The sequence below is a fragment of the Micromys minutus genome (genome assembly GCF_963924665.1).
Source record: "Micromys minutus genome assembly, chromosome: 29".
Taxonomy (NCBI): domain Eukaryota; kingdom Metazoa; phylum Chordata; class Mammalia; order Rodentia; family Muridae; genus Micromys; species Micromys minutus.
The window spans coordinates 11,099,020-11,171,108 of NC_137964.1; the positions used below are offsets into that span (position 1 = coordinate 11,099,020).

The 72,089-nt window shown below is 43.8% G+C and overlaps 1 protein-coding gene across 1 annotated transcript; it reads left to right on the forward strand.

The window, feature by feature from the left end:
* The first annotated feature begins 10,817 nt into the window (after window positions 1-10,817).
* On the forward strand, window positions 10,818-43,863 carry CERS4 (ceramide synthase 4). The gene is made up of 11 exons (XM_080940682.1): window positions 10,818-10,942; window positions 33,907-34,080; window positions 35,286-35,400; window positions 36,703-36,821; window positions 37,101-37,158; window positions 37,953-38,003; window positions 38,702-38,794; window positions 39,027-39,155; window positions 39,647-39,753; window positions 41,680-41,836; window positions 41,930-43,863. The coding sequence occupies exons 2-11, from the start codon at window positions 33,908-33,910 to the stop codon at window positions 42,104-42,106; spliced, it is 1,179 nt and encodes a 392-aa protein (XP_080796808.1). The 5' UTR covers window positions 10,818-10,942; window position 33,907; the 3' UTR covers window positions 42,107-43,863.
* The last annotated feature ends 28,226 nt before the right edge of the window (window positions 43,864-72,089 follow it).

Here is a 72,089-nt window from a genome sequence, read left to right on the forward strand (position 1 = left end):
ACACACTTATGATCCACACACACACACACACACACACACACACACACACCACACCACACCACACACACACACACACACACACACACACAATCCCCCCCCCCACAATTCTCCCCCCTTCCAACACAAAGGGGCCAGGAACAGCAGTGTCTGCTTTCAATCCCAACAATAGGGAGTCTGAGGAAGGGAGATAGTCCAAAACCATCCTGTGTTACACAACAAGATAGTCTTGGACAATCCAAAGGAAGGAGTCAGAAGTATCTCCCTGTGACTAGTGTAAAAACTCTGGGATTTGGACATTTTAAGTAGGTTCATTATTGGCAGAAAGAAAGAAAGGAAGGAAGGAAGGAAAGAAAAAAGGAAGGAAGGAAGAAAGAAACCCCGAAATCAATAATAAATATTTGCTTCCAAGATTCCAAGGGTCACTGGAAATTTGAGGAGTCCTGGTGCCATCACCACACGTTGCCGGGGAAACTGACATTCCTTCTTCAGATTCTAGTCTTGTTAATAAACGAATTTTTAAAAAGACTCAGAGGAAAGCTCAAAAATAATTTTATTAGAGCTTAAAAGAAACCGTGGATCTTGTTAGGCCTCATCCTCGGGATATCCTCGGGAGGCCTGCCGTTTTCTGAGGGGAAACAGAAAAAACAATGGGCTGAGGGAGCAGAGGCAGGAAGGACTGGAGAGAGGGGAGGCTGACTCTGGATGTATTATGTGAAAGAAGAATAAATAAAAAGAAGAGAAAAGAAAATGCAGACAAGATATAAGGGAAAAGACAGAAGAGAGAAAACCACGTGGCCCGGCGGTCCTCCTCACTGCAGACCAGGTATCATGGAGCAGGGTTAGAGAAAGAGTGAGTCTACAGTGTCAGGGAAAGCCTGTTTAGAAAAGACATGAAGGAAAAGTTAAGGTTTTCTTAGTAATTCAGAAAATCAGGCCAACTTAGGAGGCTGCAGGATCAGAGAGATGTGTAAGACCAGCTTAAGGTAGATCTACCTTTCTGAGTGGTGTTCTTTAGCTAGATGATTGAGGGTCTCCACTCAGGCCAGAGAGTCCATCCTTTGGACCAGAAAAAAAGGTTTAGTCCTAACGGACTTTAGCACCACTTTAACACTGGGAAGGCCTATGCAGATAGTTCATTCGTTAAAATACGTGTGAAGCATAAATACCCGAGTTGGAATCTGAAGTACTCATCTCTAGTCCCAGCACTGGAGGTGGGTCAGCCTAGCCAAAGCAGTGGGCTCCAGGTTTAATGAGAGCCTGTAAAAATTAAAGGTAAAAGCAATGAAGGAAGACACCAAATGCTAACCTCTAGCATGCATATGCGCTCATGTGCGTGCGCACACCACACACACACACACACACACACACATACACACTCATACAAACACACACACACACACACACACACACATACACACTCATACAAACACACACACACACACACACACACACATATATACACACATACAAAAACACACATAAATATACACACATACATATACATACAAACACATATATGCACACATATATAAAAACTAAGCTAGAAAAGGTACAGGCTGGAGAGATGGCTCAGTGGTTAAGAGCACCGACTGCTCTTCCAGAGGTCCTGAGTTCAATTCCCAGCAACCACACGGTGGCTCACAACCATCTGTAATGGGATCTGATGCCCTCTTCTGTGTATCTGAAGACCGCTACAGTGCACTCACATACATAAATAAATATTTTGAAATTTAATTTAATTTTTTACTTGTTCACTTTACAACCTGCTCACTGCCCCTCTCCTGGCTACTCCCTTTCACAGTCCTCCCACAGTCCTCCCATCCCCTCTCCCCTTCTCCTCTGAGTGGGTGGGGGTCCCCTGGGTATCTCCCCACCCTGGCAGTTCAATTCTCTGCAAGGCTAGGCTCTTCCTCTCCTACTGAAGCCAGACAAAGCAGCCCAGCTACTAGAACATATCGCATGTACAGGTGACAGCTTTTGGGACAGCCCCCCTCCTCTCCCTGTGCTCCAGTTGTTCAGGACCCACATAAAGACCAAGCTGTACATCTGCTACATATGTGTACAGAGGCCTAGGTCTAGCAATGTATAGTCTTTGGTTGGTGGTTTCAGCTCTGAGAGTCCCAAGAGTCCAGGTTAGTTGATTCTGTTGGTCTTCCTGTGGAGTTCCTCTCTCCTTCCAGGGCATGTAGTCATATACATAAAATAAACAATTCTTAAAAATACCAAAAGACAGGTGTAGGGTTTTGAAAAGGTTAAAAGTGAAATTATCATGTGTTAATAATTTTCCTCAAAAGCTCACACAGTTCATGTGGTAAAAGCTTACCCCAGGTGGAGCAGATGATGAAGGCTTTGACCTCACCAATGGGTTTATCTATCCATGGGCTAGTAACTTAATGCATCCCTGGACAGGTAAAAACCTTAGAAGCATCAAAGGTTTTTCTTTCTCTTTCTCCTTCCTTTGCTTGTTCCCTCTGAACTCAGCTTTAAAATGGGGATTTTTAAGGACTCTTGTTGCTGTAGGACATGACTTGGCCATGGTCCTTCTTACGTGACCTGTGACCTCTCCTAACTGTTGAAACAGGCGTGGGTTCTGGGCTGGCAGGAAGCCTTGCCATTATGAACTGGTTATTCAGCCCTGTGGTGTCATGTGCCAGCTGCTTCAGGGAAACTGGATAGGATCCAAACAGGAGGTAAAGAGAAATTTAGCATTCAACTTCTGCTCCAGGGAATGAAGAGCCTGGGGCACAGTAGGAGAAGGTGTGGGAGAAGGCAAGAAGCAAGAAGGCTGTCAGATCTCTAAGGTGGGTGGGAAGGCAGGATCCTATACCACCTGCCACAGAGAGGGAGGTCCAAGCCAAATGTGTCTATTCTTAGAGGTTCTCAGATGGACATATCAGGTGCACAGACAGACAGACAGACAAATCCAAACACATACACACACACACGGATACACAGAGATGCAACCAATGAAAACACACACACACATATATACACAGGTACAGGCCAACACACACACATATAAACTCACAGAAACCCACAGATGTACAGAAACAGAGACAGAAATACATGCACACAGATGCAGAAAAATATACAGAAACAGAGCCTACGCAGAAACAAGAGGTACAGAGAAACACACATACCACACTCACAGAAGCACACAGACAGACAGACATAAAAACACGCACATAGCACATATATCTGGAGATAAAGATAGCCACATATACAGGTGAATGTTTTGAATAAAAAAGAAATGAAAAAGGACTCAACTGCTTCTAGATATGGTGGAGGAGAAGGTACGTTGTAGGTAAAAGAGAGCAGAGTCAGAAGCACGGACATCCAGAAGGGTCCGGAATGAACATGACTGAGTTGGGCTACGTGAGGAGATGAGGGAAGGGAGATGAGAAAGGGGAGCCACTGACCAAGAGGGGCAGCCTGGGCTAAGAGACTGGCATAGAAAAAAATGGCTGGATTGCTTAGCGGCCAGAGGGGCTGCTGGGAAGGGAAGACCAGCCCAATACCTGGGCTGGAGCATTCAGGGTAGAAGGTTAGGTGTGCCAGCCAGAAGGGCCCTATGCCAGGTAGAGACTGAGAGAATCTGACTGTCAGCAGCCGCTACGATATGTTAAGGGTTACCTCAGCTAGCCATTTGTTCTGGGTTTGAGATCTAACACACGTATACACACGGTCAGACTTACAGAGAAACACAAACGTCAATGCAGTATATTGAACGAAACACATAGCTAGGCATGCACATACATAGACACAGGTAAATATACACAGAGCCACTGACAGATGTACAGAGACACCCATAGAGACACGCAGTAAAGCAGACAATCATATAATAAACACATGGACAGACAGACATATATACAGAGGACAGATACATACGAGGAAGACACACAGATGTATAGATGCAGAAACACTCCAATAGAAGAAACACAGGCACAGACAGGAATACACATACACATGCACACAGCTATTGCATTAAACAATAAGCTTTTGGATGGGGAAGAGGTGGAGCTCAGAACATAGGTAAGGGAAACCCCTTACCCCACCCCAGTTCAGGTGACAAATCCGGTGGAATCCGCTACCTGACGATTTATCTTAGAATGGCTTACATGTTAGGATGACAGTTGCTGCGGTCAGCAGTTGAGTTACCTGTTGATTCTAAACTAAGTTTGTGTGGTGTTTTCCTTCACGAAACGACTCAACCGAGTTCCAGAGAAATGTATGGTGGCGGGGCACGGGAATTTGGATACGTGGTGGCTGGTGTGGCAGCTACTGGCCGTGGGAACTTAGCGAGTCAAGTGGAGAGATATTGGAGCTACAGTCTGCTGTAATGAGACCAGGCCCACTGGCCTGCCCACCGGCGGTAGCGTGGTGGCTTTTTAAATTATTTAACACAACACAGAGACAGCCACATGTACACAGACACAGAGCAGGGCCATAGAGACAGGCAGAAGGAGTGGGTGATAAAGAAAGGCAGGAGCTATGCGTCTGGCCTCCGAGGGGCCTGACGGGCAGGGTTTATCCTGCAGACAGATCTTTTGCTGTGAGGCTCTAGTCTATAGATTTTCACAGTTGTCAACAGGATAAATGCTCACAAATCCGCCAGTGTGATGGTACATGCTTGTAATTTCAGCTGTTCCCAGACATGTGCGTACATGTGGAAATCTCCAATCGGTGTCAGAGAACCATTTCTGCGGGCAGATGAGGTAGTAGGATCACAAGTTGAAAATTAATTTATCATTCATTGTATTTATTTACTTATTATGTGTGCTGTAACATGGGTATGGGGGATCAGAGGACACTTGTGTAAGTACATTTTCTCTCTCTCTACCACGTGGGCCCCAGGACTGAACTCAGGTTGTTAGCTTCTCAGTATTCACCTTTTCCCAGTGGGACATCTCACTGGACCCACTTTTTCTTTTAAAGACATGGTCTCATGTAGTTAAGGATGGTCTTGAACTCACTGTGCAGCCTGGAAGATGAGTTTCGAACCCCCGATCGTCCTGCTTCCTCCCCATCCAGTACCAGGATGACTAATGTATGCCACTACAGCTGGCCTGAATAGGAAATGGGAAAAAGGTCCAGGGGTCAGGTATGAGCAGTACCTGCCTTTCCAGTGCTTGGGAGCTGGAGGCAGGAGCATCGTGAGGTTGAGCCCACTCACGATGCCCGACTCCTAGACCTTTTTCTTTTTGAACATTTGTTTATTTATTTACATCCTAAATGCTTCCCTCATCCTGATCCTGCCCTCACAGAGACCCTCCCTCCCTCCCTCCCTCCCTCCTCCCCTATGATGGTGGGGCTTCCTGAATACACACCCACTCCGGTGCATCAGCCTCTGAAGATACATCCTCTCAGATAAGGTACATCCTCTCAGATAAGGCAGTCCTGTTGAGAATGGATTCCACACTCAGACTACAGTTTTAGGGACAGCTCCTGCTCCAGTTGTAGGGGAACCCATAGGGAGACTGGAGACTGATCTGCCCATCTGCTACATAGGTGGGACCTAGGTTTAACTAGTGTGTATTTTTTGGTTTGGCTCAGTCTCTGAGAGCTCCTAGGGGTTTCTGGACCATTTCCCCATTTCCTTTTTCAGACCAGCTGTAGTGGCCTTAATACTTGCCATCCTGGCACTGGAGGAAGAAGTAAACAATGTCTGCCTGTAACGCCAGCTTTGGAAAATGGAGGCAGGGAATCATCCCCAAAGGAAAGGAGCTAGCAAGACTAGCCACAATGGCCGACTCTGGATTTTGTTAAGAGACCCTGACTCAGTGGATAAGGTGGAAGAATGATCAAAGATGATTCCTGATATCAACTTAGGGTTTCTACATGCACGCATGCCTGTGCACACACAGACTCACAGACACACACGCACACACATGCACATTCTTATACAGTGAATTTCCACACATAAAAACAAAACAATCAGACAAGCAAAACCAAACCATGTGTGTATGAAATAGAAAAAGAAAACAACACAGGGTAGAGTCGACGTGACTTCCTATAGGTTTCAGAGGTACAGGAAGGGTTTATACAATGCCTTCCATAGTATGAGCGTGTGGTCAAGCGGTTTTAATTTCCAGGGCCTGGAGAGTGAGAAGAGGGACCCACCTAATTGATGTATATCTGTCATTTGGTTATGTCACAGATATGTACTGATAATGTGAAGTCCATTAGCCCAAAGCCTGGATACAGAATCAGCTATGAGGGTGGAGAGAGACCAGCTGCTGTTGGGTGACCATGGCAGAGTCTGGTCTGGCTTGGGTTCCAATATTCAGCAAGTGTCACTGGGACTCAGGCTTATGACGGCAAACAACACAGTGAGGACCTTGTAACATCAGGCCCAGATGGTCCTGAGTCATCTCCCTTTTTAAAGTCTGTCATGTTATCCCACGTGTAATCTTCTTTATTATGAGAAGTAACACATTTAGGAGCCAATGAGTTGGATCAGGGAGTCAAAGCATTTACTGTTAAGCCTGATGACCCAAGTTCAATCTCCGGAACCCTCGTGGTAGAAGGAAGGTCAGAACTGACTTTTATAAGCTGCTTTCTGACCCCCACATGTAGACTGTGGCACATAAGTGTCTCCCTTAAAGAAACATAAAATCACACTGAAGTAACAAAATCATAGACTTCAGAGGTCAGGAAAAATCTCAGATTGTCGTGGCTAGTTTTCTGTCCACTTGACACAAGCAAGCGTCTTCAGAGGGGGGAGCATCAACTGAGAAAATGCCTCTATGGGCTCTGACTGCAGGCAAGCCTGTGGGGCATTTACTTAATTAGTGACTGACAGCAGAAAGCCCTACGCATTGTGGGTGGTGCTTTTCCTGGACTAATGGTCCTGGGTTCTATAAGAAGGCAGACTGAGCAGGCCATGATAAGCAAACCAGTAAGCAGTACTTGCCCGTCGGTTCCTACCCTGTTTGAATTCCTGTCCTGGTTTCCTTCCGTGGAGAACTACAACCCCGACTTGCCTTAGTCATGGTGTTTCATGCAGTAATAGAAACATTGAGACAAGTTGCCATCAGGATTCTGTGGTATTGCTGTGACAGACCTGCCCATGTTATTAGCAGGATTGTGGATATACTTTGGAGTTTTGAGCAAGAAAAGCCATTGGGTGTTCCATGAGCTGTGCAGAAGATGGAGGGCTGGCTAATGAAGTGTCACAGGGAAACAAAGACTCTAACTGAGCTGTTTGTGTGGGGAATCTGCAGTGTCTGATCAGCTGGAGCTGAAGAATCAGCTGTGATTAGCAAAAGACCAGAACAATTAAAGCATGACCTTTGTTTCCCTGGAAAAATTGATGCTGGTCAGCTAGAGCTGAGAAATTAGAGGCGATTAGCATCACTGAGGTGAACTCTTCTGGGAAGTGTTTCCTGAGAGCACATAGAAGCCATGTTCCAGAGGTGACCAAGGTTGTACCTCATGCTGGTAACACAACTTGGTAGTTTAAGACTCACCCAAGTGGTTCTGGTTTAATTGTGGCAATATAAACCCTAAGGCAGTGACTGGTTTTGAAGAACTATTATTGTGTGTAGCCTAGGCTTTGTGGGTCCCAGGGTCCAGTCTTCAAGCCTGGCCACAATGAGTTCTGGAGAAGATCAATATAGATGTCTACTTCAAACCCGTAGTTGGAGGCCGTGACGGTCAATCTCAATTATCAATTTGAAATCTAGAATCCCCTGGGAGAGGGACCTCTGGATAGGGCTGTCAGTGTTTGCCTTATCAGATTGAAAGGGGAAGACTTGTCCACTGTGGTGACACTGCTGTCTGGATCCTAGAGAGTATAGAAAGGGGAAGATGGGTTAAGCGCCAGCATGTGTCAGTCTCTGTTTCTTGACTGCAGATGGAGTGTGACCAGATGCCTCAAGCTCCTGACACCCAGACTTCTCCTTAGTGATGTATATCTGGAACTGGGAGCTAAAATAAATGCTTTCTTCCTAAATTGGTTTTGTCTGAGTGTTTTATTGTAGCAACAGAAGAGTAATTAAGATGGTGAGGAGCATCACAGAGTTGCTTCCTGTATCCTAGCACTGGGCAGCTTCCTTGATCATTTGAGCCTCGCTTGGATGGGAAGATTCTATGGGGTGTCAAAGTCTGTGTGTGAGTGTTAGGGTGGGGTGGGGGATATAGTGATAGGATATAGCTCAGCGAGAGAGTGCTTTCCAAGCATGTAAGACGTCCTGGGACACACACACACACACACACACACACACACACACACACACACACAAAACCCACAACACCTTATATGGTGGCTCACATTTATAATCCCAGAGTTTAGGAATTAGTGGAGACAGTTGGATTAGAAGGTCAAAATCATCCTCAGGTACATAGGGGGTTTGAGGCCAGCTTGAGTTATAAGAGATTCTATCTCAAAAATAAAAATGAAAATGAAAAAAGAACTGAAAAGCAGCAAAAGAAGTCTGCAAGAGAAAACATGGGAACATCAATCTCCTAGGCTTGAGACCTAGCCTTAGTTAGGGTTCTCCTTCCCAGACAATACATACTATATTCACCAGTTTAGAAATATCCTATTAGCTTGTACCAGCCAGATACAGCTTCCTCTGTCTCTCTAAACCCTGCTCATTTTGTTTCTAAATCTTTTGGGTCTACCATCTTCCTTCTATTGACCACCCCTGGGTCATGCCTTCCAGAATGACAAACTCCCACATCTCCCACACTTCCATATTGCTCCTCTCATGTAACCCAAGTCCAAAGTGGGTTGTACCTCTACCTAGAGAACCCTCTGAGATTTTTGTGGAGGGTCCTACACTGTTGTCCCCTGATGCTACTTTTAATTACACTTACATTTATTGATTTTGTGCAAACGTGTATGTGTGGGTACATACATAGACATCAAAAGACAACAGACATCTTTATTTGCTAAATTATCTTGTCAGCTGATGGTTCTTTTAATCCTTTGATTTACTCAGCTCCAAAGAGCCAGAAGTAGCTTCAAAGAATACCTAACTGCTCTCAGGTTGGGGATCAGGCCTAGGCATGCAAATAAAAAATTGACACTCCATTCTTCTTCAGCCATCCAAATTTGGCAGTAACTTCCACTGAAAATTTCTCCATGGCCCTTGCACATCCAAATCCTCCCCTTCCCTGCGGACCTCTGGCTTGGATTTCCATGTTGCTATCAATACAAGTGGCTCTCATAGTCTGAATGCTTGAAAATACCCTGTGTGACTTTCTTCTTCCACATCGGCAACACAAACTTCAGAGGGACAGAAAGAAAATGAAAGGCAAATATAGCCTCCCCACCCCTACTAAGTGTCGCATGCCTGCAATCCTAGCATGCAAGAGTCAGAGGCAGAAACATTGCTGAGTCTGAGGCTGGAGTGTGTGTGTGTGTGTGTGTGTGTGTGTGTGTGTGTGTGTGTGTGTGTGTGTGTGTTGTTAAAAGAAAGACTTTGTCTCAAAAACTCAGGGGAAAAAAATGGATGTTTATGGTGGGTGGTACATTCAGGGATGGGCCCCTCTGAGAAAGTGCCTTAAAAATGGACTTCCAGTGACAAAGACATGATTGCTGAAGTAGGAATAGCTAAACTTCCTGTAATGGGTCTGTCCTGGGACCCACAGAAAACTGGCTTTTAATTTTATTTCTTGAGTCAGGGTTTCCTGTTGCTCAGATATGCTTCTGTGGTTTCTCGAGTGCTGGGACCTGAGGTCTATATATCATCCTTGACTTATCCAACTCAGGGATTCCTGTATGCTAGACAAGCAGTCTACCAACGGAGCTAGGCTTGATGTCCTTAATTAACGCTTTCTCTTTTGATGATGACAAGCCATTAGAAGCCTCTTCCCTTCTACTGGTAACTGCTTGCCTTAGAGTTGTCTTTCCGCTGGTCCCAGCATTCTCCTGCAGTGTCCTGGTTCAAACAGTGGCTACACCTGTCACTCACACCGACTCGTTTCTCAGCTTCGACTCTCAGATCTTGTCTGACCTTTGCACCTCACAAAACCACAGCTGACATAGTAATGCAATTTCCCTTCTCCCTCTCAATTGTCTGGACAGCCTAGGCCCAGCAATCCTCTAGATTGGTCTGACCGACTCAGACCGGCGCTGAGGCCGGTGGAATGATCCTGGCTTTCTTTGCAGAGCCTAGCAGTGCATCTAAGAAATGGAGTGCAGGCAGAGAGACAATCCAGAGCGTCAAAAAGAACAGACCCAGGACTGGAAAACAGGGACCAGGTGAAGCAGGAGCCAGAGACAGTGCCCAGTAGATGCTGCTGGGTTAAAACGTCAGAGACAGGCTTTGTAGAATCTTACAGCATGGCTGGAGAAAGGCCAGGTGCCCAGAACAGCCTCTGGTGGAGGCGGGGCCTCATAAGGCCTGACTGGGCTGGGGACCAGGCCTTGGCAGTTAGAGGAAGCTGAAAGCAGGGATTGGGGTGAGGAGTTGCAGACTAAGGGTACAGAAGAGTTGGGGTCGGGTCCTGGCGGCGGCGGGTGGGGGCTGTGAGCGGGGCCTGGAAGCCACAAAAGATTGAGCAAGCTGGGTTTCTCTCTAGACAGGGTCTGCTGGAGGTAGGGTCCCAAGGTGCAGAATTGGAGGCGGAGGGCGGGGTCTGGAGGCCACAAAAGATTGTAGGGCGTGGTCTAGGGCGGGGCCTGGTGGCGTGGGGGCGAGGCCTGGCCGCGGGTTGGGCAGATTAGGGTTCAGGGGTCTTGGACTAAGCGGTTCTACGCGAGCACTGGGCCGGAGCGCACTGAAACCACGCCCCTTTCCCCTGCTCAGACCACGCCCAAGGCCTATCAAACCGGTCCCCGAGGCCCCCTCCGGTCCCATTTCCTCTCTCGTGGGTGGAGGCTCTGTAGAGAGGAGTTTCTCGGCCCAGCGCAGTCTGCGGCGTGTCTACGACATCTTCGGGTTAGCTGATCTCCACACCGCCTTGGCCTGCATCCTGCTATCTGCACCCCCAGGTAAGCAAAGCGCCCCCTCTCTTGGGGCGCCTCCCTAGTAGCTACCCTCGAAACATTTTCCTGTCTCTTCTCCAGGGCTAAGAACAACCCAAAGGGTCACTGAGTTTCCCCATCATTCCTCCCGCAAGGTATTTCTCAGGGTTTCTCATCTGGTCCGGGCTTAGGTTGCATTCTCCGGAATCTCTGGTGCCTCCGAGGGCGCAGGTGGACAAGACGGGAAAACGCGCGGGAGAGAGTGGGGGCTGTCGTGACGCGGGGAATCCGGACTCGTGAACAGGCACTGCGCCACAGGAGTGTCTGTCACTGGAGAATTGGTGCGGAGCGCCTGCTGAGTGCTATCGACCCGCAGAGGCCTCAGACACCGCAGGGTCTTGACTGAGAAGCACTTAGACCCGCTTCTGGGAAACAAGGTCCTTTCAGAGTGTGTACAGCACTATCCAAATACTGAAGGAAGGAGGTTGGAGTGTTGTGAGGAAGCCTAGGGTGTCTGTGGGAAAGAGGCAGCCTATCTTGATGGCATTTGCTATGGAGAGCTTTCTGGGCCCAGGCAACGAAATCCTAGAGAAAGGCCCAGGTTGGTGTGTTTTGCAGATCAGAAAAGAGGCTGAAGTGTATACAGGAAGAAAGGAAGTAGAGATTGGTTGACCAGGGCTTGGAAGACACCGAGGAACCCGCAGTTCCATCCTCTGTGTCTGTGTGTATGAGGGATGCTTAAGGCAGCAAGTGACAGCCATCTGATTGTGTCTTGAGAGAAGAGTCTGCACTATGTAGGGAATGTTGAAGACACCAGGGCAGCCCTGGGTTGGCTGGGCCCCTGATGGAAGGTGTGTGAAGTGATGAGAAGTAAGTTAGAGAAATCTTTGTCTTCCCCCCAACACCCCCTACCCCCAGAAGAATTGTGTTTCATGCTTATTTGGAAATGAGATATGTGAGGAATATCTGTGTGGAGCTGCCAAGAGCCAGGCTTCTGAGAATTTGGAAGATGCCTTATTTTATTTATTTTATTGGGGGAGTGGGAAGCTAGGTTGAATCTAGGGCCTCATGCTAGGCAAGCACTCCACTACTGCTTCCTTCCTTCATGTATGTGTAGTCATGTGTGGTGATTACGTGTATACATGTATGTGCATGTATGTATGTGCATGTATGTGTGTGCATGTATGTGTGTGTGAGCTCAAGTGTGTGGAAGCCAGAGGTTGACTTCTCATGCCTTCCTCTATCATTCTTCACGTTATTTTCTGAGACAGGGTCTCTTAGCTGAACCTGGAGTTATCAGACCTGCGTAGCAAACAATCATCAGCTTAGCCCTTAGGTTTTAATTTGAGACTATGTCACTAGCTTGTTTAAGCTGTCTTTGAACTCATTCTGTAAGCCAGTCATGCCTTGGGCTTGCAAAATCTATGAGCTGGTATGGGGATGTGGGAGACGGGGCTTCTTCCCAAGACTGCGGATTGGGCCCGGTCAAGGTCCTAGGCATGAGTGTGGCTTCCAGTGGGGTGACTTGGACCTATTGGTTGGATAGAGATCCTCAAGAAAGGAATCTCAGACTATGAGCTTGCCTTGGAAGCCCCGAATCCCTTAGGTGCTGTTTTGGTGGATTTCCAGTAGCATCACTCAGCCTGCCTTGAGCCTTCTCTGAAGGCCAGCCAGGTTGCAGGGAATGCTGGGAATTTTTTTCACTTTACTCACTCCCAAAGGGGGTCGTTTCCAGGAGTCAAGGACAGAAGAGGCAATAGATATAAGCTGGGAACTCCCGGCTGCAGGAAAGGGTTCTGAGTTTCTGTTTGCCCATCTGGAAAATGGGTCTGAAATATTTTTCTCCTTAATGAGTCCACAGCTGTTGATAGTACTTGAAAAATCTCAGTGCCCTTTACATTCCTGAGAGCCAGTGGTTGGCTTCCATGCCCACTCTGAGGTAAGGAGAACACCATCCACTTCCAAACCTAAGGCCATTGGCCATTGGAGGGGTGGGGGTGGGGACGCTTAGTTGGCATAGTGCCTGGGAGGCAGTGACTATTTAGCAAAAGAGCCTATGGGCTTACTAAAGATGACAAAGAGAGTGGGTAAAGAACCCTCCTCCTACCCTGGGATGACACAAGGAAGCGTTGCATGGGGAAGCCTCCCCTCTGAACTGGGTGCCCCAGGTTGTCTCCAGCCTGGGCTTGCAGAATGGTGTAGCCCTCAGGCTAGTGGGTTTACCTCATTTTCCCCAGTTGTAAAATGAGACCAATAGCATTTAAACACCCCGTATAGTTAAAAGAAGCGAGGACAAAGCCTGGCCAGTAATCAGTGACTGATGCAATCAGTCTGTTAACTTAGGAATAGTGCAGAGTTCATTCCTCAGGGCAGAACTGAGCGCAGTAACAGAACTTGGCCCGAAGAGAGTCAGGAAAGGCATCCTGGGTGGGTGACAGTTGGTCTGCAGTCTGGGTTCCATAGGATGATCTGATGCAGCAGCGCATCAAGGACTGAATTCTGGCAGCTTCCTACAAGCGCTTAAAAATTTATTTATTAACTCTTCCTCCAGACTGCAGCTTCTCCTTCCTCCTTTCTTCTCAGTGCTTCCCCACCCCCAACTCTCCGCCCCATCCATTTTCCCCATTTCTCTTCGGAAAAGGAGAGACCTCCCATGGATCTCAGCCAGGCTTGGCATAGCAAGTTTCAGTAAGACGAGGTGCATCTTAGACTTTCGAGGGTAGACTGGGCACCCCAGTTAGGGCAAAGGGATCTAAAGGCAGGTGACAGACTCCGAGACAGCCCTCCTCCGGCTGGTAAAAGTTCCACATGACGACCCGGAGCACAACTGTTACATGTGTGCAGACGGCCTTATCTGTTTTTGATATCTGGGTTTGTCATAAAGGTTCCATCATCTAAGCAATTCGCAGCCATACCCATTTTCTTTTCTGGTATGTGGGACTTAGCCATGCAAAGGCTCTGAGAGCAACGTCATAAAAATCTCAGATAACAACCACCGAGAAGAGGCTTCTTCAAAGCTTAGGTGCCATCCCTCTGGAATTCATGCCAGACAGGATGGCTCTGCTAAAATTCCCCTACAGTGATTCAGCCAAGGATTGACTGGGCAGAGGGACAGTGTTCCAAACCGAAGAGGATCAGCCAATACAAGGCTCCAGGTGCACTGCTGGGTGCTCAGAGGAGTTATTTGTAGAGATATGAAAAAAACATCGAGATCCATGTTCTTTTTTGGTAAGAGCACTTGTTCTTGCTTGCAGAGGACCTGAGTTCAGATCCCAGCACCCTCATCAGGTGGCTTATGACCACTTGGTGAAACTCTAGCTCCAGGGAATTTAATGTTCTCTTCTGGCTTCTTCAGACACTACAGTCATGTTTTTGTGTTCTCTGCCCCTCTGCCCCAACACCTATCAACCACCACCATCAACAGCGACAAAACCAACAGCCTTGAAGTGTAGAGGATAGGAGGATGGCTAGGCCTCAACAGGGAATTTATATGTTATTTTGATCCCAGCGAACAAATCCGTGGGTGTGTGTGGTGCCGGTGATGGCAGGAGCCAGGAGACCAGAACAGAGGTGACTATTCTAAATCAGATGGAGGTTTGGATGGGTGAGAATTCAATGGATCTTGAATGGACTAGGTGGGATGGGGCTGTGGCTGAAGCAGCCACTGATGAATATGGCTAGCATGAGAGGAACATTGTGACTTTCAAGTCAACAATCTGTTTCTGGTATCTGCCCTTTGTCATGCCTTTGGACCCCAAGCTGGTTGAGGAGTGACACAGGGCAGGCTTTGGAGGAACAAAATGGGAGCTGACTGGGAGACAGGGCAGGAAGTAGGTGGGAGCCAAGAACCAAGGGTGCTATGGGTTTAGTATAAAGGAAGTCTGGCCAGCAATATGGCTCATTGGATAAAGGCCCTTGTTGAATAGTCTAATGCCCTGAGGTTGATCTTCAGAATCCATATGGTGGAAGGAGAGACCCAGTTCCTTCAAGTTGTCCTCTGAGCTTTACATACACTGAGGCTCTCACGTTCCCATGCCCACATACAAGAATAAGTTGAATGTTGAAAGAAATACAAGAAAGGTCATGTCTAGGGACCTAGGTCAAGGCAGAACTCTTGCTTAGCTTGTGTAAAGCCTCGATGAACATCCCTAGCATTACAGTATAAATGCTTAAATTAAAATGTAAGTAAGAAACTGTCTTTGAATGCCCTTACTGGCAAGAATCTTTCTTCTGTTCTGTTCTCTTCCTCAGCCTTTTTTATTTTACACTTTCAGTTTATTCATGGTGGTGTGCACATGTGCATGTGTGTGTGCATGTGTGTGCTTGTGCACATTTGCATGTGTGTGTGCTTGTGCACTTGTGCATGTGTGTGTGCATGTGTATGCTTGTGCACATGTTTATGTGTGTGTGCTTGTGCATATGTGCATGTGTGTGTGCATGTGTGTGCTTGTGCACATGTGCATGTGCGTGTGCGTGCCTGTGTGTGTGTGTGTGTGTGTGTGTGTCTGTAATTTGTAGAAGTCACCTCTTCTACCATATGGGTCCTAGAGACTGAACTGTGTCGTTTGGTAGCAAGTCCTTTTACCTGTGGGGCAGTCCTGCCTCCTTCAATCCTTCTCTAGGTCTTCTTTAGCCCCTTTCTAATGGGTCCCCTCAAACTCAGCATGGCTCCTGTCAGAGGAATGTAAAGAAGCCTTTCTCCTCTCTTTGTTAGTATGATGCTACCATCCATACCTGCATGGGTAGTGCTCAGCAACTTTTAGGCTCCTGACGCCATATTTTAGTCCAAGGTTCCGGGACTGTCTCTGCCAGCCACACCCAGGAGTCCCCATTTGCCTCATTATTGGCTTTCTTCCCCCCATCCCTGCTTGTGTTATTTATATCCAGCGGTGCTGGGAACCCATGTTCCCGGAGGAGGAGACAGGAAAAAGGATGAGGAGGCAGCCAGACGGTCATGTGGAGGAGCCACATCACAGGTAGAGGGATCAGAAGGTGCAAAGGCTGGTGATTTGGTTCTGGTGACCTTACCATGACTGACTCATCCATTTGTTGTGGCTTCACTGAGCAGATTTTGAACCCAGTTTGCTGGAATTGAGATTCAAAATTAATTTTGAGGGAGACTCTCACTATGTAGCCCTGGCCAGCCTAGACTAATTGTCTATGTAGACTAGGCTGGCCTTTAATTCACAGGCATCTGCCTGCCTTTACCTCCATGGGCTTTAAAGGTCTGCTGTCATGCCTAACCTTCCCTGAGTCTGGATACTGTGCTGGGTGGTGTCCCTCTGTCCCTTTCCAAATGTGTGGCAGGCAGTCTTTGACCCTTTTTCTGCCTGTAGCTGTGGCAGGTATAATGGGCTCACTACTGGTGCTGAGGCAGAGGGCCTGTGTGGGTCTCCCTGCCCTCGGGGATCATTGGCTAATTCAGTCCCTTCAAAGGGAGCAAACATCAAGGGTGGTGGTGGTGGTTTGAAAGCCCTGTGAGTATATTTGACGAATAATACATCGGAACCAGCCATCAGGAGGCAGATCAACTTTACTTAGTGTGACTCAAGGCTTATAAAGTTTTGGGGGGCAGAGGGTAGGTAGGAATATCCAGGATGGGCAAAGGTCATTGGCTAGGGGTACCTGAAATGCCTCATTAGCGTGGGGAAGCATTTCAGGAATCTCAGGTGCTAGCTGAACAGGTTTTAGCTAGAGAAAGAAAATTAATCCTGTAATTTAATCGAAGGTACATGACATTCCTCAGGCACATGTTGGGGCTTAGAATTACTCAACCAAGGTCAGAGAAGATGATGCCCCCATTAATGTATGGAGAGTCCCCATGTTGTGCTGAGCCCAGAGGGTATCCAGTCATGGTGACTTTGACCTTACTTCTGGGAGATAACAAGGAATACTGAGAGCAATGGAGGAAAGAGAAGCAGGCCTCTGGCTGGTCCTTGCCTGTTGTCACTTCTAACCAGCACTCCCTCTGCTGTGGCCCTGTCCCTATGTGTGTCTTGAATCCAATGCATGGTCCTGCCTCAGGGCCTTTGGACTGGCTGTTAATTCTGGCTAGAATGACCTGTTTCTCTGCTTTGGCTCCTGCAATTAAAATGTTACCGTCTCAAGGAGGCGTTCCTGACTGGTATCTGGTTGTTTTTTTTTTATTTCTTCCTCTTTTCCCCTTTATTTTTTACTCTTTTATCCTCCCTCCTTTGTGTGTGTAAGCACACGTGGAGGACAGAGGACAAGCTTAAATGTCCTTTCTCATGAGTCTTTCACTTTTTTTTTTTTTTTTTTTTTTTTTTTTGAGACAGGGCCTCTCACCAGAATCTGGCACTTTCCAATTAGGCTAGGCTGGCTGGTCAGCAAGCCCCACGGATAGGGCCTTTGCCTCTGCCTCCCAAGTTCTGGGATTACAAGTGTGTACTCCCAGGCCTGACTTCCTTTGTAAAATGTGGGAGATCAAACTCAGACTCTCATACTTGCGGAATGTACTTTACTGACTGGACTGTCTCCTCTGACCTCAGTCTTTGCCTTGCAGCCCTTGGGTTCTTCTGTGTCCCTCTTCACACACCCCTCCCTGCCTTATTTTTTCCTCTCTACCTGATACAATGAAACAAACAACTAACAAAATGTACTGTGGATCTCTCCCCCACTCTTTTAAAAACATAAATTCTTGAGTTAGCAATGTAGTTTGCTCAGTTCTCTGTGGAGACTCCAGTGTGGAGACCAGTAACTGATGCACGATAGGTTCCAAATAAGTGTTGCTGATCAAATGAGGCTAGGAGCCAGGTACTCTGGATACAGCCTAAGTAGAGATCAGGCCAGTTTGGGTACGGGTTCATAAAACAGGTAAGCTTACCTTCTGGTTCTCAGCTTTCTACTTCTTCCGTTATGATCTTGGGTGATTCTGTGCCTCAGTTTCTTCAGTAAGCTACAAAAGGATAGAAGCAACCAGTCTTCCATAGAAATCTCAGCTGTGGCTTCTTGTAGACATAGGTAGAGGCCAAAAGGACTTGGGGATGAGTCTTGTTTAGTCAGACTTTCTGGGACCTCAGACACTGAAACAGAGCATTTAGATTTGCCTGTGTTTTCCTTTTTTTCCTGAATCTGTCTGAGGATGAAGGGGCTTCCTGTATTTTGTTTGGTGTGTGCCTCTCTCGAAAGGGGCTATTTAGGCTGAGGCTGGATTTGGAGCCAGTGATAGACATTGCATTAGGATTCAATAGAGCACTGATTCACAACCTTCCTAATGCTGTGAGCCTTTAATTCAGTTCCTCATGTCATGGTGGCTCTCATGAGTCATAAAATTACTTTGTTACTACTAACTGTAATTTTGTTACTATTATAAATTGTAAATACCTGATATGCAGGATATTTGATATGTGACTACATGTTGAGAATCGCTGAACTGATAGACCCCACATATATTTCAAAGGGGATTTGTTACGTGGGCTCACGTGACATACTCTGGGCAGCCCAAGAGTGGCTGCCTACATGCTGGAGAGGTTGAGAACCCAGTAGCTGCTCAGTCTTAAAGGTTGGGTATCTCAGTTTTGTCCAGTTTGGTACCGAAGGCCTGAATGATTCTTGGAGAGGCTCCAGTGCAAAGTCAAAGGAGCCGAGTTCTAGTGTTAGCATAGGATGGCGGACGCAGTGGCAGCAGCAAGATCAATGCATTCACCAGTAGTCAGTGAAGACAAACAGGCAAAAGAAGCCACTTCCTCCCAGGTTTCTTTATATTTAGGCTGCCACTAGAAGGTGATGCCCACACGTGGGGGTGGGGAGAGTCCTCTCTCTTCAGTTAATTCTCTCAGGGAGATACCTCCAACTGAGTCTAATATATCTAATAGAGGCACATATCTTAGCTGACTCCATAATCTGGTCAACTTGACAACCAAAATTAACCATTATGGTAGGACTTGGATGCGTTTACTACCTCCTTAGCCCTATTGTATGGGGAAGTAGTTGTAAGTCAGAGTAATCTAGTCCCAGCAGAGGCACTGTAGTCTCTGGAGACATGATGGATGCCCTGAGCTAGCCTGGGAATCCTGGAGGCTTCTTGGAAGCAGATGCTGGAAAAGATCCCATTTGCAAGGTCATCTGGGCCTGGGGTCAGATAGTGGAAATGGTGACTGAAGGACTCAGTGGAGGGAACAGTCAAGGCCATACCTTGCATTGTAGCCCGAGGAGCTGTTGCTGAAGTTTGCTTGGATCTTGGGAATCTGGATCCAGGCTGAGAACAATAGCATCAAGGTGATGATCAGTGGAGTTGGATGGAGTGACAGGAAGAGCCAGGTAACCATGGAGACCTCAAACTGGCAGGCTAGGAGCCATGAGAGGCCCCCAGACTCATGATCAGAAGGGATGGATAGGTTTGAGCTATGAGCTGTTATTGGATTGGTGTAGGAGGGATGGATAGGGCCAGAGTGGGCTTCCTCTACCTTCCTGCTACCACCGGTGAGTATTACAGCTCTGGTCCATCAAGAGGTGTGATGGTTTCACTGGGAACCCACTTTTTTTTTTATAGCATTGGTAAGGAACCTTTGCTCACCCATCCAAAATAAAAGAAGAACATGTGCCCTGTGCCCTATACCCATTACTGCTCCTGTCTCCATAGGACGTACCCACAAAATCTATGACATCTGGAGGGCAACTCATATACTATATGGGTATTTTTCACACCAACGTTCCTTTCTGCTTCCTTCCCTTGATACAGAGTCAAAGGCAACATAGATGTGGGTGTCTCTTTAAGACATGACAAGCCTGGGGCTGGAGAGATGGCTCACCTGTTAAAAAGTGATGTGACAGTTACAGAGGATTTCCTTTCCAGCAACACTCAGGTGGCTCACAACCTCCTAGAACTCTAGCTCCAGAGAATCTAATGCCTCTTCTCGATTGTACAGGCACTTGCACTTACGTGCACATATATGTATATGTATAAATAATTAAAAACAAAATAAATATGTAATGAAAGCAAACAAAAAGAAACAGCAGCCACAGGCATGGTAGCACAGGCCTGCTATCCCAGGTACTTTGGAGCCAGAGGCATGAGGATCATAAGCCTATGGCTAGCCTAGAACATTTAGTAAGACATGTCTCAAAATAAGCAATAAAAGAGACTGGGGATATAGCTCAGCGGTAAAGCACATGCACAGCATCTTCCAGTGAGGGTCTAGGGGTGTGGCTCACTGGTAGGATGCTTGTCTAGAACATATGGGGGTATGGGTTCTAGTTCCACAAACAAGATAAAAACAAAAAACCCCCCAAACAACAGCATCAACAATAAAACTAAAACTAGATCAAACCGAAATGATAGCTGTGGCCATTTGCCAGCACCTCATGTACCAGCGACATTAGGACAGAAGATTTTGTAGCTTGTGTTTGTTTTTATGAACACTTTGCTTTCCTTCAGATGCTGTTTTGCTGAGGGAGGAAGGAGAAGTGTATTTTGAAAATAAACATGCAGTCATGTGTCACTTAATGAGCTAGAAGTACCCTAGGACATTTGGCAGTAGGTGAGTCTCTCTGTAATATGAATAGTTGTTCCGTGTGGCTTCTTGTTTTAAAGAGAGATTTTGAACGAGCTGTTGGGCTGGGGATGTGGCTCAGTTGGTAGAATGCTTGCCTAACATATAACAAACCCTGGGTTCAACTCCGAGCAGGATGGTGTATGCCTCTCTCTCAGTGCTTAGAATATGAGGGAAAGATGACAAGTTTAAGATCACCTTTGACTGTATAGAGAGGCCAGTCTGGGATACAAAAGACCACATCTCAAAACACACAAAACAAAACAAGGTGTGTTGGTGCATGCCTTGGGAGGCTGAGACAAGAATATGGCAAGTTTGAACACACACACACACACACACACACACACACACACACACACGCACACTCAGGGGTGGGAAAGAAGGAGTGAGAGAATGTGAGGGTACAGTATACAGTGTTATGGTTAAAATTAGTATTAATTGGGGGGTTTTAACCCTGCCTTTGATCATTTGTTTCCCAGATAAAAGACAAAACCTTTACATTTATAATAAGCCTTAAAACATCAGAGCTGGGCAGACATCAACCCTCTATTGCTGTTTTGTCTACTTGCCCGTCAATAACCCTGAGTTACAATTTGTCACGGTCCACTTGGGCTGCTCTTATTCCAATTGGCCAGTTCTCATGGCCATGCTTTTGTGATTCACCTACCCCACAGTGTCTTGAGATGGTTCAGTGGGTGAATGTGATTGCTGCTCTTCCTGAAGATCTGAGTTTGATCCCTGGTGCTCACACTGTAGAAAGTGAGAACTGACTCCTGGAGGTTGTCCTCTGATCTCCACACCCATGCACAAATGTGCAACAAACAAACAAAAAAAAAACCCCAAAGAAATAATAAAAGAAACCCCCAAGAATAGAGTTCTGGGATGCAGCTACATGGTAGTGTTTGCCTAATGCGTGCTTCTGGTTCTATGGCCATCCACACCCCAAATATATACAATGCTGTCAGCAATTAAACCAGTAACACAGGTTGCCGTTATTGTGTGGTAGTCTGCTTTCTGCTAGGTTTGCTTTGCCTTGAGACTTTTGGATGTTCTAGCTTATGAGTGGGTGGCTAAATTTCTTTTAGGACACTATTGAAGGAGAAACCCAGTAGGTACAAAATGAGAGGGTGAGGGGAAATGGGAGCTGGGTGGGTGAAGGGGAAAACATTTCAAATGTAAATAGAGTATCTAATAAAAGATTTAAAAAATCCTAACTAAGGATGAATGACTACTCTAATTGAAAATATATTTTAAATCTTTGTCATGTTTTTTAAGCTATTGCAAATTGTATCATTCCTGATTATATAGAACTTTGTGGGTGGTATAAAATAAATTTAATACTTCTATTTAAAAAAATAAAGACATTACAATAAATTATTTAACAACTTAAAAAAGAAAGAGAGCACTGTGACAGGAGTTAGGATGGAAAGGGGTAGTTGTGGGATTGTGGACACAGTCACAGGGCCATGTGTGGTCAGGGCAGGTATCCAGTGTTATTTGGAGTGTTGCAGATGCCTTTTTCCTCACCACTCCCCCCTTTCTTTTTTGAGACAGGATATCCTGTAACCCAGACTGATGTCAAACTCTTTGTATAGTTGAGGATGACCTTGAACTTCTCCCTTTTTCCCTGAGTGCTGGGGTGACAGGCATGACCATGCCTGGCTTGTACAGGGTTGGGGGTAGAGCTCAGGGTTTTATGCATGCTAGGTACATGTCCTACCAGCTTAGCTACAGCCATCTTGGGTAGATGGTAGGCTGGGCAGATGGTAGGCTGGGTAGATGGTAGGCTGGGTAGATGATAGGCTGGGTAGATGGTAGGCTGGGTAGATGGTAGGCTGGGCAGATGGTAGGCTGGGTAGATGGTAGGCTGGGTAGATGGTAGGCTGGGTAGATGGTAGGCTGGGTAGATGGTAGGCTGGGTAGATGGTAGGCTGGGGTGACATCTGGATAAGAAATGATGAGATGATGTTGGATATATAGGTTTGGTCTTGACAGAGAAATTGGAAATTTATGGTGTGAATGTGCTGAACATAGATTCTGAGTGGGTGAGGTTCCTGGGGGAGGGAAGGGGACAGTGACAAGAGATGATGGGTATGACCTGAGGACAAATGGGAAGAAAACAGCATGGATTGGAAGCAGAGTAGCTGAGAGGAGACGAACAAGAAGGCTGCAGTTCTTGGAAGCAGGTATAGATAAATGTCCTGTTAAAGGCCACAAACCCTGGGCAAGGAATCTGCACTGGGAATGGCCGTGGTGGGGAAGTGTGGTGGAAGACCCTGGTGAAAGGCAAGGCCTTTATTGTAGAGTAGAAGCATGAAACACACTTCCTTTCTAGCTGCCAGTGCTTCCGGTGTGACCACAGCACTCAAGGGGCCGAAGCAGGATGCTCACAGCTTTCAGGTTTAGCCTGAGCTCGAGACCCTCTCTCCAAACAAAGAATCAGGGTCGACGAGATGGCTCAGCAGATACAGCAGTTTACTGCCAAACTGACAATCTGAGTTTGATCCCCAGAGCCTACACGGTAGGAGAGTTTAGATTTTTAGAGGGTGTCCTTTGACCTCTTCATAAATGCTGAGGACCATGAGCATAAACAAACACAAATGTAGTAAAAAAAAAAAAAATCAAACTAACAAACCTTTGTTTCTTTTTAAAGACTTTCTGTTGATTCTTTGTGAATTCACATCTTATACCCCGTTCCCACCCATTTCCCTATCCCCTCATTCCTGCCCTTGCACCTTCTGACCAAAAAGGGGAAAACAAAAAGAAAGAAAGAAAAGAATCTCATTGAGTCACAGTGTGTCCCACCCCTTTGTCCACCCTTCTTTGCTTGCAAACGTTAATTTCAATGAGTCACTGGCCTGGTTCAAGGCCTCTGGCAGCTATGTTGTCAACACTGGATCCTCCTGTGACTCCCTCCAGTATCCAGGCTCTTCAGGACTGCCCCAGCTAACTTACCCAGTGCCTCACATGGCAAGGGGCAGAGCCGGCATTCCCACTCTCATGCCCATGTAAGCGTGACCAGCTCTACTGTGCTGCCCAGACGAGGTGCAGGACATACTCTCCCAAGTGCTGAAGCTAGTGAGGGGTAGGGCTAGCTCTCTGGCTCTCATGACCCTGGGGTTAGCTTTTCCATTTGCCCCAGGTGACGAGGGATGAGGTTGGGGTGGGGGCATCTCTCCCTTATCCACACCACTGCATGGCACACTAAGGGCAGGGCCAGCTCTTTCATGCTCACACCCTTAGTCTAGCTCACCGGTAACTCCCACAAGCCGAGGTAGCTGTACTATGCTTCCTGGGCGAGGCGTGGGGCCTGCTGTCCTGAGTATTGCAGCTGGTAAGGGGCAGGGCCAGCTCTTAAACTTTCTGGGCCAGCTCTCCCGTAATACCCAGGTGAGGGATGGGGCCAGTTCTGCAGATATCAACATGTCTCCAGGCATCAGCCCAGACCAGGGACATCTATCTGCCTGGCCTTTGGTAGTAACAGATCCCCGTGGTTTCAGACATGGTCCTTAGTGGTAGACCCAGGCCAAGACTTCATCATGGCTTTAGGTGGCATCCCCGGCTACTCACATAAGGCTGTTCCTCACTACCCTTGAGTCTCCAGCTCTGCCTTTCTTCATTGGGTATATATCCTGCTTTGTTTTCCTCTTCCATTTCTCCACTACTCCCTTGTTCATTTTAGTGACATTTGGGGTTTCTGGGTGTCAGGTCATCTGAGGAGTGGTGTCAGGAGCACGGTGACCCATCCATGCCATATAGCACCAGGCAGGGATGGTCTCGGGTGGTCTGCTCAGGCTCCCTGCCCAGGGCATTGTCTCAGACATCTTTTTCTTATTTCTTCAACAGTTTATTTTATTTCCCATTATGAGCTTGTGTGCCTACATATATGTGTTTACTTACTTTTTTTTTTTTTTTTTTGAGACAGTTCTCTCCCTCACTGCCAGCTCTCCAATCCACCTGGATTGGTCCTCCAGTGAGGGCCAGGGATTCTCATGTGGCACACACTGCCACATCTGGCTGTTAGGTGGTGCTATGTAGCAGAAGATGACTTTTCTCCTGCCTCCACTTCCTGGTTTGCACAACTGTAGCCCATTTCTTAGGAGAAGCTGGTATAAAAGACCTTATCAACTCATGGTAAGGATTTTAATGGGATGGATCAGAAAAGGGCACCATACACATATAAAAATCAAAGGACAACTATTACCCTCCTTGATTAAGGCAGGGTGTCAGGCTGAGTAACCCAGGACCTTCCAGGGAGCCTCCCATCTTAATGCAGAACTTTATTTATTTATTGACTTGAGACACATTTCTGATTCTCCTGCCTCTACTTCCAAGTTCTGGATAACAAGGCTTTTCCCCCTTCCGCTGGCTTTATTTGGCTCTGGGGATGGAACCTAGCATTTTATGCATGCGGGGCCAGCGTTGCACGGATTAGGCCACATCCCCTTGATTTCTTTTTCCCTCACCCTCTAGTATTCCAAGCCTATGTGTATGTGTGAGAGACCTTTTTGACATTATCCCAAAAGTTACTCGACTCTATACATTTTTAGCTTCTTAAACACTTTTGTTGTATTGTGTGTGGGTGCAAGAAGTATGCCCCAGTCCTTTCTCTAATAGAACTTTCCAGAGTCGGCCTTTTTCTTTCCATCCAACGTGTAAGTTCCAGGAATTGAACTCAGGGTATCAGGCTTGGCAGCAATCACTTTTACTTGATGGCCCCCTATATATCCTTACATAATGGTAAAAATGTAAAACATAAAATGGATCTTCCTTCCCTGCCCCCTGCCCCCTGCCCTCTGCTCCCTGCCCCCTGCCCCCTGCCCCCTTGTTTCTCCTTTTTTTTTTCCTGTTTTTTTTTTTTTTTTTTTTTTTTTTTCCTTTTTAGGTGACAGGGTCTTTGTATCCTGTAACACATCATGATTTTCCTGCTTCAGCCTCCTGGGTGTTGGAGTTCAGGCATTTGCAATTTTATTTAGCCCATTCCTGGTTCTGGTCACTGTCTAGAACAGTCCGGCCTAGTACCATGTTGTGTGATGATGGACACCTCTTGTATCAGCATTGGCTGGTGTAGTGAATGCTACCCAAACATGGCGGTGGAGTGCGGGTATACACATATATTACTGGCAAGACTGTGCATGTGGAGTGTGTGAGTGTGTGTTCATGCACACATGTGTGTGAAGGTCAGAGGTCAGCTTCCTTTATTGCTCTGCACCTTACTGTTTTGATTGAGACAGGTCTTTCGCTGAACCTGGAGCTTACCAATTTGGCTAGACTGGTTAGCTGGCTAGTCCTGAGAGTGGTTTGTTCCTGTTCCCCAGTGCTAGAACTACAGATGCATGGGGGGGGGGAGAAGAGAGGGAGGGGGAGGGAGATGGAAATAGAGAGGGGGGAGGATAAGGGGGAGAGGGGGAGGGGGTAAGGAAGAGGGAGAGGGAGGGAAAGAAAGAGAAAGAGGATATGTTTTATTGGGTACAGCCTGGTGTATGCCCACAGAACAAACTGGTTTAACTCTTAGGTAGCCATTTGCTTTTGGGAGCCTGAAGGAGAAAGATGGAGTTTCATAATTAAAAATAAAATTTAGATAGTTTCATGATGACTAGAATTTCTAGGTATTGTTTCTTTCCAAAACATACAATTAATAATAATAATAATAATAATAATAATAATAATAATAATAATAATAATAATAATGATAATTTTGTGATGCTGGGGATATCTCCCAGGCTTTTATGTATATTGGGTAAGTGTTCACATTTAACTATGCATGTAGATTAGTCAAGTGCTCATATTTAGTTCCTTACTAGTGGATTCCAGACTGGTACTCTACTAGTGAACACGTCCTAGAGTCCAGTCTGTCCTGGAACTGGCCATATTCTGTGTCCGCTTCCCTGTAGCTGTGTCTCCTGGCAGGCTGCCGCCTCTCCTAACTCAGTAGTGCTTTTCTGTTTTGCCTACAGTTTACTACTAACATCTGCAAGTCTGATGGGGCTTCTTCCACTGTTACCCAAAGCTAAATGGGGTGGTGGTTTTCCACGGCATAAATTACAAATGTGGCCCTGAGTGTTTCCTGTGCTTTGCTTCAGTTTTTTTTTTTTTTTAAGTTTTTGATCTGCCCACGCCAGGCAGCCTAACTTGTTATCTCCGCTGTCATCTCTACCTAGCTTTGGGTCATTTTTGTTCATGAAAACAAATGACTGTGGTGAACCACATGCAAAAGTTAGCCACCTTGACTATTCTAAATGTGCAGTTCGCTGGTCCTAGTTTATTTGCCTAGCTGTCCCTGCAGTTTACAAAATATTCTCATCTTGCACAATCCAAACTATAATAATTAAATATTAACCTCCCAGTTCTCCCTCTCCCCGGCCGTGCTCTGGAAATCCCTGTTTTACAAACAGGGATTTTGCACATGCGCCCGTGTGTGTTGAGGTCAGAAGTTGATGTCAGGTCTTTTGGAAAGACTCACACTGAACCCAGAGCTCCTTGATAAGGCTCGCCTGGCTGGCCAGCCAGCTCTAGGGATCCTGTCTTCCCCTCTACTTCCTCAGAGCTGAGATAACAGGTGCATGGTGGGGTGCCTGATTTTCCTACCCGGGTTCTGGGGATTCTTGCACACTTTACCCATTGAACCATGTCCCCAGCCCTCCTTCTGTTCTTGAAGCTGACTGTCTAGAGACCCCTTATCTTGTCTTGTCTCTCCAAGGTTTATCTAAACTGTATATCTTCCTCCTCCTTTTAAATTCCCCGTGATATCGTATAGTATGGAATCTTAGAGATTTCTTACCCCAAGTGTTGCACATCAAGACTGCTCCTAGTAGGAGGGAGGAGGGATTCCAAAGGGACACAAGAACATTTTGGGGAAGGGATGGGTATGTTCATTATCACGTTTGAGGCAATGACCTCATGGGCTTTGATATATGTCAGAATACATTCGATTGTGCTGGGAGTGGTGTTCCGTGCCTGTAATACCTCAACACTTGGAAGGTAGACGCAGACGAATAGGGAGTTTAAGGGTAGTCTCGGTTACATAGAGAATTTGAGGTTACCTGGGCTCATTGAGGTCACAATGAGACCTCACTCCCTCTTTCTTTTAAATTTCTTTCCTTTCCCATCCTCCTTTTCTTTTCCTTTCTCCTTCCCCTTCTCTTTTCCCTGTGTATTCTTCCCTCTGTTCCCTCCCTAGGCTCTCACTATGTAGTCTAGGCTGGCCTGTTACCTACCATCCTCCTATTCCCAAGTACTGGGATGACAGGTCTGTCCCACCAAATCTACCTGTTTCCGAGTGACCTGCTGATATCCCTGGGGATCCAGACCCAGCCATGTTCATTCCAAGTCCTATGGCAGTAGTGGAGGTGAGAGCGAAGTGGTGGGTGGTGGTTTCAGGGGTCACCATCCCTCGCTTGTGATGTGCAGAGCATTCAAACCTATGGGGCAGAGCAGACTCCTCACCTCCTGTGGTCCAGGGCAGAGGGGGAGGGTGGAGGAAGGGGAGAGCAGAGGATAGAGGGGAAGAGAGGGGGAGAGGGGGGAGATACAGAGAAAGAAATAGAAAGATGGAGACGAGTCTCTTCACCAGTGATCTGCTTTTGGTTGCCACATCTGCCAAGTTTCCACTGCCCTCAGTTGCCCGTTAAGCTATGACTGTTAGTGTGTCAGGCTTTTGTGAGTCCAGCGCCATCGTGATCCACTTACACCCAGCACCCTCCCTTGCCGAACACTAACGTGCCGGGGACCAAGCCCTTAACACATATGTTTCTGGGAGACATTTATAATCCAAGTCACCATGGGAGAAAGTTTCACAGGACCCAGCAGTCCAAAGACACACCACACTCAGCAGTGAAGGGGGGAAGGAAATGGGCAGGGCCAGCACCTGGCTGCGTGGTTGTTTGAGACTTGTGGGGGTGGTAAGAAGTGAGTTGAGTTGAGGTTAAAACATAGCCCCACTTGCAGATGTCTGGGGAGTGTGTTTCACTAAAGCACTTAAAAGTATATATGTTTCTTCAACTCTCACTTTTATTCGTATGGGTGCTTTGCCTGCATTTGTCTGAGAGGTCAGGGAACGCACCAGATCCACTAGAACTGGACAGAACAGGATCTGCCATGTGGGTGCTGGGCATTGAACCTGGGACCTCTGCAAGAGGTGGGTGCTAGGAACTGAACCTGGATCCTCTGCGACAGCAGCCAGTGAGCTTAATGAGTGAACCTTCTTCAGTACTTCACTAAAAAACTCGAAACTCAATACACTGTGATACTAAACAGCCTTTTCATTTCATTATATGGTTCACATTCTATTATTTCGCGTGTACTTGCGTGTCCGTGTGGGCAGACATGTGTCACACAGCACAACCTGAGGCGGCTAGTGCTCTCTTTCCGCCATGCGGGTCTCAGCGGTTGCACTCCGGTCATCAGACTTAGTGGCCCACCCTTTACTTGCTGAGCCATCTTGCCATCCTGTTTTAATTTTTGTTTTGAAGCAAAGTCTGATATAGCATGGACTGTCCTCAAGCTCCAAACCAACAGTGGTCTTGAACTTCTGATCCATCTGCCTCCACCTCCCAAATGTAGGGATTGCAGTACCACGCCCGTGAAGTGTTGGGGCTGGAAACCAGAGCCTCATGCCTGCTGGGTAATCGCACTACCAACTGAGCCGTAGCTCGGTCCTTTCTTTTCAAAATATGGGCCAAGCTGCTGACCTGGAACTTGCATTTTTCCTGCCTTTGCTTTCCAAGGGCTATGGTGACAGAGGTATGCCACACCCGGCCACGCCCAACTCCTAGCATTAACATTTAAAACCATTTTTAAAAACGTGTGCGTGAATGAATGTGCACACACATGTGCCACTCAGATGACAACTTGCAGGAAGTAGTTGGCTCTCTCCTCCACCTTGAGGAAGCTTAGCAGCAAGTGCTCCCACCGACTGACCGAGGCCCTGGGCCATGAACAAGGTAAGGTAAAGCTCGACAAGCTGCCTTATGAAGAATTGAATTAGGAGGGGGATGGTCAGGGTCCAAGTGGGGAGGGCAGAAACATGGCAACCTATGAGAGGCTGGGGCAAGGCAGAGTCTTAGACTTAGGACCCTCAGTGGGATCTTTGTGAGGTAACAGCATGGTGTACCCTAGACTTTCTGTACCACTGGTCACTAACACCCCCTAATTGCTCTGGGAGAGCCAGGGTCATTCGGAAAGGACAGCTAGGACTCCAGTGCAGGACTGGCCTTAGCAATTTGAAAATATTCCCCTCACCTTATGAGAGCCCCCCCCCCCCCTGGTGTGTTAAGGTCTGGGCTGCTGCCAGTAAGAATCAGGTGATTCCAGGCAGGAATGGGCCCCCAGTGAGTGAATGTGCCAGCGAGGAGGTCTTGGTTGACTCACTTCCCCATAATCTTGTTTTCAGGAAGACAGAAAACAAAACAAAGCAGTCCCTGCAAAGTTCTGATGGTTGATGAGGGGTACTGGTGTGATAGGACTTGGGGTGACAGCCTGTGTTCCCACAAACCAGATTTGGCCACTTATCCTCCTTGTGTCAATTAGAACAGCCAAATCAGTAGTGAAAGGCAGAAGCCTTACTCAGTGTGCTTACACTGGGGAGTGAGACAGAGAGATGTGGAGATTCTCCCAAATCTACATTTGGGGTCCTAAAGGGAGGTGAAGGATTAAGTAGAGGCCAGAGTTATGCATATCTAAGCAGTCCCATCAAGGTGTGGTCCCATCCTGTCTGGGTTCCGTGTCTCTGTTGAGGTGGTCTGACAAGTTGTTGGCACCGTATGAAACCTCATTCCTGGAGAAAGTTCCCCTCTGTTGGCCCAGACTTTAGACTGTCTTCTCTCCCAGTTGGAGGTTGTGTGTGTGTGTGTGTGTGTGTGTGTGTGTGTGTGTGTGTGTATTCCAGTTTCTTGGGGCCCTTGTTTCAGTACTCAGCCAAAATGAGGAACCCAAGTGTTTGTTTAGAATGGGTTCAACCCTACTAGGCTGGTTACAATGGGACTTTCAGAACAGCTAGGATCAAACTTAAACACACAGCTCCCCCCTCCAAGTACCTACCCCCCAGGCAGGGCGGAGTAGGGTATTTAGCTCCTTTCTCTACTTCCCTTGCTTTTCTTTTCTCCCCTCCTCCCTTGCTCTCTCCTCAGCTTAGCCGGTTCCTATGCTGGGGCCCCTCAGCACAAAGCCCTGGTCTCTCTCCTTGCATACAGGGATATTTTTAGTCAGTAAGAGGGATTATCAGCTGAGTTCCAGGTGGCAGGGGCCTGGCTGGGAGAGGAGCCAGCTAGGCTTCAAAGAGCTGGCAAGCTTAGGGAGGAGAGAGAAACCCAGGGGTAGGAGGGCCCTGAGAATAATAAAGGTTGGGACTGGACGTGTTGGCGCAGCAGCCTACACTGACTCTTTGGCTGACCTTGCTCACAGTCACTTGCACTGTAGGCTGCTCTGGTCCTGTCCAGCTTGAGTGCAAGGCACAGAATTTAAAGGAAGGACAATGGCGTTCAGGAGGGTTTCCAGGCAGCATGAACCTTCTGGGAACTGCCTAGGAAGGGTCTACAAAACCCATGGTGCTGCATACCTTCCATCCCAGAACTGGGGAGGCAGAGGCGGGAGGATTTTGAATGCCTGGACTACTTAGGGAGAGCCTGGATTACTTAGGGACTGGGGGTGGGGCAAAGTGGAGGTTGCTCACTGGTGAGTGCTTTGAGGGGCCATAGGACTATCCCAGCACTGCAAATATAATAGTAATCGTATTTATGTCAGGTGTGGCGGATGCATGCCCTTTATCTCAGCATTTGGGAAGTGGAGGCAAGACTGGGCGAGGTTTTCTCCTTTAAAGCCAAAGGTTGGGATGTGGCTTAGCAGTAGAGCATCCTCCAGTAAGGAGCCAGAATTGTGTAGCTCAGCTTTAGGGTCGTTATCTAGAATCTACCAGGAGGGCTGGACCTGCCTAGAATTCTCTAGTAAGAGGCTGGGTGTGGGGGATTGCTGGGCAGTAGAGCACAGGCTTAGAATCTACCATTGTGGACTCAGTGGTTAAAGTCCCTTTCCAGAATCCCCCAGTGAGGGGCTAGAGTCATGTCTTAGTGGTGGAGGGCTGTCTAGGGTTGGGGTTGTGGCTCAGTAGTAGATTGTCTGCCTAGACTCTACGGGTGAGGGGCTGGGTATCTGTCTTAATTGAGAGCATTTGCCTAGCCTGGCCAAAGTTCTGGGTTTCACACTCAGAACTGGGAGTGTGGGGACCTTTGGGTGGAGCATGAAAAAACATGCACTGCCTCGTGGGTAAAGCATTTACTATGTAAGCAAGAAGACTTGAATTCGAGTCCTCAGCACTCCCAGAAATGCCTCTGGTACCAATTGCTGGGGGTTAGGGACGGGAGGATCCTGGGTACTCACCGGGCAGTCAGTCTAGCCAACTTGTAAGCTATAGGCAGATAGAGTGAGAGACCCTGTCTCAAAAAATGAAGTGGAAAACAATTTAGGAAGATACCCAGTGTCTATCTCTGGACTCCACATGTACATGCAGAGCTGATGGACTTGCCCATGTATGCAAATACCACCCACAACACAAAGAATCATCCAGAAGCTGCCACATACCAGTGACTCCTCAGTCTTTCTCAAACCCCTTCCCTCCCCCAAATCATCACTGACACCGTTGCGCATACTCACACGGCTCTAGGCAGCACTTTCAGCCTCTTACTAGAAAGAAACTATTGTGGATCCCATTTACAGATGGGAAAACTGAGTCACAGAGAGAGCAAGGCATCTACTCCCAAGGTTACATAATTGGTAAGTGACTGAGCCAGGAATTAAATCAATCAGGACGGAGTGTTTATGAACTGATGAGTCATCACCTCCTATTTCCCGATCCAGTCTGGTCCCCACCACACCCCAGGAAAGTGGGGATCTGCTTTTCGGATTGGACATAGAAGATGTGAGGAGATGGAGCTGAGTTTCAAAGAAGAAAGCGGAAACTGAGGAAGCCTGCAGCCCTTCATCTTACTTTCTCAAGAGTGGATGTGCAGAATCCCTGAGTCAGGAGCTGGGGGCATAGCCAGGATGTAGAATGTAGAGTTCTGTTGCTGGAAAAGGCAAAATTCAGGTTCTCCCAGGCGCCTCCACAGGAGGCTAGCCTGGCACCTTGATTTGAGCTCACTGAGGTCCGTCTGGAACTACTGACCCATTACATAGAAGATAACCAGGCTGCATGCGCTTCTGTGTTCTGAAGAGGGAGGAGGGGAGAGGATGCGGAGGATTAAACCTGACCTTTCTGTGTTCTAGGCAAGAATTCTACTGAGTGGCACCCACGGTTCTCACTACTGATGTGTTATTTCTTTCTCGCCATTGTGAATTTGATTTCCCTTTTTGATTTAGGGTCTTATACAGCCCAGGATGGCCTCAAACTCACTATGCAGCCAAGGGGGTGACCCCCATTCCCCCCAAAATACCCAAAAGACAAAGATCATACAAACATATTTCAAACCTCGTTAAGCAATCTCACCACTGTGACAAAACATGTATCATAAATACTTTAAGGAAAAAAGACTTATTCTGGCTTACTCCTTGAGGAGTGTCACTACATCATGGTGGGGAGGCTGTAGTGGAGTATAGCAGTTTGAGACACCGTGGCCAGGAAGCAGAAGAAAGCCATAGAGAGTCTTCCCACCTCCAGAGGCTCTTTCTACTTTTCGCTGCATCCTAACATTGTGAACGTTTCAAGGGCTTCAAGGATTAAGCATGGAGTAGATCAGAACCTCCGGGATCTAACTGTGGAAACAGTTTCTTAGACAAACCAGAAATAGCACTTACCTGGCTTTAAAGTCTTGCTTTTCTGTGTGCCTTAGTTACTGTTCTACTGCTGTGGTGAAACACTATGACCATGACGACCCATTAAAGGAGGTATTTAACTTGAGCTGCACAGTCTCAGAGGAGTTAGTTCATTGTCTCTAAGTTGGGGAGCAGGGCAGAAAGCAGGCAGCAATGGCACCGATGCCATAGCCGAGAGCTTACTTCCCAACCTGCAGGCAGTAGGCAGAGAGGCACCAGGCCTGGAGAGGACTTTGCCAGCTCTCAGTGACACACCTCCTCCAATAAGGCCACAGCTCCTATCTCTTCTTAAACAGCCCACCAACTAGGGACCAAGCATTCAGAGATATGAGCCTCTGGAGGCATTCTCCGTCAGACCACCGTGACGTATCCTGGTGCTCTGCCTGCACGTATGTCTGTCCGTCACCTTGGGTACATCACCTATGGGAGTCAGAAGAGGGCATTGGCTCTCTCAGGATTGGGGTTGCAGATGGTTGTTAGCTGATGTGTGGGACGTGGGAACTGAATTCTGGTCCTCTGGAAGATCAGCCAGGGCTTGAAACCACTGAACCATCTCCAGTATTTCTCCTTCTGACATTGCTTCAAGTAGAATGCTCGGTGGCTCTGAAGATCCGGCCACTCTTACTGTACACATCCTTTGAATTGAGTTGCAATTACCTGATTGTGTATCCACAGCATGTTGGTCAGCCTGAATGAGTGGCTGTGGCAGGAGACATACTGGTTACCACCCAATGTCACGTGGGCACAGCTGGAGGACCGTGATGGCCTGGTGTTCGCCCACCCTCACCACGTGCTTGCTGCCTTGCCAATTGCTCTGGTTTTGGTGGCAGTACGCATCATCTTTGAGAGGTGAGTGCCATTCTGTGGCTGGTGAAGCCCTGCATGTGTATGCATGTGTGTGTGTGTGTGTGTGTGTGTGTGTGTATGTGTGTGTCTGTATGTGTGTGTGTTGAACTGGGTGTATGTGTGTGTCTGTGTGTGTGTATGTGTGTGTGTTGAACTGGGTGTATGTGTGTGTGTCTGTGTGTGTATGTGTTGAATTGGGTGTATGTATGCTTGCAGAGGTCTGAGGACATCAGCATGTCCTTTATCATTCTCTATTTTAGCATCTTCAAATAGGTTCTCTGAATGGGCCTGGAGCTCGGCTGGTCACTGCCAGGCTGGTGGGTAGCAAGCCCCAGTGTTTCCCTCCCCCAACCTGCCAAAGCGATGAGGTTTGTGGCCACACCAGGTTTTTGCGTGGGTGCTTGGGAATTGAACTCATGTTCTCCGTGCTTGTGTGGTAAATACTCTTACTGAACCATCTCCCCAGACTCCTCATATACTTCTTTTTGAAGGCTTTTTTCTCAGTCATATACATCTCTAAGACGTATGTGTGTCTTAACTCAATGCTTGATGCCAGTATATGACATGGTATATACTATTATTACTCCCATTTTACAGAAGGAGAAATGGAGACACAGAAAGGTTTAGTCACATGTCTAAGAATATACAGTGTCTTAAGATCAGTTGTGCCTGTATGAATTCTGGGAAACTTAGTTCAGATAGGCCTTAAGGAAGAGGTTGACTTCCTTAAAGAGCTGATGGTTAGTCTCCATCTATGGTTTTGGGGCACCCCCCTGTGGGCAATGTGGGGACTGATTAACCAGGTATCTGCTTCAGGAGGGATAGTGGGGTATCAGACTTAACAGGTAGCCGGCCTAGCCCCTCCTCTGAGGAACCTGATGCAGAGAGACCAAGACCCAGGTCATCAGGACACAGATAGTGAGAGGACTCCATTCTGACTGAGGATGGGTGAAGGAACCTTGGTTGGCCCAAACATCTCTCTCCTGAAGACAACGCTAATGTCTTAGGTTGAGAGATTAAAGCTGGGATTAGTGGCAGAAAATTTGTCAGACCAATGTGGGCATTTTGCCTCTGGGCTTCCAAACCCTCGTTTCAGATAGATTTGAACCATGCATATTGATGAGGCTTGCCCCAGCCTCACTTTCCTCCTGTTATAGCCATGCCCCTTTCTTTTGAGTTCTACTGATTTCTGTCTCCTTTACACTTAGATTTGTAGCCTTGCCCCTAAGCCGGTGGATGGGTGTGCAGGATCCAATCAGGAGAAAGATAAAGCCCAACCCAGTGCTGGAGAAATACTTCAGGATGAACCAGAGACCGGGGGAGGTGAGCCCCATTTCCTCTTGACAGCTGCATCGTGATCGCCCTGGGATCCAGGCATAGAAGTGTGTGATCCTTATTAGAGGTGGGACAGGGGCCTCTGACACACCCTACATTCAACTTGAATCCACAGATTCCTTGGTACCTGAGGCTCTGCCCCTCTGTTTGCTGGATTGTGAGACCCCACCCCTTTTCGCTGTGTTGAGACTAGTAGACCAGTCACATCCTTCCCAGGTTCTGTGGGGCTTGAAACCACTTCCCTCGCAGCATGAGGCTATCCTTTCTAGTCTCAGGTTCCCTAAGTCTTGAAGTCCCATCCTTCATATCTCTCCTGAAAGCAAGGCCACACCCCTTATCTCCTGAGCCAAGAATGTCTGCCCTTTTCAGGCTTCCTAGGTATAAGGCCCTGCCCTTCCTGGTCTCCTTGGGACACGGGAGAGCCTTACTTTTAAGGTCTCGAGGCGTGAAATTGTTTCTTTTTGGCCTTCCTGAGACACGAGGCCATGCCTCTCCTAGTCTCCCTGACTTGAAGGTCTCGTCCTTCTCAGGGTCCCAAGTTTGAAACTGGCATTCCAGCCTTTCTGAGTCATGAGTCCCTGCACCTCTAGGCTTCTTGGGATTGAGGCCCTGCTTCTCCTTCCCAGGCTTCTTGAGACATGAGGTCCTACCCATTTGAGGCTTCCTGGCATATGAAGCCCTCCACTCTTTGTCTGCAACGTCACCCTTATGGTCACACAACAGATAGATTCTGGGATCACATTAAGAAGAGTAGGTTTCTTCCCAGTTCTGGAAAGGGACAGGATGCTTTTGTTCCAGTGGAGTGGCGGAGTGTCAGAAGCAGCCCTGTGGTTCTGCCTCCTTACCCATCCTTGGTGTGACAGCTCAGTTGGCCTGGTCTGAGTCAGGTTGTCGGGTAAGGTGGAAGTGAGGTCAGTGTGTCCTGGCTGGGTACAGAAGAGCTTCCATAGAGCAGAGAGCTGAATGCCTGCCTAGAGTAGTGTCCTTCTCTACTTCTTGTTTGTAGTGCAAACACCAAGTGCAAGCTGGAGATGAAAGGTAACTGTCCATCGCTGAGGGAAGTGAAGGCAGGGAGTGAAGGCAGGAAGTGAAGGCAGGAAGAAAAGGCAGGAACTGAAGGCAGGAAGTGAAGGCAAAAACTGAAGGCAGGAACTGAAGTAGATGCCACCTTATCCTTCCTCTCTTTCCTCTGTAGGAAAGATCTTAAGTTTCAGTGTGGGACCAGAGACAAAGGGAAGGAAACCAGCATTGGGCCTGTATAACTCTTCCCCCTCATGACTTCCTTCTCAGACCCAGATGGTCCTCCTGGCTTCCCAGTGTGGCCTAACACTGCGGCAGACTCAACGCTGGTTCAAGAGATGTCGGAATCAGAATCGGCCTTCTCTGTCTAAGAAATTCTGTGAAGCCAGGTAATGGTGGGATTCAGGGGGAGGTAACAGTCAGTCTGAATGTTGAGGCCCCATTCCTCCTAGCCTGCCTGGATGATTAAACCCTGCTTCTCCTAGCCTGTCTGGGTGAGGGCGGCTTCCACCTCCTAGTCTCCTTGGTACTTGAGGTCCTTCCCTTCCCAGATTCCCCGAGATGTGAGCCACACCATTTTCAGTGTCCCTGTCAGATGAGGTCCCACCTCTGGGTCCTGGACACTGGTCCTTTGGCATCTGCCTTACTAGCTTCCTCCCCTTCTGCAGCTGGAGGTTTGTCTTCTATCTCTGTTCCTTCGTGGGTGGCACCTCTGTTCTCTACCATGTGAGTAAACCTGAAGGTACAAGTGAAGGTTCCTATCCCACAAGCGTCCTACTGTGCGCCAGGAAGATGGCCATCTGCAGTGAATGAAGCTGCTGGGGAGGGGTGGGAGGCGGAGCTAAGTAAGGGAGGAGAGAGGAGGGCTGAGCTGTGGTGGGAGAAAAAACACCGCTGCCCCAGTTTTTGCTCTTGTTTTTCTGTTGCTGTAAAAACATATCCGGACCAAAGCAGCTCAAGGGAGAAAGGATTTATTTTATATTTTAGCTCTTGGTTCCAGGTACAGTCTGTCACAGCAGGGGAGGCAGCCCGAGGGAGTTGGTTACACCCATAGTCAGGAATAGACAGCAAGGAATGCATGTATGCCAGTCAGTGTTCAGCCCACTTTTTCATCTAGTCTAAGGCCCACCTCATAAAATAGTGCTACCCACACTCAGGACGGTTCTTTCCATCTCAACCTCATTAAGAAAGTCTCTCATATAGGCAGACCAACTATAGACCAACATCATAGACAAACCTTCATTTCGAGCACCTTTCCAGGTGATTCTTAATTGTGCTAAGTTGGCATTAAAACCAGCCATTGGACTTCACTCTCAGGAGTTGAAGGCAGAAGGATCACGGACTTGAGGGCAGTGTGAGTTACACAGTGAGAAGAATAAAATAAAAATAGAAAAATAAAATACAAAAGAGTGGAATTGGTACCTAGAAGGCCATGGAAGCCCTGGTAATGGGGATTCAGATCCAGGGGAGGAGGCTGACTTTTGCCTCTGGAGAGCTTGAGATTCTTTGTTCCTTCATAGGAGTCATGGTTGTGGACACCGGCAATGTGCTGGGAGAATTACCCACATCAGGTGAGTGGCGGGGACTGTGAGGAAGCTCAGGTCTTGTGGTCAAGGCAAAAGAGTCACGCTGTCTAGCTGATGAGGCCCAGCCCCAATAATTGTCTGTATGACGAGGCCCTGCCCTTCTTACCTGCTTGGGTTATGAGGCTCCTCTCCTCCCAGCTGTGTGTGTGATGAAGTCCAGCCTTTCACAGCCTGCCTCGATGCTGAGGACCCAGTCTTTCTGGTGTTCTTGGTACTCAAGGCTCTGACTCCCACAGCCTCTCTGGGATGTAAGGCCTCGTTCCTCTTTAGTCTCCCAGGCAGATAAGTCAAGTCCTTATAACTTTCCATAACACTTTTGGCTGTGATGCTTAGTCTCTCCTGGTCTCCTGGGACTTGAAGGTTTGCCTCAAAACTCCCTGGTCCACGAAGCCTCACCTCTTGGCGCTTCCCTGCGTCATGAGGTCCCTTTCTTCTCTGACTCTTGGATGTAAGGCCATTGCACTCCTAACCATATGTTTGATTCTTCTTTGGAAGAAAGAGGAAAATAAGACCAGGAGCTGCCCCAGACTATTGCTGATCACCTCCAGGGATGGGGAGTGCGTGCTTTGCTCACTTATTATTCAAGTGTCCAGGTTTTGGGCAACCTGGAGAATCTCCACCCAAGTTCCTTTCAGGTAGGGGCGTCCATGTTTCACAGCTAATCTTTCTTTACCCTGCTCTAGACCCTGAATTTGGCCCTGTACTGGTGGTACGTCCTGGAGCTGGGCTTCTATATCTCCCTGCTGATCACTCTGCCCTTTGACAACAAACGCAAAGTGAGTTATGAACTGAGTCCAGCTGGAGTCCATGCGGGCATCATGGGGGGAGGTACTCTAATTTCTGGTCAGGGCCTGAAGTGGGAAGAATTGGCCTCAGCATTATACCCTGAGGTGCCCTTGATTCCTCTCAGAAGGTACGGGGTCCAGAAGCCTTATGGAGCCTCTGAAAAGGCATGTGGCCATCCAGCCACAGAGGCTTGTCCTGGTGGTAACCCAGTGTCTTCTGCAGGACTTCAAGGAGCAGGTGGTGCACCACTTCGTGACCGTGATACTGATAGTCTTCTCCTACAGCATCAACGTGATCCGCATTGGCTCTTTGGTCCTGTTGTTGCATGACTGTGCTGATTACCTGCTGGAGGTGGGTTCGCCTTCACACATGCCCTGCCAGCCCTGTTATTTTCTTGGCCATGGAGAGGAGGCCCTGCCACAACTGGGATATCTGATGAGACCTTGCCCTTCCTAATCTGCTAGGGTGAGAAGGTCCTGCCCACTCAACCTCTCTAGAAGGTGAAACCTCAACTCTCCCTATTTAGTTTCCCTGTGACATAAGACCTGTTCCCTCTTGTTCTCTCTGGGACAGGAAGTCCCCATCACTCTCTGACTCCTTTATCTGCCCCTCCAAGCCTTTGGTACCACTAGAGGTACCACTCTCCAGTCTCCCTGGAGATGAAATATTCTGTCTTGTCTCTGCCACTCTTTCATTCTTTATCCTTTCTAGGTAGTTCTGGACATACAGCCTTACTTCAGTTCACTTGGTTTCATCCCATAGTTTATTGTCTTCCTCATCTGATCCACCACTTTTTATGGGTTTTTGTTCCTAAGCCTGTTTCTTTGTGTTTTTCTCCCCAGGGTTGTAAGATGCTCAACTATGCCCGCTATCAGAGAGGGTGTGATGCTCTTTTCATCATCTTCGCCTTAGTTTTCTTCTACACGCGCCTCATATACTTCCCCACCCAGTAAGTCCTGAGGGTTTAACGAGAGGGTAGAATATGTTCAGGATCTGGGAAGGCCTCACCCTTGGTGCCCTATCTCAAAGAACTGGAGGTGTTGGCTGGGATTTTTGCAGAGTACAAAATATGCAAAGGCACAGAGGTAAGAGAAACAGAAAACCTATTGTCCAGTCAATATTTTGTTATATTTGTTGAGCCTCGAATGTGTCGGAGGATGAAGAAATATCAAAGAGAGCAATGCAGATGACAGCCTTCCTGGAGCAAACTTATGTGGGTGAGACAAAGGGTAGATAGGCAAACAAGCAGAAAACAAGTCACAAGGCAACGCTAGCACTGAAGAGGAAGTAAAACTGGGAGTGTGCAGGAAGCACGTGTGTAGGTAGTTGGCCTCGGAATATCTCTTAAGGGACATTTCACTGATAGCCACTGTATATAGAGAATGCATGGGGCTCAGGAATCATACTGATCATAGAGGAAGATGGTTCTGGTGGTGGGAACAGCATATGCTAAGGCTCTGAGGCTAGACTCTTCTGGTATTGAAAGAACAGAGATGAGTTCATGGGGTTTCAATGGAGAAAAGGATAAGATGAATGCAAGTAGGTGACCAGGGCAAGTCATGAAGGATATTATGGGATGTTATCTGAAGGGAGATAGGAGCCATGGGGAGTTGAGGTCAGATACTGGGAAGTTGGGGCAAATGAACCAGAGCTGGTGAGAGGAGACCAGATTAAGAAGACACCATCAGGGCTAGGAGAAACTTCCGGGGGCATCAGGAGTCCAGCTGCTTTGTGCTGGTTTTGAGCAGCCTATGCTCCTTTGTAGATAAAGAGGGGGCAAATTGCATATCAGACTGAGCATATCAGAAGGGTGGGGTGTAAATGCAGGAGTTGCCAGTTTGTAGGCATTTGCAGCAGGAGGCTGAACAGTGTCACCTGGGGGTAAGGTATAGATACAAGCCAAATCCTGGAGCTCCCTGATGTTTGTTGGAGACTGATGGAGAAGTTATGAACTGTGTAGCAAAGCTCAGTGATAAAATGTTTGCCTAGTGCCTGTTAGTGGTGAGGAGAGAGAGAACAGGACAGGGAATGGGAAGGAAGGCAAAAAGAATGTAAAGGGAGAAGATGGAGGAAGAGATGGAAGAAAGAAGGTAAAAAGGAAAGAGGAGAGGATGAAGAAAGATGGAAAAGATAGAAGGAAAGAAAAGAAGAATGTTGAAGATGAAGAAGGAGGAGTGTGGAGGAGAAAGAGGGAAGGAGATGAGTGTGGAGAAAGATGAGAAAGGGAGATTAGTGGGAGAGGAAAGAAAGAGAGGAAGAGAAAGGGAGATGAGTGGAGGAGAGATGAAGGAGAGGAAGAGGAGGAGAAGGAGGCAGATTAATGTGGAGGAGAGAGGAGGGTGAGGTGTGGGCTCCTAGAAAGCACACGAGATTTGAGGGGAAAAGAAATGAAATAGCTGGGGGCAAAGATTGATCAAGGATGTGTGGCTGATCAATCTTTGCATATGAAATAACAGCAGGATTGTTTTTGATGGTAATGGGTGTGTGTGTAGGAAACAAGAGCTGTGATCTTGGGAAAGAGATGGCGTAATCACAGCTGGGGTTAAAGACTGCTGGGGACACAGGCTTCTGGTGTCTCTGTGATATGAGTAAGTAGGTCTCAGGTTGATGTGAAGAATCTAAGGAGAGATGAGTAACCAGAAAGGGTCACTGAGAAGGGCCGGTAGGTCACTAGAGTCTGCCTTGGAGTTTGTCATTCAAAAAGGCCAACTGACAAACTTGTATGTTCCACTGTCTTAGTATAAGCAGGTGAGGAGAGGAACTGTCTAAGGATGGGGGAACCAGGGAGATTTGGGAGCAAAGAGTCAGTCCACACAAGTTCCTAGAACGAGGAGCTATACCGATTGGTGAAACTCCTTTCTACTTCCTGCCTTAGGGTCATCCACACTGCTGTGTATGACTCCATCAAGAACTCAGGCCCCTTCTTTGGCTACTACCTCTTTATTGTGCTCCTGGTGATGCTACAGATTCTTCATGTGTACTGGTTCTGCCTTATCCTGCGCATGATCTCCAGTTTCATAAGGAAGGGTCAGGTATGGAGGCCTGAAATGGTTAGCTCCCACGACCCCTCCCTGGCCCAGAGCTCCTCATTCTGTTCTGAGCTCTGGCCCCATCTGTTTTCACAGATGAAAGAGGACATTCGTAGTGATGTGGAAGAATCGGACTCTAGCGATGACGAGGCAGTTTCTGAAGGTCCCCAGATGAAGAATGGAATGGCTCGAGGGTCTACAGCAGCTATTACCAATGGCCTGAGGAGCCGGACAGCAGCATGCCTGACCAATGGGCATACACGGGCCACATAGACAACCTCGGACTGACATTGGGGGGCTGCCTCCAGCATTGTGGATATCTGGAGGCTGAGCTGGTGACTCTGGGAGACAGTGAGGCCCTACCTCAAAGTAGGAAGAAGACTGATGATCTGTTTCCCTTCTGTTCCTCTCACTTTATCCCTTTGAGCAACTTGACAGAACCTGGGGGAGCAGTGGACTCTGCACCTGGCCAGAGCCACCCCCAGGCTTTAGCATGGGGGCTGTGGAGAACCTTGGCTCCAAGGACCAATAAAATTTCAACAGCGATGAATTCTCTGCCCCAGAGCTTGAGTTCCCTTCACAGCTCTTCCTCTCCATTACTTCCTCTGTTGACAGGATTCCTCACTGCCACATCAAGATTTGTCCACTCTTGGTGGTATAGCACCATAGCCTAACGATACTCCCTGCTCCTCAGTCAGTGCCTTCACTTTGTTCTCCTTCAGAGTAGCCCTCTAGGATGTTGGCATTCGCTGATACAGGCTGACTTTTAGGAAAGAAATTATAGAGCTTAGATGCAGCCTCTCTGGTCCAAGCCAGAGAGCATACAGAAACCTGTGGATGTCCTTGTAGTCCCTTGCTTAAAGCAACTTGCAGCCCACCCTGGGGTCTTTATACTCCCTTGCGACAGTGGAGACCTAAGATTTGGTGTGAGATCACTGTCTTTAGGAGTGTTACAGGAAAACATCCTCTTCAAAGATGGAGGCTGGGTGACCAGTGTTACCTGACTTAGACATCAAAGCCAGAGGATCCATGTATGGCTAGACAATGCCATGTTTGGGAGTATGCAAGAGGAACCAAGTGTCATGGAAGAAAGAAAAGCAGAAGAGGTCATCCAAAAAATACAGGCTCTTGGTACAACAAGCAGAGCCAGGCATGGCGACTCATGGCTGTTATTTAACATCAGAGAGGAAGAAGCCAATAGACTGGAAGAACATATAAGCCTGTGATACAAAGCAGGGCCCGCTCTCAACACAAACAATGGGAGGGGGTGTCAGGAAGCAGGTACTCCAGAGGAGAAAACGGGACAAAAACCTGAAATAGAAACAGTTAAGAAAAGGATGGAGAAAGGATGGGGGCAAGAATAAGGTCAACTCTGGGTGCAGAACCGGGTGGTGAGATGAGATATCGATTTTGTCTTCTGGAGAAATGTGGGAGAAAGGAAGATAAATGTGGCTTCTGTTGAGAGAACAACAGTTTAGGAGAAACAGAAGTAACACTGGTAGAGTTTGTATAGAGACTTGTGAAAGAGACAGGAAGACAAAGCAACTGATAGGAAAGAAAAAGGGGGTTGGGAGGGATGAAGAAGAAAGAGAAAGAAAAAATTACTGTAGATAGTGAATGGATGAGAAAACTGGAAAAGAACAGGAAAGGGCATTTGAGAAGGAAAGCAGAAGGTCATTGACAAGAGAAACAGCTTCTAGAGAACTTGAGAGATGGAGACAAGGAGTGGCCACAAGTCTGAAACCACAGTACTCTGGATACTGATGCAGAAAGATCACAGGTTTGAGGCCAGCCTGAGAAGGAGTACCAACCCAGAAAAGCAACAACCACAACAAAAAATGCAGTGGAAATGCACAGAGGTATGATGATACATGGGCACAATAGATTTTTTTCTAAGCTGTAAAGAATAAATCATGATAGTTGCAGAAAAAAAATTTGGATGCAACTGGAAGCCATGTTTGGTAGAATAAAATACTCAAGACAAATACTGAATGATTTTTTATGCGAAAATCAGATTCAAATGATAAATGTTTGTGTATATGTGTATGTTTTTTTTGCATTTATATGTTTATAGGTCATGAAAATATAGAGGTCATGGGTCAGGCATGGTGGTACATGCCTTTAGTCTCAGCACTTGCGAGGCAGAGGCAGGCAGATCTCTGACTTTGAGGCCAGCCTGGTCTACAAAGCGAGTTCAGGACAGGTCTGTTACACCAAGGAATCCTGTCTTCAAAAAGAATAAAAGAAAGAAAAAAAGAAAGAAAGAAAGAAAGAAAGAAAGAAAGAAAGAGTTGAAGAATGTAATCCATGTGACATGGAAACAGAAAAGAAACAACCAGAAAGGGACAGTATGGTGGTGGGGCACAGGAAGAGTAATGAGTGAATGATTGATTCATGCTTATGAAGATATCAGGATGAAACCCATTACTTCTATGTAAACATGAAAAAAAAATAGGACCAGTAAACTTAAAATACCCATTGACCTTACTAATAACCACAGTACAGAGTAGTGCTGGATTCTTAAAATAGTAGTTATGGCAATTAAGCTCCATTGTCAGCTTGGTGAAATCCAAAATTGCCTGGGAGATGGGCCTCTAGAGAATATTTTGATTAAGCTAATTGAAGTGAAAAGACTTGCTCACTTGAGTGGCACCATTTCCTGCTAAGAAGAATGTGTCTAGTCAAATGTGATTAATATTGGTCGAATGGAATATTCTGTATATGCTAAGTCCATTCCCTCTATGGTATGCCTTTGCTAACTTTTAGTTTGGATGACCTGTCTATATGAAAGTTTAGTATTAAACTACTAGTGTCACATGAGGACCTCTTTTTCCATTTGATGTTTGTTTTATGAAGTTGGAGCCATAACATTTGGTGTGATTGGTTTTAATGCTCTTGATAAAATGTTTTCCATCTTTTGATTTTTATCAGGGAGGCGTGTATCTTGGAGATAGCATAAGAGTTGGATCTAGTTTTTTCCCCTTAAATATTTGGATAGATTTTATGAGAATTATTTAGTTGCTGGGTGGCGGTGGTACATGCCTTTACTCCCAGCACTTGGGAGGCAGATACAGGCGAATCTTTGTGAGTTTGAGGCTGGTGTGGTCTATAGAGCTAGGTCCAGGACAGCCAGGGATACACAAAGAAACTGTTTCAAGATTATTTAGAGTTTGAAGTTCCTAAGAACACTGAGAGGTTTCATTGTTCTCTTTTCTATCATGTGTAAACCTCACCCATCATCCATGTCTTTCCGTCACGGTGCTGTATGTGGTACAATCCACACCGAAACATCCTCACCCAAAGTCCACACTTCACATTAGTGATCATTATTTTCTCCTTGTTCTTTTTGATTTAATGCGGAATTTTATCTGTAGCTCAGGCTACTTTTCAACTTGCCCTCCCAATAGCCTCCCAAATGCTGCAATTGTATGCGTGCACCATTATACCAATCTGTGGTTCATATTTTGTGCCTTACATTTGGAAGGTCTTGACAAATATATAATGACCTCACTGAAATACCCTACAGAGTCATTCCACAGCCCCTAGTCCTCCATGCTCTTCTTAGTCACCATTCTTCATGGAGTTCCTTTTCAGCTGTTAGTCCAGCCAACCCGTTTGCATCTCTTTTTTTGTCAAGATGATGCCATTACATGTAGATTTTCAATGAGAAATATCTACTGATTTTTGTTGGTTGGATTACTGTTTGTTCTTTATATTGCTCCACATTAGTATCTGGTTTACTTTGTTGGAGTTAATGGGCTCCTTCCAGCCCTCCTTTGTTTGGCTAGTCTGTTCATAAAATTTGTTCTTTCCTGTGTGGTCTCGTGATTGAAATTTCTTCAGTTGCTTACAGTATTCCTTTACTGTCTTCTGCAGTGCTGGCTTGGTGGCCAGGAAGTCCTTGAGTTATTTTTATGTCGAAATGCTGTTATTTCTTTTCAAATTCAGAAGACCACTTGGTTTGCGCAGTAGTCTTGACTGGCTGTAGCAGTAAACATTAAACAATGGTGAAAGGTTTTAGGTACCTCCTGCTACTCTCTGTTCCTGGTGGTCTCCTCACCTCTATGGCTAGCCCCATGGCAGGTCGCTGGCACGTCAGCCCCATGCAGAGGCCACCTATTATATGGACCCTGCTTTCTTTCTGTGGACTCTGCTCATATTTTCCAGCATCTGCTCCCTGCGGTTTTAGTCACAATTCCCAGTAACCCAACACAATCAAAATCAATCAGATTTATATCAGTAAAGTCTCACTCTACAAAATGTCCACACAATAAACACAGAGCCAACTGATATTGATATAAACTGCCCTCCTAGAGAAGACAGACTGTCTTGTAATTATCCATCCCTTGTAAGATATTCATAGCTACCTGTGGCTATTTAAAGTCACATAGGGGTGGTTCATCCTTCTTCTCCTCCATCTTGATTTCTTTTTTCCCCCTTTTACTCTCTCTCCCCTATTTCTCCCACATTTTAAAAACTTGGGCCCCGCCTTTCTTTTTCACTACCCAATTACAGGCCTTGCCTTATCTTGTACCTGCCTTCACTTGCATATAGACAGCAACCCACAACTGGCAATTATCTGCTTTTGAGACTTGAAATACACTTCATGACTTTTTGATTCAGGGTTGCTGATGGCACTCTGGTGCTTTGCTTTTGTATGTGAGTTGGTGTTTTTTCCCATACAGCATATAATACTGGTTCTTTGCTTAGTATCTTTGACATCTTGACTATGAGATGCCTCAGAGAGGTTCTTCCCTGGTTGCATCTGGGGTTCTGAATGTCACTCATGCTAGAATGTTTGCTTCTTTTCCTGGGCTTGGGGAATTTTCTGCCTTAATGTTGTTGAATAATTTCCACTGCCTTTGGTGTTTACTTCCCTAGACCTGTGAGTTCTTGGGTTTGATCTTCCTTGGACACTGGTCATGATCACTTACTTTTTGCTTATTGGTGTTGACATGTATTATTTCTCATTCCAGCTCCATCCTGATTTCTGCTTTCTCAAGTCCATTGTCCATGCTTCCCACTATGCTTTTTCGGTTTTGAATTTTTTTTCATTTTTAACCCTTTGTCCCCTCACTTTTCAGTTTCATTGCTTAAGTTTTCTTTCATGTTCCTGAATTTTTTCTTCTCTCTTGCTGCCTTTTTCTCTTGTATTGATGACTTTCTCTGAAGGTCTTGTATTGGATTAGTTTTCCCATTGAGTATTCAGTTTCAGGTCATTGATCAATTTTTTTTTATAAGAAAACTTTGAAACGAAGTATTTATTTGGTATTTTACCTATCTCAGAATGTTGCCTTCCTTTAAAATTTTTTTTTGTGTGTGTTCTCTGTTGTAGTTTGCACATCTTCTGGTTTATATGTCTCTTCTGGATTTTGGAGATTTGTAGAGGTGAATTTCATCAACAGCTTAGATCATAGGGAAAGTAAGCGCCACAAGTTTGTCAATCTCTTTGCTAATCTCCACAAAGTCTGAGACCTCAGAAAGCTGACCTAACACCTAATCTTTTTCTCTTAGTGATTTTTTTATTACATTTAGTAGAGCTATTTTTAAAATCAGTATAGAAGTTACTCAAAAAATTAAAAATAGAACTGCCATTAAATCTAACTATACCACTCTCGGATAAATAGACACAGAAGACATCTACAGAGGTATTTATACATTCATGATTATTGTTGTACTTGCATGGTAGCTAAAAAAATGGAAGAATGCTAGATATCGATAAACAGATGAATAGATAAAGTAAATATGGAGCATAATCATAGTGGTATTTATTTAGTGTTAAAAATGAATAAAGTCATGATATTTAAGAAGAAAATTATGGGTTTGGAAATTGTTAAATTATGTGAGTTACATCATGACTGTAAGTATAAATACCATAGGCAAATGGCATGCATTTTCTTCCTCTCTCCCCAATAACATGAAAGTAGAAAGTAGCCAAGAGAGGGGAGAAAATGAGGGATCTTGGAAAGAGAAGTTAATGAACCATATATATAAATATAGAAATAAAGATTGTTTTAAGAGGAGACAGATAGAGGGGATTGGTGTATCAGTTTGTGAGGGGGATGAATAGGAACAAAGTACATGTATGAAAATATGATGTACTAACTTGAAAAATTAATAAAAATTTATTAAGTCTTATAACTATAATGTATTTTATCCCTGTGACCCTGAGTAGAGTTCCTTTGTGGTCTTAACAAAATGATGTAGCATTTGGGGCCAAAGATACAGCCTAGAAGTCCTGCACTGGAGACCAAGATGGAAAAGACCTCCACAGCTACCATGACCTTCCCCTTGGTACTGTGGTAGACAGGGAGGAAGGTGACCCAGACGCTGCAGAACACCAGCATGCTGAATGTCAGGAACTTGGCTTCATTGAAGGTGTCAGGTAGGTTCCTGGCCAAGAAAGCCATGATGAAGCTTCCCATGGCCAGAACCCCCAGATATCCTAGCACACAGTAGAAGGCAGTGACTGAACCCTTGTTGCACAGGATGATAATGTGTTCATGTTCAGAGTGTGTATCTGCATCAATGAAGGGAGGAGAGTTTCCCAGCCAGATTCCACACAAAATCATTTGGATCAAGGTGCAGATGGGAACTATGAAGTTAGGTGCCCGTGTTACCAACAACCACCTGATTCTTCTTCCTGGAGCAGTGACCTTGAAGGCCAGAACCACAGTAATAGTTTTGGCCAAGACAGTAGAAACAGCCACAGTGAACACCACTCCAAATGTGGTCTGCTGTAGGATGCAGGTGGCTGTGTTGGGATGGCCAATGAAGAGAAAAGAGCAGAGAAAGCAGAAGTTAAGGGCGATGAGCAGGGTATAGCTGAGAGTTCGGTTATTTGCCTTCACAATGGGAGTGTTTTTCTGCTTCAGAAAGATGCCAAGAACTAGAGATGACAGTGCAGAGAAGCACAGGGCCATGCAGGACAGACCTATCCCCATGGGATCTTCATAATCCAGGAAGGTCATAGATTTTTGGAGGCAGTGGTCTTGTGCCGTGTTGGCATATTGATGGTCTAGACACTGCATACACTGGTCTACATCTGGTGAAAATGTACATTTTTGTTATTCCATGTTCATTATTCTTTGGTTCACAGCCCCTCTCTTTCACCCACTTATTTGAGTAGGTTAGCCTGATGGCCTTCCTTTGTTACTTCAGACATCAAACGAGAAAACATTACACAGGGAATTATGTGACCACTGCATCGTGACATGGGCAAAGCTACAACTTCTCCTAATTCAATTATACATTGGCTTGAAGATTTTGATACCATTATTGTTCCCCTTTCCAGAAACTTAGGGACTTGCACTACACAGCCTCAGTTTGGTTACAATATTGCCTCCGTATGAAGCATTTCCTGGGCTGGGGACAGATGGTTCACCAGGTAAACGCACTGGTTGCACAAGCCTGATGATGTGAGTTTGGGTTTCCAGGACACAGGTGTAGCAGCACAAATGTCTGTAATCCCAGTGCAGCCCTACAGTAAGATGAGAGACTGAGACAGAATTTGTCCTGGGAGCTGTACAAATGTATGTAAAATGTATGATGTATGATGTATAATGGGACATCTAGCCTAGCTAGTGCATCTGTGGAAAGACATGGTCTCAAGCAAAATAGAAGGGTGATGGCTGACTCTCCAGTTCTGTATGCACATTATGGTACATGTTCCCACTCAGATGGACTTTCTCTCTTTAGAAAAGTAACAAATTTAGTGAAGTTTGCCATATTTGAGCAGTGGTATTTTGATCCTGGAGTCTTTATATTGTGTGTGTAAGTGAAGTTTTGTGGTTGTGCTGGTACATATGTGTGCATGAATATGCATGCATGCATGCTTGTTTTTGTACATGTGCCACCCAGAGGTCGACTTAAGGTATATTCCTCATGATCCATCTAAGTTGCTTTATAATATATGGTCTCTCTGGGGATTGCTGATTAGGATAGTTTGTCTGGCCAGGGAGTGCCAGGGATTTGTATTTCTGCCTGTACAGGGATTACAGGCACAGGCCACCACCACACCTGGCTTCTAATGTGATTGTTGGAACACCTCACTATTAAGGTTGCAGTCTACCATGTCTGAAAAAGCTCTCCAATTAACTCTTACTGCCTATAAACCCAAAAAACATCTGAGGAAGGTCATGTAACCTATGGCCAGATTATAGGTTCTTTCCTTTCTCTTTCCTTACAAGAACCTGCCTAGCAGAAATTCCCCTTTATATAAATGAAACACTCCTACCTTAGCCCTTAATGTATATCTACCTTTGAATTTCCTACCCATTCCCCAAAATCTATATAGCCCTATTCACCCCAAATAAAGTTGAGCTGTCTCACTGAAGTTGATCCCTGAAGTCAATCTGTCCATCTGTACTCATATCCTCTGGATTCTGCCCCTCCCCCCACTCCCTTTGTCTTTGACAGCAGCCCTGGGTAAGAAGGGCGGTCCACACTTGTTATACCAAAGTTCCTGTGCTTATGGATAAGTACTTTACTTACTGAGCCATCTCCCCAGTGCAGTTCTCTCTTCTTTAGCCTATAGCTTGTTAAAAGATAGTAAATGTTAAATTTACAAACAGGTTTCTTTGTTTTTTTTTTTTTTTTTTTTTTTTTTTTGCCATCTCAATTTCTGGTATTTTTTACATTCCTTGAAAAGAGAACATAGATTCTGTCCAGCAGCAAAATTACCTTTTGATGGCATTTGTGTTGTTGTTGTTGTTGTTCTAACTTGCTATTCTGCTACTGTAATTAAATCCTCTGAGCAAAAGCATCCTAGGTAATAAATGGTTGTTGCAAAAAAAAAAGAAGAAGAAGAAGAAGAAGAAGAAGAAGAAGAAGAAGAAGAAGAAGAAGAAGAAGAAGAAGAAGAAGAAGAAGAAGAAGATTCAGCTGACCTCAACATGTTAAGGACATGGGGATGTCACTTCCCCTCCACTCTAGGATAAAAAGCCAAAGAGAAAGGGAGACTCTCCAGAAACAAGCCCACTAAACCAGAGTTTTGGATGGGATATGTATATCTCATCCCTCCCCACAAAGCTTAGGGACCATCAGTGAAGAGGAGTTAGACAGAGGAATGCTGCAGAACATCTTCTGGACATGATGTGGCAGCTGCACTGTTAACTCATAGCAGATGTGTTTGAACAAGAGTTGTGTATGATCAAGGCAGCTAATGTTTTCTTATGGGTCAGGAAGGAGCTCATGAGCCCCCACTGTAGCTGAGGCTATGAGGATTTATGGCTTTGCGGCAAGGAAAGTCAGTTTCCTTCTGAGATGTTCCTGGTAAGTCAACCATTTTCTAGTAGATGTGTGTTGTAGCAGCACTGATTGGATTTAGTGGGTTATAAAATCAAAAGTGATCAAAAAATAAATAAATGAAGACGACATGAACTTGAGAGGGGGGTATGGGAGGATCCATGTATAAAACTAGTAGAGAACACATTTTAAAAATATTTTTGAATGGCAGGTCCTAGGATCAAACTGTTTGAAGGGATTCTGATGTTCTGTATGAAATAGATGCTGAGAAAGGTTATGTGCTAGCTGTGTCAAGTTACTTACTAAAGTGGGACAAAGAGGGAGTAGATCATAGACAAAATCCACCGAGGTGGCTGGGAAAGTGTCTTAGTAAAATGTATTGTCATGTGAGAATGAGGACTTGAGTTCAATTCCCAGCACCCATGTAAAAGTGCAGGTGCAGCTCCAAGCACCTCTAATCTCAGAACTGGTTTGGCAGAGGCAGGAAGGTCTTTTAAGCTTGCTAGTTAGCTAGTGTAGCCAAATTAGAAGGTTGCAGTTTTCAGTGAAAGATCCTGTCTCAGAAAAGAAGGTGGAGAGGGATACATGCATGTATGTGTGTGCGTGCACATCCCGCCCCCTATTCCACTCTACTACTACCGTCAGCACAGCGACTGCGCTTGAGAAAGTAGAAAACTTCATGTTCCAGTCTCTAAAGTCTTTCCCATATGCTAAGAATGCAAGAGCCCACAGAACACTCTGAACATCCACAGAAGCTGACCTGAAGTCTAATTCAGTGAACATCAACATACTCAGGTAGAAGCTGAAGGGTGGCAGTGGGGAAGGAATTGTAGTTCTAACCAAAATTATCCAGTTGTAGGCACTGGCAGGATTGTTTACTTGGGGAAAGGACTTGCCTTGCAAGCCTGACAACTTGAGATCCATTCCCAGGTGTGCAAAAACGTGAAAGGAGAGAACTGATCTTTCACAGTTGTCTTCTTATTTCCACTTGCATGCTATATGTGTTGTGGTGGTTTGCACAAGAATGGGACCCATGGCTCATATGCTGTCATCAGTGAATGATGGTATCTGAGAACGATTATATGGTCTTGTTGGTGGAAGTGTGTCATTGAGGGTAGGCTTTGAGACTTTCAAAAGTCAAAGTCCCGACCAGTGGCTCTCTTCCTGTTGCCTGCAGATCCAGAAGTAGAACTCAGAGCTATTTCTTCAGCACCATGTCTGTCTGTGTGCCACCAGGCATCCTAATATGATGATAATGGACTAAACTTCTGAAACTAAGCGGCCCTACCATGTTTTCTTTCATGGGAGTTGCCATGGTCATTGTGCATCTTCCCAGGGGTAGAACAATGACCGAGCAGTTGATAACAGGACTGAGGTGTTGCTGTGACTGGGCTGTCCATGTTTGATGTAGGAATGTGGAAGACTTGGATTTTAGACCAGAACAGTGGTTGGATGATTTAAGTGGGGGCTTAATGTACCATCCTAGTTAGAGCATGGAGGACAGTGGTGAAGAGAAAAATGTAAGTTATGATGGCCTGGCTCAAGAGGCTTCACAGGAGAAGAATATTACTAACTAGCCTAGAGACTGCTGTCATGATATTTTGGAGAAGAATGTGGCAGGTTTCTGGCTTTGTCAAAAAACAAACAAACAAACAAGCCAACAAAAACCCTAAGGCTAAATTGAAGAAATTTAGGTTAATGGCACTGGTAGAGGAGATTTCAAGACAGTCTAGTGTTGACTGCTACATGGTTGTGAGTGGTCACCCTTAAGCAGATCTATAATGGAAAAGAGTAATCTGAGCAAGGAAAAAAAAAACCAAAAGCTATGGTTTGAGGAAGATTATGGACACCAGAAAATATAAGGGTACTAAGGCCAGGGAGATGGCTCGTTGTGTAAAGTGTTTGCAGTAAATGTGAGAATCTGAGTTTAGATGCCCTCGGTCCTCATAAAAAAGGGACTGTTAATTCCAAGTAGAGAGTTTCTCCAGACAGCACACGCTTACCTGTCTCGTTGGAAATTTCATTCTCTGGGCATGGGATGCAGTCAAAACAACAGGCCACTTTACCTTCTGGGAGGGATTTTCTGAATCCAGGACCACAACTTTCACTGCATATAGACTTGGGAGTCTGAGGAAGATCAGATGCGTGTAAGTTATAATTCTGATTTTTGCCTACTACTCTAGTAAGCATATTGTTCATAGAACTGGATTAACAATGAACATAGTTTTGTATCCATAAATAACTGGATGTTGCTATTGCTTGTCCAATTAATGGCGATGGCCTTCAACCTATTAATGGAGTGACTTGGACATGGTGAAGCCCTGAAGTGGAGAGATCGTGGGCTTGGGAAAATGGTCAGTATGAGAACATGTGACACTCTCCCAGAGTCCATAGTACATGGCTCAGAACTGCCTGTAACTCCAGATTCAGGAAATCAAAGAGCCTCTTTTGGACTCCATGGGCACCTGCAATGAATAGGTATTGTGTATTCATACAAATAATGAAAAAGAAAAACAAGAATTTTTTTAAAGGAAAGGAAATTAGTGATTGGAGGTTTATCACTGGGAGACATACTGCACAAATGGCCTAATCCTATCTCTCCTTTTGCTACCTGGCTGCCAGGAGGTGAGTGGATTCTACTTCCACCAACCACATCACAGTACATCACCACAAATTCAAAAGTAACAGCTAAATATGTCTCTGATATAACCCTCCAAACTCACCCTGAAGATATGTTATCAATAATGAAAACCCACAGCATTTACATACACATCGGAAATGAACATGCTTTAGTTACATACAGAAGATAAAAATGTCTCTTCCTTAAATTGAACATATAAACTTTAAAAAGTATATTCATACTTCAGAGGATCGCTGAGTTTCCTGATGGACCAAAAGTTGCTTCTGAAAGACTCAGTGAAAGACCAGAGACCTAGTAAGGGACAGTAGATTCTACTTTTAGCATAGGAAAAAAAAAAAAAAGGAAAAAAAGAAATAAGCTTATTGAATCCCCCCCCCCCCAAAGGAATAGGCAAGCTAGCACCAACTTTCACCATTTTGCCTGCGCCAGGGGAGGGACAAAGGTAACAGCCAATGAGATTCTGTCCCTTCTAGACATAGATACTAGAAAAAAAACAGGTGGGAACATGTCAACCCAGTAAGCAGAGGCAAGCAGTGGGTGTCTTGACAGGAGCATAACCAGGCGAGTAGATGGAAGCTGAGATGAGGCACAGGAGCTTGGAGTTGAGGTTCTCTCCGGACACCCTGGAGACAACTACCTGGGTAGAATACACCCGTCGATGCCTTGGTGAAGTACTGTGAGATCGTTTATCCACTGTTGTTCATGCTCCTAAAACATGCACCACGCTGCTTATTCATACTTTACTCTCTATATTCTCACTTTCCCAGTTCCCTCCTCATTTTACTACGTGATCGAAGGTGCTACTAGCTCTAAAAATCTGTGAAGCCTATTTTCTCTAATCAGTGCTTTAGTGATGCCATCTCTGAACCATGGTAGGGAAACAAGAGAAACATACAAGTGTCTTCTAATGCAAGTTCACCTCGATATTTCTGTGAAATCACTGTATTTGTGATTGTCATCGACCCTTCCCCACCATAAACAATAATTGATGGAAAAACATTACATGCTCAAAGATGGGTAGATTTAATATTACAAAAATAACCCCTCTCTCCAAATCTATATACAGATCCAGTGTAATCTCAATTAAAATACCCATCATATTCTTCACAGCAACAGGACTATCCTAAATTTTATATGAAGCCACAAAATGTCCTGGGTAGAAGAAAAATAACCTGAATGAAAAGAAAAAGTGCTAAAGGGGTTACAATTCCCAATATTAAGACACATTACAGAGCTAAGGTAACAAATCAATAAAGTATTGACAGAAAACCAGACATGGACACCACTGAAACAAGCTGAAGATCCAAAAAATGAGTACACGTAACTTCTGATGCCAAATATTTGATACAAATAGAAGCCTTAATATGGAGCAAAGAAGGCACTTTCAACAAAGCCAGGAAACTGGCTGTCCATGTTTAAAAGAAGAAAATTAGATTGGTGTCCATCATGCGGTACAGGAACTAACTCCACGTGGATCAAAGTCTTAAAAAACCTGAAACATTCAACTTCTAGAACATGAATATAGGAAAGACTTTTGGAATATGACTTTATTTGCCCCAACATTAAGGCCAATGATTCACAACTGGGACCTTATAACACTCGTGAACATCTGAATAGAAAGGAAGCACTCAGAATGGGAGACAATCTTTGTCAGCTATTCCCTTGGCAGAAGGTCAATGCTGACAGTATATAAAGAACTAAAAAATGAAAATGAAACACACAACAATTAAAAAACAAAACAAGTGACCCATCAAAAGGGTTTGGGACCTGAATAGAGAATTCTCCATAAAATAAAATACGATAAAAATAAAGCTAAAATGGCCAAGTTTAGGTTGAAGAGATGGCTCAGTGGTTTACTGCTCTTCCAGAGAACCTAAGTTCACTTCCCAGCACCCACATTGCAGCTCACAACTGTTTATAAGATCAAGATCTGACATCCTCATACACACAAATGCAGATAAAGCACCAATATATATAAAATTTTTTTAAAGTGGCTAAAATACCTTGAAAAAAGTTTAACATTTCTAGAAATTAGGGAAATGCAAATTAAAAGGCTTTGAGATTTCATCTTACCCAAGTCAGAATGGAAATGCTTCATGGAACATGCATCAAGCTTTAGGGGTCTTGGGGAAAAGGCAAACTCTGTTCACTGTTTGTGGGAGTGGAAAATGGTATCACCACTAAGAATATCAGTGTGGAAAATTCACAAAAAAGTAAGAATGAACCTATCACATGAGCCAGCTATGCCACTCTTTGGATTGTGTACTTAACTTCCCATTCCAGAGGTACTTTCTCATTACTGCTCTCTTCATAATAGCTAGGAAATTGAAATAACCTGAATGTCCCACAACTGACAAATGAATAATGGAAATGTGGTAAATATATACAATGGAATACTATTTAGCTGTAAAAAGTAAAATTATGAATTTGCAAGGGAATGGATGGAATTAGAGGAGATCATCAGAAGAAGCCATCTTTTGAGTTGTTGGCCAGGGTTGTCGAAGAAAGTTTCTAATTGTAGACTGTTTTTATTGCCTTTGGTTGCCTCCAGAGGTAGAACGTAAATTCCTTGTAAAAGTAATTAGTGGGGTTTTTCTCTGCCCGCCCTCTTGTAACTGAACAACTCCAGGGCATTTCTATGTCTGCTCTAGCCCTTTTTAGCACCCAAATAATAGATGCAGGTACTTATAATTCTTATTAACAAGCTGCATGTGCTAAACTGGGCAGGTTATGAGCTATCCTGACCTGGCTAGCTGCTATTCCCAGTCATATGCCCCATTGCTTGCCATCTAGTCTTGCCCTGGCTCACTCTGGTCCATATGTGTCCTCATGACTGCTGTCTCCCCATGACTTCATGGAGAATCCTCCTGGTCAATCCATGTGGTCTTTCCCCTCTTTCCTTTTCTCCTCTCTTCCTAATCTTCTGTCTCTAAGGGAAAACCTGCTGGGATGGGAAGTCCCACTCCATTCTCTTCTGCACAGCTTATTGGCTGATTAGCTCTTTATTAACCAACCAGAGCTGATTGGAAACAATTATTACATAACATAGAGGTTGGATGTGTTTGACCATGCCATCCAGACTACAAGATGTATGTGGATGGAAGCCAGCATCTGAATATAAAGTGAATAAAATTATCCCCCATCATTCACCATTGCTAAAGACACTGTATGCTGTGGAAATGGTTCAGAAATTCCTCAGCTGTAACTGACAAGAATTTGTCTTCCCTGAGGATTAGTTTTTATGGCACCAGAATATAGAATGTAAGTTTCCAAAGGAGGGTAGAAAACAACAGCCTTACCCAGCCATGAACCACATCAACTACCAGCATAACACAATAACTCTAAGGGTATAATAATGGTGTGGATTGCGTTTTTGGTAGCAAACAGCTCCCTAAGTGGACTTGTTAAACAATTTGTTAAACAAGATTTGTTAAACAAGATAGAAGCTATGCCAGGTATGGAAAGCAGATTATCTAGTACTAGTGAAGTCATGGTTATTGAAGAAGAATCTCTACCTGGTAATTTACTAAATCAGCAAATTCCTTAGCAACAATATGTAAACTTTGCCCATATACCCACAGATAAGTGAAGTCTTCACCTCATATCAAGAAAATGTCTTTTTGCAATACTTGGAGACCACTACAGAAAACCACAGCCAATCAAAGTGCACAGCTGTGGAGCCCAGTACCAATGAATGGACAGATACATCGCTAAAATATGCTAACACATAATAACCAAGATATATTGAGGAAGAGGGGGCAGACAGATTATAAAATTCAGAGGTTCAGAGTTTCCTGTGAGATTTTATATCTTATTAATGCTAGAAGCTCCACCCATAAAGTCTCACCAACATAACTGCCCAAAATTGAACAAGGACGACACCAACAAATATGCTAAGCTGGATGTGGAAAAGCCATTGAGATCTAACTCCATAGAAAGAATTATAGAATAAGAGAAACTGAGAAAATTAAAAAACATCATTAGGTCTTACTTCAAAAGCCTACTTCATAAAACTGAAAAATATAAGTGAAATGGGTGATTTTCTAGACACATAGCTTATACCAAAGTTAAGTCAAGATCAGGTAAACTAAACAGTCTCACAACTCTTAAGGAAATACAAACAGTCATTAAAAGTCTCCTAACAAACAAACAAAAGAAAAAAGGAAAGAAAGGAAAGAAAGAAAGGGAGAGAGAGAGAGAGAGAGAGAGAGAGAGAGAGAGAGAGAGAGAGAGAGAGAGAGAGAGAGAGAAGCAAGTAAGCAAGCAAAAAGCCCAGAGCTAGATTATTTTAGTGCAGAATTCTATCAGACTTTCAAAGAAGAGCTAATATCAGTGCTTCTTAAACTATTCCATAAAATAGAAACAAAATAACACTACACAATTCGTACTTTTTGGCCACAGTCACCCTGATACTTAAACCACACAGACTCAACAAAGAAAGAGAATTTCAGACTAATTTTGCTTATGAATATCAACATAAAATTACTACATAAAATTCTAACAAACCAAATCCAAAAAACACCATTCACTATGATCAAGTAGGCTTCATCCCAAGGATGAATATACAGAAATCTATCAACATATTCTACTCTATAAATAATCCTATGGGAACAAAATCATATGATCATCTCATTAGATTCTGAGAAAGCCTTCAATAAAATCTAACATTTCTTCATGTTAAAAGGCTTGGAGAGATCAGGGATTCAAAGCACATATCCAAACATAATAAAAGCAATAAACTTCAAGCCAATAGCTCCCATCAAATTAATTGGAGAGAAACTTGAAGCTATCTGACTAAAATCAGAGACAAGACTGCCAACTTTCTTCCTATCTATTCATATAGTACTTGAAGTTTCACCTAGAGTAATAGACGACAAAAGGAGATTAAGGGGATGCAAATTAGAAAGAAGAAAGTCAAGATATCACCGTTTAGAGTTGATATGATAATGTACATATCTGAACCCTAAAATTCTACCAGAGAAGTCCTACAGATGATAATTTTAGTAAAGTGGCTTAATATAAAATTAACTCAAATCAGTATCCCTTCTTCATACAATGATGAATGGGCCAAGAAAGAAATTAGGGAAACATAATAGCCACAAATAATATAAAATATTTTGGTTTAACTCTAATCAATCAAGTGAAAGATCTGTATCACATAAACTTCAAGTTCCTGACCAAAAAAAAATTGAAGAAGATATCAGGAGATGGGAAGATCTCCCATGCTCATAAATTGGTAGGATTAACACAGTGAAAATGGGCATTTATCAAAAGCAACCTATAGATTTAATGTAATTCCCATCACAATTCCAACCCTTTTTTTTAGTAGACCTTGAAAGAGCAATTCTTAATTTTAGGATAACAAAACAAATCTTGAGCAGTGAATGAATTTCTGGAGAAATTGCCATCCCAGACCTCAAGCTTTACTACAGAGCAATAGTAATAAAAACTGGTGTTTGTACAGAAACAGGCAAGGTGATCAATGGAAATAAATTGAAGTCCCTCAACGTCCTTAGTTATCAAGAAAAATCTAAATTAAAAAAGACACTGAGATTCCACCATACACTAATCACAATGGCTAAGATCAAAAGCTTATGCAATAACACATTGTGGTGAGAATGTGGAGAAAGGGGAACACTCCTCCATTGATGGTGCGATTACAAACTTGTAGCTCTGTACATCAGTTTTTAATAGGTTTTATTTGATTCTCTGGAGTCTAACTTCCTGAGTTCTTTGTGTATATTGGATATTAGCCCTCTATTAAATGTAGTATTGGTAAAGATCCTTTCCTAATCTGTTGCCATTTTGTCCTTTTGACACTGTCCTTTGCCTTACAGAAACTTTGCAATTTTGTGAGGTCCCATTTGTCAATTCTTCATCTTAGAGCATAAGCCATTGGTGTTCTGTTCAGGAAAATTTCCCTTGTGCCTATTCATTCTAAGCTCTTCCCCACTTTCTCTTCTATTAGTTTCAGTGTATTTGGTTTTATATAAAGGTTTTTGATCCACTTGAACTTGAGCTTTGTACAAGGAGATAAGAATGAGTCAGTTTGCATTCTTCTGCATGCCAGTTGAACCAGCACCATTTGTTGAGGATGCAGTCCTTTTTCCACCGAATGTTTTTAAAAGCCCTACATTTAAAAGACTAAATGACAGCTGGAAAGGTTGCTCAGCAATTAAAAGCACTTGATCTTGCAGAGGACCCAAGTTTTGTTTCTAGTACTCACACAGTTGCTCACTGTAACTCCAGTTTCTGGTGATATAACCTCACTTCTGACCTAAAAAGATATTGTAATTACATAGTACACATACATAATCATGTACACACCCCCATACTGGTACATGCATACACACATATAAATATACACATATACACCTGTCCATAAAACAAATATTTTTAATAACAATAATTAACAGAAAGTAAATAATCTTATGGAAGACTTAAGTAAGTACATAAATGAAGTAAGAAAACCAATCAAGGACCTGAGCAATGAATTTAGAAAAGAGCACAAAATCATGTGTAATTGGGAAGGGTAAGAATATGAGATCCATAACATTTGAAATGTAAATAAATAAAATATCCAAAAAATATGAGATCTAACTAGATATCCAAAAAGTGGTGCTGAAAATCAAAGCATCAACCGATCAAATAAAACATAGACTGAAAAGCCTCTTGACCAGAAAGCCTCATCAAGTATTATGTTGGACTTTAGACAAAATTGAGACAACACATTCAGAAACATATAAGGTGAAAATTCAACACAGCCTAATTTTCCAAGAATTTAGAAATGGAGTTAATTATAGCAGGAAGCTGGAAGGATAAGTGGACATCCAAACAAAAGAGGTATTTATAATTCCCCAAAGAATAAATAGAATAAGTAAAAAATAACTTCTCTATAATATAAAATAACTGAATGCAAAGCAAAATAATATTTAAACCTGTAACAAAAACCAATACATATTAAAAGAAACCACATCAAAATAGTATGGTCTTTTATCAGTAACCTTCAAAGGTAGGAAAAGAATGATGTATTTGAAGTGTTGAGTCACCAGCCAGGCAGTATACACCAGTTGATATGAGACCTCTGGATACCTACAGCAGAGGACGACCTGGTCTGGCCTCAGTGAGAGAAGATGCACCTAATTCTAGAGAGACTTGAGATCCCAAGGAGTGAAGAGGTCTGGTGAGGTGAAGGTTGGGTGTGGGACATCCTCTTAGAGATGGGGGGAAAGTATGGGATGGGAAGCAGTGGGGGGGGGGCAGACCGGGAGAGGGATAAAGACTGGACTGTAAAAAAAAAAAAGATTAAAGAATTTTAAAAGAAGAATAAAAGGCCCTTAATTTGAAAGAGAGGGTGCATATTAGAGGTGTTTAAGGAAGGAGAGAAGGGTGTATATATGTGAGGATGTTTGAGACAGAATTTCTCTCTGTAATATTGACTAATCTGGAAATAGGATATTTGTCTACCTTAAACTCTTAGGATTAAAGACAAGTTCCACCATATCCAAACAACATTGTTGCTCTCTAGTTAAAGGTTTTACAAAATATACCTTTGTTATGTATTGAGTAAAGAATAGATTTGTTTTGAAAAAAAAAATGAAAATAAATAACTGCCCCACATTTCAAATCTTGAAAACAAACAACTTCCAATCATGGTTGTGATACTTAGAAAAGTCATCTCTAACTCAGATGACAGCAGATGCTGGCGAGGTTGCTGAGAAAGAGGAACACTTCTCCACTGTTGGTGGGGTTGTAAACTGATACAACCACTCTGGAATCAGTCTGGCGATTCCTCAGAAAATTGGACATAGTACCTGAAGATCCAGCTATTCCACTTCTGGGCATATACCCCAGAGACACTCCAATATACAACAAAGATACATGCACCACAATGTTCATAGCAGCTCTATTTATAATAGCCAGAAGCTGGAAAGAACCCAGATGTCCTTCAGGAGATGAATGGATACAAAAATTGTGGTACATTTACACAATGGAGTACTACTCAGCCATCAGAAACAATGACTTAACCAAATTCCTAAGAAAATGGTTGCATCTAGAGAATATCATCCTGAGTGAGATAAACCCAGTCACAAAAGAACAGACATAATATGCAGTCACTGATAGTGGGATGCTAACCCCAGAGGCTTGCACTCCCCCAGAAACAACTCACAGACTGTGTGAAGTTCAAGAAAAAAACAAAACAAACAAACAAACAAACAAACAAACAAAAAAACATCATGCTCAATCCTTCCACACCAAAAAAATGTTGACTAATTCCGGGTTACATCCTGTTTTACATGTAATTTTTGCTCATTGTAACTAGTAAGACCTTAATGCAGAGTATCAAACCTTAAAAAAAAAAAAAAGAAAAAAAAAGCCAAGCACTGACACAATTGTATTTGTATACATTTATGCAAAAATGTTTAAATTTTTTTCTTTTATCTTTGTTCTTTAAAATAAAGTTAAAAAAAAGAAAAGTCACCTCTAAAAACTGATGGAAAATATGAGAACATTATAAGATGATTTCAAACAAGGTAGTTCATAATAAACACGGTAGCATTTCAGAAAATGCACAAAATATTATACACAAGAAATAAGAAAGCTTTATCTACAAGAACACAAAAAAATATATTTTACAAGAGAAATAGTTGGACCATCATGGATTAAAGCTGGACCTCAACAATGACAGAAACAACAGGAAGCCTGCAAACTCATGGCAACCGAACACCTTTCTGACTGATAACCACTAGTTCAGGGAAGAAGCAAAAAAAGAAATGAAATACTTTTCTGGAATTCAATGAAAATGAAGGCACAACATACCCAAACTTATGGGACACAATGAAAGCACTAATAGGAAAGTTCATACTACTCTGTGCCTTCATAAAGAAATTGAAAAGTTCTCATACAGATAATGTAAAAGTACAACAGAAAGCTCTGGGGAAAAAAAGAAAGAATTAAACCTACTCTGGAGGATTAGAAGGCAGGGAATCATCACACTCAGGCCTGAAATCAATAAATTAGAATCAAAGAACTATAAAAAGAATCATCAAACCCAAGAGATGGTTCTTTGAGAAAATGAACAAGATTGACAAACCTTTAGTAAAATTAATTAAAAGGCAGAGAAACAATATTCAAATTAAAAAGTCAGAAATAAAAAGAGGAGAATAATGACAGGCTCTGAAGAAATACAAAGAATCCTTAGGTCTTACTTCAAAAATGTATTCTCCACAAAATGGAAAATCTAAACAAAATGGATGATTTTCAAGATACATATTGGTTACCAAAGTTAAGCTAAGGTAAACACTTTAAATAGAGCTATAAGCCTCAAAGAAGTAGAAGCAGTCATCGAAAGTCTCCCAATTAAAACAGAAAAGAAAACAAACCAACCAACAAACAAACAAAAAAGAAACAAAACCCCCAAACAACCACCACCATCACCATCAAAACCAGCCCAGGACCAGATGGTTTTAGTGAAAAATTCTACTGGGCTTTCACAGAAGACCTCATGCCAATACTTCTCAAAATATTCCACAAAATAGAAACAGAAAGAACATTGCCAAACTCATTCTATGTGGCCACAGTCACCCTGATACCTATACTATACACAGACTCAACAAAGAATGAGAATTTCAGAGCAATATTTCTTATGAACATTGATAATAAAATTTTAGTAACCAAATCCAAGAACATATCAAAAACTTCATCTATCATGATCAAGTAGGCTTCATCCCATAAACGCAGGGATGGTTCAATATATGAAAATTCATCAATGTAATTCACTATATAAACAAACTGAAAGAAAAAAAAAAAAAAGAACCACATGGTCATCTCATTAGATGCAGAGAAAGCCTTAAACAAAATCCAACACCTGAAATGGAAACTACTGATTTGTTTGGAAATCAAGTTATGTCAAATGATGTTTGGTGGGATACACTGGTAAAAGGATGTTTTACTGGAGCAGACACAGGAAAGAATGTTGTCCTAAAACAGACACAAATAAAAGGATGTCTTGATATAGCAAACGCATAAAAGAACCCATGATAAAGCAATATAAATATGACCCTACAGACAGTGGGAGATGAGTACTGTCCATGGGTCTGGTTCTCTAAGCCTTGCTATTTTTCGCTGAAACATATTTATTGGTTCAGCTTACTAGTGTTGTTCAGCTCAACTTGTGGTAACACAGCCATTGAGAGAAACTCACACGTGAAGTGCTTGTGAGGTTCCTGCACCATCTTGCCACTCCCATGGTCAGTTGGTGAGTCTTGTGGTTTTTTCAGGATTGAACTACAGCTGTTGGTGTCTGCCTACCTAGAGGACTGGTCTGCAGCTGCTGAATCCTATTTGGTGTTTGCTACGGGACTGAACTGCTGAGAAAGAAGATCAAGCTCACACCCAAAGAACTCGTGCTAAACAGGTGAGCTTTCCCCATATTATAATAACTTTTCTCTCCCACTGCCTCTGCTGGGTGGTGGGGTAGAGGAGAGGTTGAACCCTTATTAAAAGTAGGGTGCCAAAAATTTAGTCCTATAAACTCCTCTTCACGTTAAAAGTCTTGAAGATCTCAGAGATAAAAGTGCATACCGAAACATATTAAAGGCAATATTTAGTAAGTTACTAGCCAACATCAACTTAAATGAAGAGAAACTTTAAGTGATTCACTAAAATCAGGGACATGACAAGGCTTTACACTCTTTCCATATTTTCAATGTAGCATTTGAAGTTTTAGCTAGAGAATAAGACAACTAAAAGACAACCAAGAGGAGACAAATTGGAAAGGAAGAGGTCAGCGTATCACTATTCACACATAATATGATAGTGTACATAAGTGACCCCAAAATTTTTACCAGGGAAATCCTACATCTGATAAACACCTTTAGCCTAGTAGCTAAACACAAAAATGTCTAAAAAATCGATACCCTCATTTATGCAAACAATAAATTAGCTAAGAAAGAAATTAGGGAAACAATACTCTTCACAATAGTCACAAATAATGTAAAATATCTCGATAAAATTGTAACCAAGCAAGTGAATGATCTATATGACAAATTATGAAGAAAGAAATTAAGGAGGATATCAGAAGGTGTAAAATTCTTCCATGCTCATGCATTGGTGGAATTAACATAGTAAAAATAGCCATCTAACCAAAAGTAATCTACAAATTAATGAAATTTGCATCAAAATTACAACACAATTCTTTAAAGACCTTAAAACACCAATACTCAACTTCATGGAAAAAACAAACAAACAAACAAACAAACAAACAAACAAAAACCCAGGATAGCTAAAATAATCCTGTAGAATGAAAGAATTTCTGGAGGTCTTATCATCTCTGATGTTAAGCTGTACTACAGAGAAACAGTAATAAAAGTCACATGTTATTGGCATAAAAACAGAAAGTTTGATCAATGTAGTAGAATTGATGATATAGAAATAAGCCTATACATCTATGGACACTTGATTTTTCTTCAACAAAGAAGTCAAAACTATACTATGGAAAAAGGAAAGCATCTTCAACAAATGTTGTTGGATTAATTGGATGTCTGCATGTAGAAGAGTCCAATTTGATCCATATAGATCATGTTGCTCAGAACTCAAACCCAAGCGTCCCTCACCTGAAGAACGAAGAAAGAAAATGTAGTACCTTTACACAGGGGAATATAATTCTGCTATTAAAAACAAGAACATCATAAAAATGTCAGACAAATGGATGAATGGAAATAGAAAAGATCATTCTTATTGAGGTGTCCCAGGTCCATAAAGACACATGTGGTATGCACTCACTTATAAGTGGATAATAGAAGATGTGCTTAGTCCTACTACAATTTCATAGGCGCAGGCAGGTTGATGTATGTTGAAGTTTTTTCATTCTCTGAGGAGAAATGGAGGGGGAGCCAAGGGAAGGGTAAGAAAAAGGAAGGGATTGGGAGGAGACGAGGGAGAGAAGCTTTGTTCGGGATGCAATGTAAATTAATTACTGGAAAAATTACAGCAAGAAAATGACAAGCATTTGAAAACCCTAGATCAGATAGGCTATAAACCCAGAGGAAAACCAAGTATTATTATCAGTCTGCCGGAGGAACATACCAGAAAATAACTCCTAATAACGCTGTGCTATACCAGAGATCAGTGTCTCTTTCAGTCATCATCAGAGAAACGTCTTCCCGTGGATGGGGATGAATACAGAGACCCACGACTGGACAATGTGCAAGGGTGAGAGAATTTGGAACACACAGTCCTGAATGGGATGTCTTCATCAAAATCTCTTCCCTCAGGGATTGGGAAGCTTTGTGCAAGAGAAAGTAGGACAGTGTCTCCAGACAAATTAGAACTGATGAACATGAGAACTCCCAGAGTCTGTGGCAGCCCAGGGCCTGAACAAGTTCAAGCCAGACAGAGTTTCAATGCTGAGAGGGGAAACTGAACCAAGAAGCTATGTCCACCTGACATCTGCAACTTAGTTTTATATAATGGGGTCTCACTGGGTTTATTAACTACACTTAAGGATGGGCCCCATGTTGAGCTGTAGATGGACAATAGTGTTGTAGACTTTTTGTCTTCTATTGCTTTGCATGAGCATTTTTGTCTCACTGGTCTTTGCTTGTGGATTATGGCTTCTGATTTGGATTATTGCGTGCTTTGTTTGCCTGTATATGTTTATTGTAATTTTTCTTTTTTAAAAAAAAAAACCTGTTTTTTTCCTGCTTGTTTGGTCTTCTAATGATTTTTTTTCATTCAGTGTGTTATGATTGTGGTTTCCACTCCTCCAGCTCTCACTAATTCCTGTCCCTTTCTTCTCCCATCTAGATATCCCTTTCTGTCTCACATTAGGAAACAAAAAGGTATATATGGAATAATAACAAAATAATAATAATATAATAATAATAATAATAATAATAATAAAACAGTGATAATATTGAATAACAATACAAAATTAAGTGAAACAAAACAAAAATTTTAAATAACACAGAGCAAACAAGAAAAAAGCCAAATATAAAACTCATGAAACATATTGACACTGGTACATTCATGATGTCACACTTAAGATTCTCAATAAAGCACAAAACCAGAAGACAAAGACCCCATATGGTAACATAAAAATGCCCTGACAACATTAAGAGACAATGAACCTCCAAAAATGTCACTGAGTATTTTTGTATTGGCTCCTTGTTGCTGGGCATGCAGAGACGCTCCTTGTCACCTGATGGGTGTCTAGCAGGTGTGAGAAGCTGTTTGATTCATTGGTATGATTTTTCTAGCAGTAGATTGCAGGAGACAAGAGAGATAGAGTCAAAGCAGGCATGAGGTGACACTTGCTGAGAAGACACATAGTCGGTCAGGTGGAAGAGAATAAACTCTAGAGATGCCCTGTAGATCTGTAGTTGATTATGGTGGGTGGCAGAAGTTAGCAGAAACAAATGATCCATACCGAATGGAGAATAAATCAGCACTTGTCTTGATTAAGAGGGCACTGGAACTCTTGAAAGGGGGCCCATTTTCTCCCTCCAGGTTTTGACACCAGATGTAAATGAGGGCACAGAAAACAAATGACTGATTCTTGATTAGAAAGAAGGTTTTTACAGTAGATATGAGAGAACATCCAGACACATTAGAATGTTTGAAAGCAGAGCAAAACTGAAGCAGACTGACCATGGCTAGGGCTATCACTCAGCAGCAGAGAAGCAGAAGGAGCAAGAAAAGTGGCAGAGCTGTGTGGTAGCTGCCTCAGTAGTTTTAACGGGAACTGAGCAATTGCAGAATGAGGCGAGCTGTAATTTGGAACATCCTGAGAGCTAGCTAAGTGGAAAACAAGTTGAATAGGTTAGAAGGGCCAGGAGGCGGGTGTAAAGGCTTTGAGATCTATAACAAGTACATGTGAATCCAAGAAGTCCAGAGGCTAGCATGGACTATGTCATTAGGCAATACAGAAACGTCAGCAGAGGGCACATGTCTGAAGTGGACATTTCTAGTTTCTTTGGAGACTTGGTTGTGTTAGGTGATGTTTTTGTGGAACTGTCTTGTGAGAGAGGGCATGTGATGTGTTTTGAAAGAGACCTGTGAGAGAATGTTTTGCTGAAACAGACTCGTGAGAGGGCATGCAATGTTTTGCTGGACCAGATGCTTGAGAGGGTCTGTTGGCATTTAGAAAGGATGGAAATGAAATCCCATAAACTGTAATAGAATGCTCTTTTATTGTTACACTGTTCAACACCTTTCTGCTCTTCACTAGATGTGCAATTCTTAATCTTATCTATCCACTATGAAAATTCAGTGTGGAGGCCTCCTGCAAAGCTGATTTTCATGGTGAACTTACAAGTTTATAGTCCCAGCAGCAGTTAATAAGTCTTCTTTTCTGGATTCTTCACTAAGAGTTTTTGTCAGTTTCTTTTAATTATTTTGTTGTTGATAGATTTTTTTTTTTATACAATACATTCTGATTACAGTTGACCTCCCCCAACTCCACCTAGATTCTCAGGATGTCTTCACCCAGCCAAGTTCAACCTTGTCTCTTTCTCCCTCTCTTTCCTTTTGCTCCTCCCCCTCTCTTTTTCTTGCTCCCATTTTGTTATTAGATGTAGAGACATACTAATCGTTGTCTGTCATGGAACTCACTTTGTAGACCCGGGTGACCTCAAACTCACAGAAATCCAGTTCTCTGCTTCCTGAGTGTTGAGATGCCTACTTTTCTCACTTTTTTGAAAATAAGCAGGCCTATAAATTCTAAGAGACTGTAACATGTACAGGACATACATGGGTCTGTATCATATAGAATACTTGAATGAAGAGAAGTAGACATGTACCACCGTCCATAGCCCATGTGCTATCTCCAGTTAAGAACCACTTGCAAATGAAAACATAGTTTTCTCCAAGAGAGTCTCATGGTGGGAAACAAAGTGCTTTTAATGGTAGGCCCTGTAAAGTTCAAAGTTAGTATCTTCATCCCCACAAAATTAATGGCCCAATGACTTGGTCTGGGTTCAGCTAGGGATGGCAGAATATACAAAAGGATTTCCTGAGGATAGATCAAAGCTTGCTCTCAGTACTCCTCAGACACCTGTGGAATTGCTTTCTGTCTTCCAAAAGGAACCAGTCCCCTTATTGTTCATTGGCTCTGGCAAAACAGACATGTGTAGGCTTAGATTTTTCCAAGCCTACATTATTTAGTGTTCTAGAATAATTCAACCTTTCTTCTAGCCCACAGAACAGAGGTAGGGGGCAAAAAGGATTATAGAAAGTGGGGGCGTTAGCTTGTTTATAGGAATTTCTTTCTCATAATTTCATTCTTTAATGTTGGGATACCAGCAGTCCAGTGCAACAGCAAACAGCAAATGTGATCAGATGCAGTGGCTCAATCCAGCAGAAACTGCAAGGCTCCGCCAAATCAGCAGATAAGGCAAGAATCAGCTGGAATACTACATGAAGTTCTTTGTCTCATTTCTCTCTATGAAATAAAGTCCAGTGAAGACCAGTGAAGCATTGACTCAGATATACTACTTTAGAGTACATACTCCAACATATCTGATATGAAAGGGGATCCAAATTTCTTCTTGTGTTGATGCTAAAGAAATGAAATCGGAAATACAGCGGATTCTAAGCTAGAGCACAACAGTATAAACTGTACCACCAGGCTCATCTTTTGTTACATTTTCCTTCACAATAAAGTTACACATTTACATTTAATAAAGCAAGCCTGATTATTTATAGGCTAGCATATTCAAAAAACCCATTTTTTTTAATTCTGAAAAACATCTGAGGTATGGGAACATCATTTAACATAACTGTACTCCAGAAAATGTTGAAAGTCAAAGGTATTTCTATGTTTCTTTTCACATTTGTTGGCATTCCATTTTCTTCTTGAGAAATACCAGCATTAGCAGTTTCCATGCCTGTGCCCACAAATTCATTATGTTTTTACATTAGCTTAATTTAAACATCAAAGTTCTAAGTTAAGATGCTACTGATGTTTACTGCTACTCTATTCATAATAGTTAACTGATGGAACCAGGCTAAATTCCTATCAAGAGCTAAAGAAAGCATGGTTCTTATACACAATAGGATTTCATGTATCCATAGCAAAAAATAGAATCATGGGCATTGCTGGAAATGAATGGGATTGGGAGTTAATGTTTTAAGCAACTTAAGTGAGACTTTGAATGACAGGTATTGGATGTTTCCTCTTATATGTGAAGCCAGGATTTAACTTTAATTATTTATAATTACTTTTCTGTATGGTGTATGTGTGTGGTGCATGTATGTGTTACATATGTTCACAGGTACATGGATGTGCATGGAGGCTAGAGGAGTATGTTCAGTGTCTAGCCTATCAATTTTATTCCCCAGAAACTTGTCCTCTTACTGAAACTAGAGTTTATCATTAAGCTAGACTTGTTGGCCAGGAAGCCCCATGACTCCTTGTTTGGAAAGTTCTACACTACAAGGTTTTAGATGTGCATGGCCATCTCCAGCTTCTTTACGTGAGACATTTTTGGATAGTCCTTATGAGTCCATGGCTATCACAATACACTGATCCATCTCCCCTACATATATGTTAATAATTATGTATGTGAATATGAATATGATAGAGGAGGTATGGATCCTGACATTAAAAAGCATGATAGGAAGGGAAAGAAGATATCCTAATCATAAAGATGTGTTATAGAACATGTGTCTAGTGTGCAAGCTGAAGCAGATGTCTGTAGAGAAGAAGGGCGTTATCAGGAGATGGACAGGGGAATGAGGGAGAGGAGTGGGGGAAGAGGACCAGTAGGACTAAGTATGTATGAAGATGCCACAAGGAACTCTTTACTTTGTATGGCAATTACAAAAACAATGGAAAGACTCTGCCTCTTCATGGGGCTCTAGCTCAACTTCCCCCCAACAATCAAGTCAGTCTCCCAGTCTAACCTATCCCCACTGCTTCTGCTGATAACAAAGAAAAAAAAAGCATTTTCAATCAGGAAGATCAAGTTGCTTGAAAAAAATATTCTGGATTTTAGCAACATTATAAAAGAACCTCACAGATAGCTGAAAAGCATTTTACCCAGACACAAGAGAATATACTTTTCTTTTAGAAGCTGATGAAACGTGCTCCATAATTGTCCATATAATTGGACAGAAGGCAAGTTTCAACAGATATAAGGAAACTGACATGTGTATAAATAAAATGAAAGAGTTGACTCTCAGAAAAATCAATGAGATCAACACATCCTTAGTCAAACTAACTAAAAGAAATAAGATATATATGTGTATATATATAATTGAATAATACATATACAATTAAAGAGGGAAGGAAGAAATTACAATATATAATGAGGAAATCCAGAGAAACATAAAGATATATGTTACCACCTGTATTCTATTGAACTGAAAAGCAAAAGACATGGATAAATCTTTGCCTTACTTTTTATTTTAAATAGATTTTTCTGTCATACAATCCACCCTGATTATAGTGTATTTTCTACTGTTTACGCCTCCAAGTTCCTCCTACCTTTCTTCCCTCCGGATACACTCCTCTTTGGTCTCATTAGAAAGATCAGGCTCCTACGAAGTAGCAATCAAACATGATAAATTAAAATATGATAAAATGAAGCAAACCCCACAATGTTGAGGCTGGAAAAAGAAACCAAAAAGAACAAAAGGGCTCCCAAGGCAGGCACAGGAAACAGATACCCATTAGTTCACTCATGAAATTAGAGACTGAAAAGTACAGTGTCCACAGAGGGCCTAGCAGAGTCCCATATAAGCCCTGCATTTGCTGTTTTCTTCTTCATGAGTTCTTTTTTTATGTTTACATAAATTTTGTTGTTTTCATTTGAAATTTTAAAAATTTTATTGGCTATTTCTCTGTATTTACATTTCAAATGTTATACCCTCTCCCCCCACTCCTCTCCCTCCTCCCCCTCAACTTGATTCTATGAAGGTGCTCCCTCTCCCAATCACCCTCTCCATCTCAGTGCCTTGGCTGCTGCTGATGTTGTTCTTCCCATGAGGTTGCAAATCTTTCAGCTATTTCTCTGATTTCTTATGCATCTTGCTCAGTTGATCTAAAAGCCTTGTTCTCCTCAGCTCCTCCATCACCTGTGGCTATTACACTTTTTCCACCTTCTTTTAATGGGGATTTCCTGAATTATGACAGGAGGGGTTTGAAGGAGACAAACCATTTAGGCTTTCTCTGTGAATATTCTCTTGCTGTGGGTCCCTCTGCATTTGTTCCAAGGATGCAGGAGGGAACTTCTCTGATAATCACTGAATAAAGCACTGGTTTATCCACATAAAACCAGGCACACTGAAACTAATAGAACAGAAAGTAAGGAGGAGCTTAGAACACATTGGCACAGGGGAAAATTTCCTGAACAGAACACCAATGAT

Bases quoted from the DNA above. Each gene is read 5' to 3' on its own strand.
- CERS4 (XM_080940682.1), top strand. From the start codon at position 33,908: ATGTTGGTCAGCCTGAATGAGTGGCTGTGGCAGGAGACATACTGGTTA. The intron at 39,156-39,646 runs GTGGGTTCGCCT...TTTTCTCCCCAG, and splicing joins GTGCTGATTACCTGCTGGAG to GGTTGTAAGATGCTCAACTA. The intron at 41,837-41,929 runs GTATGGAGGCCT...CTGTTTTCACAG, and splicing joins GTTTCATAAGGAAGGGTCAG to ATGAAAGAGGACATTCGTAG.